The sequence below is a fragment of the Camellia sinensis genome, chromosome 2 (genome assembly GCF_055761805.1).
Source record: "Camellia sinensis isolate YWXY chromosome 2, ASM5576180v1, whole genome shotgun sequence".
NCBI classification, from domain to species: domain Eukaryota; kingdom Viridiplantae; phylum Streptophyta; class Magnoliopsida; order Ericales; family Theaceae; genus Camellia; species Camellia sinensis.
Genome location: NC_138962.1, coordinates 152,080,451 through 152,141,398, shown reverse-complemented (window position 1 = coordinate 152,141,398; position 60,948 = coordinate 152,080,451). Strand labels below are relative to the sequence as shown.

General features: G+C 37.0%; 1 pseudogene; it reads right to left on the bottom strand.

Moving 5' to 3' along the window:
- Nucleotides 1-18,773: 18,773 nt before the first annotated feature.
- LOC114267554 (ribosome-inactivating protein SNAIf pseudogene) lies at nt 18,774-20,107 on the bottom strand (annotated as a pseudogene).
- Between the last annotated feature and the right edge of the window lie 40,841 nt (nt 20,108-60,948).

Here is a 60,948-nt window from a genome sequence, read left to right as displayed (position 1 = left end):
GATAGATCTCGAGCGTGTCCAGTTGTGGTCCATATCAAAAATGGCTTTGAAAAGTTTTAATAAAAGTTGATTTTGCTCAAATTAATCTTTTTACGACTTAGACCATTTTTGGACCAAACGGAAAATTTTCAGTACCCACAACCTTCAATTACATTGATTTCAGTACAGAGTTCTCCTACTCTTGAATACAAATTGAAGTTGCTTTTTATTACATTCATAAAGAAAACTTGAAAGTAATGATAAAGCAATAAACTCGGGGCATGGATAAGTTAGGTGTTCCTGTGCCCCCTCCCAGAGTTAGGTGTTCCTCCACCAACGTAGGCCCAACCTACGCCTCTTCATCGAGCCAAGCTATACACTCATCAGAGAGGGTGCAACTGAAAGTGGGAGAGGGGGCTAGAAGCTCTCTCGTCCTCCATGCTGTGGCATACCGAGCTAGCTGTCCACCTCGGACTGGAAATGGAGTAGGGTACTCTATCCCCTCTTCCAGGCAAGTCTGATCATGCCCAAATTGGCGCCGGAATCGAAATGGGAAGTAAAAGACACAGTGTGTCAGGCCAATCAGCTGAATGCCCTGTTGCCGGGACATCCTGTAACTCATCGCTGGCAGATTAAGCCAGGGACAACGCCAAGCAATGTTGACAGCGGACAGACTGCACATCCATTCGCACCACCATCCCTCATATGGGGCATCAACTAGTCGCTGCCGGAAGAAATAGCCGCGAGCTGAATATACAGGGTATGAGTCCACCACTCTCAACTTGTCCATCAACCATATCTGGGAAGGGATGAAAAATGATAGATTAAAGAATAGAGATGTGTACGTTGAGAGAAAAGTGAGAAAAAAGGGTTTTGAGAGGAAAAAACAGAGCCTGAGGGTCAAGTGATGTGAGGAATACACATGTGAGTAGGGAGGGAAACATTACTTGCAGCAATAGTGGATTCCCCACGAATCTAGTCGTCTCTCGGCGATGGAAAGTATCCAAACCCATCAACGTCTCGACTAGCGTCATGGAAATACAACTCTTACCCTCCTTTAAGCCTTGGGCAACCTCAATCAAACGGACGCTAGACCCTCCGGAGCCTAGGGCAAGCAAGAAATGAGACAACATGTACAGACAGAGGGCATGTCACCGAAAACCCTTCCAGTGATGATCGCCGCGATCACCGGCATCAGAAAATCGATGAATCAAGCTGTGGATGTCCAGCTCTTCGTCGCAAATCAAAGACCAAGCGTCGTGCAAAGTAAGTCCACACTTCCGTCCCAAAGCTTGGATATGGCCGAAACGGGATTGCGGCAAGATCTCTTCCTCGCGTCGAGACTCCATCAAAGCTTGGAAATCTTCAAAAGTGGGACACATCTCTTGTCTGCCAAAGCTAAAAATGTGCATAACCGGATTCCAACACCTAGCCGCGGCATGAAGGAACGAAAAAACAGCGGGGTGCGGCTCAGCGTGAATAGTGCATTTATTCTGAAGCCTCGAAAATTCAACTTTTCCAGGGCATCCAAGTTAGCAATCTAGTTTATGAGGTTTTAGGTAAGAAATGCTTCCATTTGAGGCAAAAATGGAGTTAAAATGAAGGCACCACGAAGCTGGAACCTTTATAGAAGATAAGGCAGTGAGTGGAGGACAGATGTCGACGTTTCAGAGGTTCTGTCATCGATGGCCGGCAGTGCCTCATTAGTATGCCCCTAGTTCATTGCCTTGACTTTTTTCTCTTGATTTTTTTTTTTTTTTTTTGATCAACATGAGATTAGATTAGCATACTTACTCCATTTTCTGTTTTGAAATCATGTAAGTCAAGTTGTGAGCACTGAAAATTGTTCCTTTTTTTAAGTCTAAAGAATGGTTTGGTTTTGCAAAAATTGAAGAATTTTTGAGAAAAATTAGTCAGTTTCATTCAAAATAATCAAAACCTATTTTCGCAAATGGCCACTACCCGACCAACATGGAATCAACCATTTTGGTGTATAGTCCCATGCGAGATAATCCTGAATTGGTTCTGTTGTAGCAATAGTGATAACCGAACTAAACTGAACGAAGCCCAGCAGAACTGGGCCGAACCGAACCAAACCAAACCAAACCAAACGAAGCCAAGTTGAATCGAATTGAACTGGACCGAGCAGAACGGAGACGAGCCAAGTAAACGCGAATAGGACGGTCAAGTCGACTAAAGATAAATCGGACAATATGGAAAGGATGAGTGAGTTGAAAATGGCTATGGCCGAACTTCAGGATGAGTGCCTACATATCCCAAAGATAGGAATCAGGCCTTACGTAGTTCCGGCTAAGGTTCACTCGGGTATTAGCACTTTCCTTTTGTGCTCTAACTTTTGCCAAAGCCGCCCTTTCGGGTTTTCAACCTTGCGAGCTTTTTATTTTTTCATTTTTGCATTTTTTGTCTTTTTTTTATTTTCTATTTTTTTCATTCATTTTTTTTTTCATTTTCTAATTTTTTTTTTGGCTCTAACTTTTGCTTGGGTTGCCCTTCTAAGTTTTTAGCCCAGCAAGCCTCTTAAGGGTGGTAAGTTCGTTTTAGCTTGTCCGTGTTAATTGGTTGTGAGATCTCTAGGCCATCTAAATCTATAAGAATGATTGCTACACTTGACCAAATAGACACGATGATGTAGGGACTAGGCTAATTGGGTCTAAATTTGCCCCTCGTGTAGTGGATAGGAACTTGATTATCCTTCAGTAATAAAACTCATTCTCTCATATTCTGGGATTGGACTTCTTTTTCGGTCTTCATTAGCTTGAGAAATGATCCAGTTTGAATCTTTGTCACATTCGACCTTATTGCCACTAATTCAAGGGTTGGTTCCAATCTGAATTACATCCGACCTTATTGCCCCTAGTTCAAGGGCTGCCTCTATTCCGGCTATGCAAGCCTCATACTTTGGTTGACTACTGAACATTTTGAATCAAGGTTTGAAAGCTAAAGAGGTCGGACCTCAAGTTGAGAGGGATCCTATGCTATACAATCTCAAGATCAATTCCATGCATGTCTTCATAGGACCACGCAAAAACATTTTTTGAAATCTTTTCACAAAGTGACTAATTGCTCGTGCTCTTATGAAGATAATATAGAACCAATCTAGACCAAGCCAGGATCCTTCTCAGTACCCACAGTAACAGAAATGATCTCATTCATCAAGGGCATAGCACACCTCTCTTCCTCTCAGTCGATCAAAATTTGCAAATCCCGAGGAATTTCTTCCTTTTCATTTTTGTCAAAGTTTTGGAAAAAAGTTTTGTAATTTTTGATCAATGTAATGAATTAAAGGCATAGAGAAGTAGGCTGAATCTATGGCACTTTTATTGAAAAGAAACTACGACTTAGCGATGACAACAGACTCAAAAGAAAATGACAAAGAAGACCTAGATAGGACATAAATGTCTAGGTTAGCATTCCCAAAATCAACAGATTTAGACTTGATAGAATGACTCGAAATCCCAAATCTACAGATTAGGTGGAATCAAACTTAGATTTAACACTCAATTCCAAAAATAAAATGAAATCATTCTCAAATTGCTAAAACAATGCGTGTCATCCACCACGTCTGGAAAGAAATGTGTGCAGTCAGGAGGTGGTTCATCCCTCGATCACAGAGCTAGTTACATTATCCCCCAAGTTTATTGACCCATCATCGGTAGATTTTGTGGGTTCTTTGGGTAAGGTGATGACCTTGGGTCTTTGGGATTGAGGCAAAGCTATGGCTTTATTGTTGATGAGATCTTGAATCTCATGGCGTAAGCGAAAACAACAATCAGTCTCATGACCATGTTGTTGGTGAAAGGCGCAGTATTTATTGGGGTAATGTCTGGCTGGTAGAATATCAGGGAGAGGTCAGGGATCAAGGAACTTGAGGTGCCCCTTTTCTACGAGGATTTCCATGGCGCGGGTTGGGGACATATGAAGTGAATGAAAGGGTTTATTTGGGGGTTAAGTTGACTCAACTATTTGTGGGCCAGTATTGTCAAAGGGATTGGCAATGGTGGTAGTGGTGGCAACGACTATGTTGATTTTTGAAGAGTTGGCATTAGCAGGTGGAGGTGGATTGGGATGAGTCACCAGAGGTGGTTGGACAGTGGACATCCAAGATTGGTGTTGCAATTTAGCAAGTGCATCACTGTGAGAGGCAACCATATTGGCAATAACATCTATGCTTCTTTGGAGAGATAAAAACATGTTTGCTATATTCTCTGGAATTTGAGCCATCACCGATTCTAGGGAGTTGATTGGGGATGATCTAGTTAGCGAAGGAAGGGTACTTTGAACAATCTACCGGTGCGAGTCTTATAGAACTTGGGGGATAATAGACCATTCTAAAGCTATAATGTTACAACCACCTTGCAAAAACAAAAATAAGACCTCCAATCAAAATTCTGGTAGCACTTCGATCCGATTCACACAACTGACCACTGTATACATCACCAAAAAACTGAAGTCAACCTCACAAACTGAAATGCATGAACCACTCATTCACATTTGAGAACCCTTGTGTAGATCCAATACATTGCACATAACACATAGCAAGAAAGAGAACAAACACCCCTATAGGGGATAGGGGTACCATGTCCTAGCTTTTGAAATGATCTAGGGTACACTATTCAAACAAGAAGCATTATACATCCTAGAAATGGGAGAGCATCCTGTCCTAATTTTGAAAGGTACTATAGCTCACTATATGTACAAGGTTGGCTCTACTCTAGGGGTTGAAGTCATGGTGACGTTATCAAAGAGTCCTTTAGGTCGTAACCAACAGAGATTCCAGGAAATCAGAAGAGTCAATATACCCTCTCTTCGAAGTCTGAGAACCTTAAAGATCTCAAAAGGTTACAACACAAGGCCTCTATAGTATTGTAAAGATAGGTGCAGTGTCACAAAAAGTAAGCCTGTGCTCCCACCAGTATCTAGGCAACACAGGGACTTTAAGTGCACCAATGCATGCAATAAACATATAATTGAAAATAAAAGTCATATCAGGAGTTCGAGTCAAGGTTTCATAAATCCCCAGCAGAGTCGCTAGAAACTATAACATGTCCGGGGAGTACCTGCACGCATTAAACAGTTCAGACTCTCTAGATCACTTTGATCTAGTCTTACGAGTGCAATATGAAACGTAGACGAGAGTCCATTTTTAGAAATTTTTAAAAAATCCATTTTATTGCAAAACCTTTTGCTCTAAATGGACTGCATCATCAGATCTCGAAGTCGCCACCTAATATTTTGGGAAATTAGGAAACCCGTGACTCGTGCCAAGGCCACCATTCGTCATAACCAAGTTGTCTCGGTTTGGAAACTTAGGTATGAGCAGGGATGGACGCAGGATTCTAATGTCGAAAGGGCGAGTATATATGCAATCAAAAAATTTGTAATGAGCATGTGATATATGATATCAATTTATACCCAAATATCACAAAAATATATAATTAGATATTTCCATTCATCATACATAATTACAAAATATTATCAAAATACAATTTGATATGTTCTAGTAATTCCATATTAATTTTCAAAAAAGCAATTATTTGCTATATATATCTACTTAGGTATCTAAAGTTGTGCTTGATAGTTGACAATAGAAATGTAATACAAAAGTATAAATAGTTGATTGAGAATTACACAAATGGTTCCATTACCAACATTACCAAGTTCATAGTCCAATCTTCTTTCCCCAAATAATAAACCCTAACTCTTCGAGAGAGAGAGACGAAGATCATGGAGAGAGAGAGAGAGAAAGAGAGTGTATCGGAGTACTGTCAGAGAAATCACGATCTTGAACGTCGGAAGACTCATGACACAAGAGAGAGAGAGATTGTGTTTTGGGTCACTGGTTCTGATGATTTGGGTTCACTAGTTGTGAAATAAGAGAGAGAAGAGAAACTTCTTTGTTTTGAATATATGATAACTGATCTAGGTAAGCACCTACTACTCTTGAGTAATCATTCTTTTTTTAAAAAAAATTAGTTATAAGCAAACAACTAAAAAATTTGGGCTACAATCAGACAAAAAGGACTTTAACATGTTAACAAATAAATTCTCAATTATTTTAACATTACTAAATTTAAAATAAAAAATAATCATACTTAAAAAATAAATTATTATTATTTTTATTTTTAGTATTTATGAAAAAAATAAATAAATTTTTAAATTTTAAAGTACAAAATTTAGGAGGTGGCAGTTCTTAAATTTTGTGCAAAAACTTTAGGGTGGCGAACCTATATAATTTAGAAATATTTGTAATTTTATTACTATATCTAGGGGTTTTTTTCAAAACTTTGAGGGGGCGGTCGCCCCTGCCAGCCCCCCCTCGGTCCATCCTTGGGTATGAGAGGGGAAGGGCATTCATTAAGCATTCTCATTCATCTGATCAAAAGATCGGCCTTTACAAAACCATGATATGAATTTTATTTACTTTATATGTTCATATTTTGATTATTTAATAAATCTTAAAAATTACTATGTGAAGCATACAAGTATACACTATGTCATTTATTTTGCAATAATTTGATTTCATGTATTTTGAAAGAGTTTTGAAGATGTACAACCCAAATAAATTGAGTTTACAAACATGAAAAATCAACATTATGCCAAATTAAGTGGCACAACCTCCATCCACTAGCATTCATATAGTTATATCAAGTAAGCAAGTAGCCACACGGTAGGATACTTAAACATAATAAGAAAACACACACAAACGGGATGTTAAAGCATAAAAATTTACATATTTACCAACGTCCCGCGAACAGCTACAAAACAAAGTTAGTAAAACATGCATGGTCTCATATACAAGGTCCTAATGCAATTCACACATGAGATACAACTAAAGATTCGACTTCTAAGATATGACATGTGAATCATCTCAAGAATATGACGTAGCGCACATAATCACATTGGAATTGATTAACTCCACAAATGCAAAATTAGCCGAAGCAAGATGCATGAAACATGTATGCAATTCATGGATACAATGAGAAACAAAATATGATGCATATTCACAAATAAAGAAAGCAAGTAAAAGAAATGGATAGAAAGAAATGGGGCTGGGAATTATTACAACATTTGAAAGAATAATTACAAACCAAATTAGAGAGGGATTGGGAGAATATTACAACCAAGGTTCTGAAAAGCGGTTGCGGTCGCCGTAACGGTGGCGGTGATGCGGTTGCGATTGCGGGGTGTAAAGGCCGTAGTGTAACGGTTGCAGTAACCAGAACCGTGAATTTTTTTATTTTTTGCACAATTTGAAACAAAACTTACCGATACGCATATTTTTTTTTCCATGATCATATTTATTGGGTTAAAAATAAATATTGATCAATTTTTATAAATTTTTAAGTATGATCCAATATATTTCATATTTTTAAATCATTATAAACTGAGTTTTTTACATTTTATTTTAATAATTAATAACTTTATATTATACAAAAAATCAATCACTAACTATTATATATAAGATAAACAATGACAAAAGTAAGAGAGTAAATAAGAGACTAAATATATATATACATATTTTAACCAAGCTAAATAGATAATTACCACACTTATTAATATTATTATTATTTTCAAACAATCTATAGATAGGCACACGCAAACAAAATGGTTTAGTGATAGCAACTGAATAGAATAGCATAGGTCTTACAGTTTCAACAAATCAATAACATGTTCTTCATCTTCCCTCTTCTCTCTCTCTATCTCTTGCTCCTCCATTTTCTCTTTTTATCTTCCCTTTTCTCTTTATCCCTCTTTCCCCATTTTCAATTTTTTTTTGTGTGTGTTTTTTCGAAAGAAACAGTTTGGAACCGTTATGTAACGATGCGTAACAGGCCATTACGGCACCATTACGACCGCTATGGCAGCCGCTACGGCCAACACACCTGTGAATCTCAATCACACTGCAAAAACGGCTGTAACGGGTGGCGGTAACTGCCAAAACCATTACGTAATGGCGTTTCGTAACAGTTGCGGCCGCTTTTTAAAACCTTGATTACAACAAAATAAAAACCTCACAAAACACTCAAAAATAAAATAAACAAGAGAAAAATCTTCATATGCCTTGAAAACCACCGAAAATTGTTCTACTTGAAGTAGGAAGATTGCTCTGTTCTGTCTGGGAAAATTTATTTTGCAGGAGCACTATTTATCCCGGGGCACAATTTAACACCGACAGTATTATTTACCACGACAATTGCTATTCACCATTCTTGGTCGTTATTAATCTTACTGGGCATTTTTCGTCCGCTGTTACTATTCATCGCCGAAGGCACTATTCATCGTCGGGTAACTATACACTGCCGGAGGTTACTATTCACCACCGATCACTATTCATCCGGTGCGGTCACATCTTTAACAAATTAGGTGGTTCGACCGACCACTTAAAGTGGTAAAATTATAACAATTTATAAGTAGTAAACTACTACATTTTATTTAAAGCAATAAATTACAACAGTTTATATACAACAGTAAATTATAACAAATATGTGGGTGGTGCAGCCTTCTCGTTAAAGCAATAAAATAATTATATAAACAAAATAGTAAATTACAATAGATATGTGGGTGGTGCAGCCTTCCCGTTAAAGCAATAAAATAATTATATAAACAAAATAGTAAATTACAATAGATATGTGGGTGGTGCAACCTTCCCATTAAAGCAGTAAAATAGTTATAAAAAGATATAAAGGAAGTATTTAAACAAGTTATAGCATATTTTAAATTAAATAAAAGTTTGTGAAAATTAACCTTTCGTGGAACTGATGAATTTTCTGATTCACAAACTTTCTTTTGATTGCCCTCAAGGTTGTGGAATCTGTTCTCAATTCTCAGTCCAAAATTTGGAATTATAGATTTAGTGGTTGGTTTTTGAATGGTGTATGGAAATAAAAGTTTGGTTCAGAAAAATAAAATATCTAAGAAAGTATTTTATTTTCTCTCTCTCTCAAAAACTAATTTTCCTTCTTTTCTTTTCTTTCTGATTCTTTTTCCTCTCAATCTTCTGATCTTTTTTCGTCTCAATTCTCTGATCTCTTTTCCTCTCAATTCTTTGATCTATCCCTCTCAATTCTCTGATCTTTCCTTTTATAGAAAATAAAATTAAGAAATTGACAAAAGAACAAACGGTGGAAGGCACTGATTTCAAAAGTGCATAGTGATTTTACTGTGCACTGCACAATAAAATTACTATGAACTTTACAATATAATAATATATCAAAGGTATTATTAGCATAAATATATGTACAAATACCCAAAAAAATATATATATAAAAACACACAAATATGTAAAATTATAAAATAACAAAATACATGGACTAATAAAATATATTTTAGCTGGCCAAATATGCAATATAATTTGACCAAAGCGGGTCTAAAGCAAAAGAAAATAAAAAAAAAACAAATGGTGGGAGGCTGGGTAGTTTCGAAGTAGGAATAGTATATAATATATAAAATATTTAATATTTAATATATATATATACACAAAAGTATGGTGTGTGGGTGAAACCACGACACCGAATAAATAAAATAGTATATATAATAATATAACATACTATATATATGTATATAAAATATAATATTACATTTAAAAAAAAAAGTAAAACAAAATAGAGAATGGATCTAAAATAATTTGGCAAAAACGGGTGTAAGGTTCAGATTAAAGTTTACATTCCATCTTTTCACTAAGAATTTTGTGAGATAGCATATTCTTATTTTCATCATCGGGTAATCAAAAGAAAGCGCCCAAGTCTTAGGGCCGGTCAAAATGGGGTGTCTACACCTGCCGATATGTTACAAGGTGCCAGCAAGGATGAACTATGGTTGGCCTAGGTGTGCAGTGGTCGGCCAAGGTGTGCATGCAAGATAGACTAAGGTGTAAGTGATCATGCAAGGTAGGCCAATGTGAGATGCAATGCTTCACCTAGGTGTGAGGTCTAGACAAGAGTGGTCTCGGTGACCACACTTAGGGAAATAGTGAAGTCTAGAAATCTGGGTTTCTTCTTGAAGAACATGAAGAATATGAACATGAAGAACATGCATGCCAAAATCATAACTTCTTATTCAAAATCTGGGATTTCATGCTATGAGTTCAAAAATATGGACCTGGGTACCCATACTTGAAGATTTTAAGAAAACATACACAAAAATATTGAACTTGATATAAACTTTTGGATCAAAACATGGTGTTTTTTTTCAAGAACACAAGAACATCACTTTCTCTTTCTAAAACCAAACTTTTAAATCAACGCATAGCTCATGAATCATGCTAGATCATGCAATGTGATCAGATTAACGTAAGAAGAACACGAGTAGATCAAGAATCTAATCTCAAAATACAAATCCAATGGTTCAAGGTATGAAAATCAAGCTTAGAAATCTAGTTCTCACTCTAAGAACTCCTTCTTCTTCCTAGAGCTTCTCTCTCTACAAGGCAAAGACATGGAAAATGATATGGATTTCCCAACTGCAATCTGACTTAAACCACTACTGGGACACATGGTGTCATCTGATCAAATCTCTTCAAAAAAGGTGCTAGAATGAAAAGACAAGGGTAGGTCATAGTGTATACAACAAGTAAGGTGGTATGGGTACTCTGACAAGACAAGGATCTTGGATCAAAACATATGCTTCGGACAAGTAAGGTTTCCTAATTTCGGGGTAGAAAGGATAACACTTGGCCTAAATGTGCGGCCTAGATGTGCCACACCTCGGCCTAGGTTGTACAAGTCAAGGAAGAAGATTGCCAGGTATTGGCTAAGGTGCACAACAAAGCTGCAAGGTTCAAGGATCAAAGATCTTGAATGCCTAGATGATAAACATCTCGGCCTAGATGGTACACATCTTGGCCCAAGTGATGCACACCTCGGCCTAAATGATGCACATCTCGACCAAGATGCCAGGGTAAAGATGGACGTTAGCCAAGATGGTTCCAAAATGATCCAAGGTGTTGACGCTCAACGGCTTAGGTATAAGAGGTTCAAAGGTGTGACCTAGGCATGAGGTAGCAAATATAGATAGCCTAGGTTCAACACTCAAAGCAAGGAACAAAGCATGCATATAACACTTAGGCAAAACACAATACCACAAAACAAGACAGGAACCTTTACTTAAGCAAAACAAATCAAAGTCTGCAGATGCAAGCTTAACAAGGCCAAATCATGTAAATTCTTATGAGCATGACTAAGACAAGAATAAGGGTTATTATACACGTGGTGCCATAGACCATCCAATAATTTTTCCATTATATAAGTGAATTATTTTATTTGCAGTTCGTACATTTCTTGCCACTTTTCTATCAAATCAAGCAACTGGTAACAGGTTGATTAGGGTGAATACTATTTTTTCCCTTTTACTTCAACTGGCAACAGTGGAATGAAATTTGTTTTGTGTTTGAAAATGTAGAATATGAGGTGAGAGAGAAGCCCACTTTAAACACTTGGATGCAAAGTGGATTTGATTACATAATGTTGCAGTACTTGAATATTGATGGAATTCATACCATTACCAGTGTTCTTGGTCAAAGTATTGCTCTTGATTACTATGCACGCTAGGGTATATATCATATTTGGTTATTAGTTTCTGGATTGTGAAGTTTTTGATATTAAAGTTTTTCCCACAACATTTCTTGTAAGTTGAAGGGATAGTTGCAGAATTCACTGATATTAATCGTGTGAAACCATTACAATGGAAAGGAAAAAGCTTTTCAATTAGTGAGAAAGGCAAATTGTAACCTAGTTAATGTGATTCTTAATCTTGGACTTTTTGAGAGGTAATTTTTCAACTGTAAGTATTTAGGCAAATTTTTTTTATTTATTTTATTTTTAAAATCATGATGGCATTAAAAAATAATGCTTTCATGATTTTGAAAGTGTACTTGTGTGATATGCAATACAGGATTTTGAGAGTGTATCCATCAGTATTACTTTTCTTTTTCTTTTTCTTTTTTTTTTTAAAAAAAAAAAGTCTATATTTTCCCAATAGCTTAATTACAGGATAGAAATATTGCACCTTTTTTTTTTTTTTTTTTTTTTTTGTGTGTGTGTTGTTAATGTGGCTTTACTATGTAAAAGATTCAAGAATTAGAGGAATATTTTGTAGTATAAAACCAGAAACATACATATATATATATATATATATAAGTTACTAGTATAAAGAATTCTATAATTATTCATATTATTGAAAACAAAGTGCTGAGATAATTGAAATTGAAATTCTATAATTATTCATATTAGTTTTTATTTGACATTTAAAAATCTTAGTACCATGATCTTTTGTTTTTTGAAATTCACTATTTGTTTCTTCTTCTTCTTTTTTTTTTTTTTTTTTTTTTTTTTTTGGGGGGGGGGTCTGTAAAAATGTGGATTATTTGATTTTTTTTTTCCTTTGGACAAATTACTTTGATAGTCCTTGTATTCTATTCTTTGTGTCGTTTTAATCCTTGTAGTTTCAATTGACTCGATTTTGATTTTGAATTTATGATTTTATCTCAATTTAGTCCAATTGCTTATAATTGTTACCACTTTTTAATGAAAAATATGCATATAAGTAATATATGACATTCTTTTAGAGGCAAAAGTATAAAACTTGCTCAACTTTGTGAGTTAACTTTAACCAATTCAGTGATCATTTTGCACCAAAAAAACTAACAACGTTATCAATTGGACCAAATTAACACAAAATCTAAAATTAAAGGTCAAAATTGATCTAATTAAAAGTGTAAGGACCAAAATGACGTAAAAGGAAAAATGTAGGGACTATCAATGTAATTTTCCCTTTTCATTTTTATTAACTGAAACTTTTGTTCCTTCAATTCACCCTTTTTTTTTGTCTTTAAAAATGTGGATTATTTGAATTTTTTCCTTTTCATAAACTAATACTTTTGTTTCTTTTGTTTCCCACTTCTATTTTTCCTTTTATTTATTTGTTTATTTATTACACATACCAATTTCTCATTCCAAAGAATCATAAAAATATCTCTACAGTGACAACATAAGGAACATCAATTCACTATTTGTTTCTTATTATATGTAATTTAATAATTTCACAGATTTATATCAAAAATTGTATCAAAACAATTTTAATAGATTATTGAACTGGACATCTGATTTTGGACCACGTGACTCCAATAAATGATTGAAAGAAGGAACAACTCAACTAGATAGAATTTGATTTTCAGAAGAAGATTGAGGGCTTGGGAGGAAGATGATGTGGAAAGACTAAAGTCCTAGCTTATTTCACACGAGCCATTTTTATCAGATAAAGCTGACTCATTGGCTTGGAAGGCATCTTCTTCAGGTATGTTCATGATTAATTCAGGTTATAATAGAAGTAGTGTGGGGCAGGGTTTGGGGACATCTAGGTTGATTTGGAATAATATTTCTCCACCAAAAGTACAATTCTTTGGATGGCTTGCTTGGAAGAGAAAAATCAAATCAAAAGCTTTCCTCCAAAGAGTGGGGTGTCTCAATCATGAGGCTAGGACAAATTGTTCCTTTTGTAGTTGTGAGTTAGAAACAGTGTGTCATGTTCTGTTGTAGTGCCCTTTTGTTTGGAAGATTTGTACACATATGTTGAATTGGTGGGATTTGCATTGGGTGACCCCTGAAAAGCCAAAAGGTGTATTGGATTGGTGGAGAGGGTACAATTGGAGAAAGTTTGAAAATAAAATCTGGGAGGCAATTCCTTTGGCAATCATACGGTTTGTGTGGAAGTTGCGGAATGAGTGTATATTTAATGGAAAACAACCATGTTGGAGGGGGTTTGTGAGCTAATTAAAACTAGAGTTGCATTATGGATTAAAGCATTTACCAGTGAGTAGGGATGGACGCAGGATTCTAATGTCGGAGGGGCGAGTATATACGCAATCAAAAAAATTGTAATGAGCATGTGATATATAATATCAATTTATACCCAAATATCACAAAAATATATAATTAGATATTTCCATTCATCATACATAATTACAAAATATTATCAAAATACAATTTGATATGTTCTAGTAAATCCATATTAATTTTCAAAAAAGCAATTATTTCTCTATATATCTACTTAGGCATCTAAAGTTGTGCTTGATAGTTGACAATAGAAATGTAATACAAAAGTATAAATAATTGATTGAGAATTACACAAATGGTTCCATTACCAACATTACCAAGTTCATAGTTCAATAATTTTTCCCCAAATAATAAACCCTAACTCTTTGAGAGAGAGAGAGAGAGAGAGAGTGTGTATCAGAGTACTGTCGGAGAAATCATGATCTTGAACGTCGGAAGACTCATGACACAAGAGAGAGAGAGATTGTGTTTTGGGTCACTGGTTCTGATGATTTGGGTTCACTAGTTATGAAATAAGAGAGAGAAGAGAAGCTTCTTTGTTTTGAATATATGATGACTGATCTAGGTAAGCACCTACTGCTCTTGAGTAATCATTTTTTTTTAAAAATTTAGTTATAAGCAAACGACTAAAAAATTTGGGCCACAATCAGACAAAAAGGACTTTAACATATTAGCAAATAAATTCTCAATTATTTTAACATTACTAAATTTAAAATAAAAAAATAATCATACTTAAAAAATAAATTATAATTATTATTATTTTTAGTATTTATCAAAAAAATAAATAAATTTTTAAATTTTAAAGTACAAAATTTAGGGAGTGGCAGTTCTTAAATTTTGTGCAAAAACTTTGGGGTGGCGAACCTATATAATTTTAAAATATTTTTAATTTTATTACTATATCTAGGGGGTTTTTTCAAAACTTTGAGGGGCGGTCGCCCCTACCAGCCCCCCCCTCCGATCCATCCCAGCTAGTGAGTTTCAACACTTAGTGCATGATATGGTGGCTAATTTGAAACATGTAAGATATGCATTACATTAAGGCATGAATGGGGCCTGGGGTGCTCTACACCAGTGTTGTCACAACCCGAACCCGCCCCATAGGTTAGAATCATAATCGGCCAATAATCATGAGATTCCCTACGGCCTCAGACATAAGTTAATTAAAAATTAATAATATGGGACCAGATGCAGAAGTAGAACTTTAAATTTTGTCTAATGAGCTGTGCATACATGGCATAACAAAAACTTTTCTCATGTATATAATAACTCACACCAAATAGAACATAAAAGATTATACATGTCCAAGACCATTCAAAAACTGGCAAGCCAAAAACCAAGGTTTATATATAGACTTGGTCTTATATGACCATCAAAATAAAACAAAAGAAAAATCAAAAGTAAAGCCTCTTGCATGAGGCGACCTTGGTTGACTCCACGTAAGCTGACATCTCTTACAGGATCACTAAGGCTAGGGCTGGACATCCCGCTGCTCACCTGCATATATATAATTACAGAGTGAGTGAACGCCCATTGAATAATTTCAAAATGAAGAGGTTAAGTGAATGAGCCCCTTTTTGAAAACAGATAAGCTTATATACATAACAACAAGCATTTGTAACGGAACAACCTCGGGGTAACTTGTGACATAACGACCTTAGGTCCAATGGATAGCAGATACACGATACAATCCCATTCATTTCCAACAAAACGGCCTTGAGCCTAACAATTGACAAAACGACTTTAGGTTCAACAGCTAACAAACATACAGATTGAATTCAATCATTCCTTAATAGAGATCAAATCATTTACAGTAGATTAATGGTCATTCAATCATTACAATTGTATACTGGTAAATTAAACTTATTAGAAATTCTTTACATACCGGTCAATCAGACTTATCAGAAATTCAGTTATGTCATATCAATCAGTCAGACATATAAGAGATCAACCAGTCAAACATATCAAAGATTCAGAACGACCTTTTGGTCCACGTTATCTGATGTACCAAACGGCCTTAGGCCCAATTCAGATATATTGAGCAATCTCACTCCATGATTCAGTTATACAGAGTGACCTTGAGTCCACTATTCAATTATACAGAATAACCTTTGGTTCATTTATGATAGTCATTTCATACATATAGCATGTCATTCAGTCAATGGGTATCACATTCACATCTATCAAATCATTGATTTTGAAAAAAATTGACCATATAAGGACAATCAGAAAATAAAGTATAAGTAAAATATCTTTACTAAGATATTACTCATAGTATTCGGTTAATTGATTTGTCCTCGCGGTTGACTCTACACAATTCATAACACATACGGAAATCGGGTCACAATACTATTCAATCCGCTTCTTAACTTGCTTAATTCTTGTAGGCTTCTTTCTCACCTCTTCATTCATTTAGAATGCTCAATGCGTGCGTCAGAGTGTTCAAAAATGAATGACAATGGAATTTGGAATAAAATATGGCTTATCCACAACTTCAAAGAATACTTAGAAATTCTTTGAAAGCCATGGATTACAAGGTTCATGCCTAAAGGATGAAACTCAACGTTCAAACTAATGAATCTTTCATCTCTTTCCTAATCATTTACTTACGTTGTTTCTTAGCTTATTAATCCTTAGTAAGTCATAATTCACACTTAAGAATGCCTGGAAAAAGATGGGAACGAAGATATGAACTCAAAACGCCTTTTGAAAAATGCTGAAAATGAGCTGATGGCTAAAGCCATCTTTTGGTGTCTAGATCCATGTTCGCTCGAGCCACCATTTGGTTGCTCGAGCCAACTTTTGCAAAGTGAAAAATACTAGGAGTTCGCAATGTAGGCTCGATCCACCACTTGGTCACTCAAGCCATCTGTGAAATTTCTGGGTTTCAAAACAGAAAGTTTGACTTCCAAACACAAATTCAAACCCTTGGGTCATGTTTAGATCATTCAAAAGTACAAAATTACTATAGAAAACATATATATATATGACCCCTTAAAAACCATTTGCTTTATAATCTCATCAATTTGGAAAAATTGAGCTCAAAACCCTCATGTATGCAAGATTTTCAAACTCTTTTTTTCTCAAAACTCCACTCCAAATTGTATATGCTTGCATGTTTGAACCAAACTCTTGAAATTACTTGGAAATACATATGTATGAGCTGAACTTGAAACCATGAGCTCAAAAGTGTTATGAATTGCCAAAATTGAGATCACTATACATGCATCAATTCAACTTCAATTTCCTTCCAAGACTTTCAAAACATGGAATTAATCTTCAAAACTTCATAATTCATGAATGCATGTAAGCTATGATCCTTAATTTAAACATAGATGACAAAACCCATACTTAAAATGATATAATACAACAAAATTATGCATGCATGCAAGAATTGACTTTGTATTCTTCTTCTTAAGCTCATTTCTTTCATTTAATCATGTAATCTTTGAAATCTCACACATTGAAGACTCCAATTCACAAATTAAGGTTCAATTACATACCCAGAGTCCTCAATTGCACCAATTCTAGCAAAAACTTGAGTTGTTCTTCACAATCCTTCAATCTTGCAAGCAATTCCAAGCTTTCAAGCCTTTTCTCTCTCTAAAATCAAGTTTTTTCTCTCTAAAGCTCTCTTTCCCAATATATTTTTGAGTCCAAAATGAATTTAATCACATTTGAACACATATATATATATATATATATATATACTTGTAATTAACTTAGGCTAATTAAGTAAGCTTAAGGTTAACTAATCCCACTTAATTCTAATTGATTTAATCTAATTAATCTAGTCTGAATCAAATTTTAATGAAACTTCACAGTGGGCTCTAAAAATTACGCTAATCACACTAAATTAATCAATTTCGATTTTTGTTGCCTGTACGGCCCCTAATTTCAAATTATAGCAGAGATTGTAATAGATTTTTCTACAATCAACAAATAGATATCCAAAAATCACATAGAACACATAATTAGCATCCAGATTCATATTAGGCATATAAATACATATATAATTAATGAATTAGAAGATTAATACGGAACAGAGTTGCCACAAGTGTGAATTATAGTGTGGACTGGTTTTTTATTGTTTGTTCGTGTTGGTTTCTTACCAACTTGAGGGTGATGCTAGCATTTGTTTGTGGCACTCCCTCCTTCTTTATTGATATAAGTCTTATATGAACATAATTTGTTGTATCAATAAATTTTTTGTTTTTGTTGATCAAAAAAAAAAAAAAAATGTAAGTTCTTGATTTTTAATTTTCATTTACAAAAAGTTTTATGATATTTACATTCATTGTCTTCATACATAACACAATCAATCAATTACATAAACAAAAAAACTAAATTAGTCTCTTTATAGTCTTTTTCTCATTTGAATGAAGTAAATTTTTATTTTAATCTTTGCAGAATAAATTAAATAATACTAATTTAAATAACACTAATTTGGTCTATATCTTATATATTTTCTTGCAGGATTTCCAATTATATTCTCGGTCTCATGCCACCAAAATTAGATTTTCTATAGATTCATCGTGTATCATTTTTTTAATGTGTATATATTTGGTAAAATTGTACTGCTTTCTAAAATATTTGTATATGTTTTCGGTTTGATTGAAGTTATTGTTAATCTTACTCTTTAATTCTAATGTTTTTCATATATCTTTCTCACAATATTATTTTCATACCTTTTTTCACGTGTGCCCAACCTCTAATATGTACTAAAATAGATACAACATAAAATAAATAAATAAATCAATTAAAAAAAAAAGCCATATGCCAATCGATCACATTAACCCCACATTGATAAAAAAAAAAAAATTCCAAAACAAAAATGCAAAGGGTAACTGTTTATTTTACGCTCTCAAACCAGATTGGGAATAAAAGAGGTTACGTAGAATAATTTAAGGGTGAGATATGGGGTTTTAGGCAGTTACAGCAGTTTCAGAGTTTTAACAATTCATTGTTGACAAGGTGCTCGGCTAGAGCAATATTGCTATAACTACTAGTAGTAGTCTCACTGTCTATATGGAGAAGAATCGCTATCATGGTATAGCGACAGAGTGTAGTAAACTCGTTCATTATGAGGGGCTTGTAATTGTCATCTTGAAGTTGAACGGTGTTAATGAAGTGTTCTCCATCTGTCAAAAACTGAATCTGCCTGGACATAGCTGACCATTTGTTCTCCATGCTCACGATCAAACCTTTTGGTGTAAAAGTGTTTCCATCGGTTATGCTTTTGCGGACTTGCTCCTCAATGTATTTAAACCTTGCCGCTTCCGAGACCATCTGAATGACCACAAGGAGCGGTTCGGCTTCGCTTCCACTGTACCACAACCTTGTGATGGCCTCAGCTAGGGGAGTTGGTCTCAGAGGGAGTTGGTCCCTCTCCCTAACCCATGTCTGCTTCTGAAGGCTGATATAGTTGCCGGTGAAGGTTAAGTTGGTTTTTTGGGTGCCGACAAATAAATTTTCGTATTGAAGTGCCATAACGTCGTTGAAAAAGTAGGATTTGTTATTTGCACCACTAAAAGCCACCACATAAAGGTTCGCCACATCTATTTCCAAGGTGATTGTGTCGCCATTGATGAGACCGACCAGAATGAACCAGTTCCCAACCAGCACTGCACTTTCAGGGTTCAACACTGGTAAACCATTTAGGCCATGTTTGTTTGGGTGGACATGTGCTTGGGATTAGACTAATAGTCCAATAAAATTATTAATCCGATGTTTGGTTAAAAAATTAAAGTACAGACCAACAATCCATCCGGATATAATATCCCACATATGATGGACTATTCAATCCCATATAGGGGGTGAGATATAAATTGGGGGATTAAGTCAAAGTCTGGACTAACTTATCAAATGACCATAATAGAGGTATTATGGCTAATATATTGGATGTCCTATGTCCTATCTATTCCAATCCCCTTAAACAAACATCGGATTGGATAATATTTTATAAATCCCCCTTTATAATCCTAACTCAATTCAAACATAGGATAGGATACACAATCCAAAGGATTCGTAGTCCTAGGACTATTAGTCATGGGAATTCTAATCCAACCTAATCCAATCCGTCCAAACAAACATAGCCTTACTATATGGGTTCCTCGTGACACAATTTCTCGTAGTTTCCCTATGAAGTCTCTGTATGTGGCCCAGGTGGCACCTGTCACATTGAAGGAGATTGAGGAATAGGCCTGGACGTCACCTTGGATTCCAAGGCTGCAAATTGCGAGAACAACAATGTGTAATATTGCTGCTACCACTCTCATCTTGCTATACTTGCTATTTGCTATGAAGATATATATATATATATATATAATGTTGAAAATTATGGTTTTTATAAGCTTATTTTCGGCAAACATTGAGCCCAAATTTAAGTGGAACCCACACGTCTTTTGGGGTGGGTCCAAAGAGGTGATGTGTTCCTTGTCGGATGACAAGTCACAAGGTGCAAACGATTCGTCAAAACAACTTATGAGTGAATGGAAAGTTGACATCACTTTTAGGTTCATGGAATGGGAAATTAAAGAGTCAAAAGTGGGTTTTCTTTAAATAGTTGTCCCACATTGAAACTTTAAGAAAGCTTGTGTGTGTGTATAAGCTCTAGGTGAACAAACTTAGGTTGGGTCCCAAGGGGCACCCCAAGTTTGTGGAAGGGAGGAGTTATGGACAAAATGGGCTTTGGCTCAAACCACCACACGAGCCACCGTCGTCCGACCGACCGGGCCGATTTTGGGTCAGGTCGATCCTATTATTAATTTTTTGGACAAAAATTCTTGCGGGAAAATTATTTTTTTTGAATGAAATTAATTCAAATTTTGAGCTAAATTTGAATTCAAAATTTTTTTCCAAACAGTGCCTTCTCCGGTTATATTTTCTAGTAGATTTCAAACAGCTCTGAATTCTGCATTTGTTCAGTTTGAAATCTGCACTTGTTCACTTCAATCTGCACCTGTTTAGATCTACAGATTTGAATCTGTATCTGTTCAATTCAAATTGTACTTGTTCGGCCTTTCCCAATAGTCACCAATCTACCTATAAATTAAGACCCTCTTCTAGCAATTTGTTCATTCCTAAAATTCACTGATTTTTTAGAGAAATTTCTAAGAGTATAGAACACAGGTTCTAGTTCGCCGTATAGATTGTTTGGAGTACTACAACAATCTGTGTAAGATCATTGTATCCTGGGAGATAGACGCCATTTATCCGTAAGCACCGAAGCGGCGCGAATCTGTCTTAAGGACAGAGTGTCACACACTTGACTTGATCATTTTTGTACTTATTCGTTTCGGTAAATAAATTCTATTAGTAATATATTTTTATTTGTTTGATTTGTCTCACATAATTTCCTCTTACACAGAAGATTGTTCCAACAATCTTAAGACAGATTCGAATTATTCTATTTATACAAAAATTTTCATTTGTTTCCTTTTCTTCCTTTCTTCTTCTTACATAAATTATTTTATGTGCTTATACAAAGTAATATTCTCGTTGGAAAATACAAATAGTAGTAATATACTGTTTGACAAATAATAGTAATATACTATTTATTTTCTTTGACAGCTAGTAATAATATACTGATTATCATTAACAATTTCAGAATATTCATTTGTGCGATTGGTGATAAATTAATTTTTGTTTTCAAAAATAATTTCTGAGTTTTCATTAATTAAATTTTTTTCTTCAGTATTTTAATTTTTGAAGTGTTATAGAAATATTTTTCTGTGTGGAATTAATTTGTTTAAATAAAATTTTATTTTCAAATTAATTGAAAATAAAAATTACAATTCTTGTTTCTTTTATTTTTACAGAATTAAAATTATGTGTTTATGGTTTAATTTTCTGTGCAATATAAAATTCTAATTAAAAATTTGTTTCATAATTTAGAATTCATGGCTATTGAAACCGCTCAAACTAATGTTCAAACCAGTACTGGTATGGTGACTGCAATTGCTGCAACCCCTCATCATGTTGTGACTGTGCCAGTCAATTACGGTGAAAAGTCAGAGAAGGTCTTAGGAACTGATTTTAAAATATAGCAGCAGAAAATATTGTTCTATCTTACTACTCTCAACCTGGCACATTTTCTCCGTGAGAATGCTCCTACTTTGAAAAAAGATGAAATCAATCGACAAGTGGTTGCCTTAGTTGATGCCTAAAAACATGCTGATTTCCTTTGCCGGAACTACATCTTGAATGGACTTGATAACACATTGTACAACATCTATAGCCCTATCAAGACAACTGTAACGCCCTCAAAATAAACCCATTAAATGTATACCATCAACATGCATTATTTAAAGAAAACAATTTATTAATTCATTCATCAGAGTATTACTAAATAAAAACATTACATGTAACATCAAATTAAATGCCCTATGGGCTTACATCTTTCCAAGCCAACACTTGGACACAAAATATGAGTTCTAACTCAAATACAAATAAAGCCCTAGGCTTGATTATTTATCAAATAAAAACAAACAACTAAAGATAGTCTTCAAATCCAAATCCTTCCAAGCTAAGTCCTGGGAGGTAGCTTATCACCTGGACCTGAAAATGATGTTCCCATAAAGGGTGAGCCACAGCCCAGTAGAAATATACTAAACCAAATATAAGCATTGAATAAAGCATTAGTATTTAATAGATGGTTAACCAAGATAATCAATTACCTCATTATACAGTCTCATGACACTAATGTCTAAAACACGTTTTACTTTCCAACATTATCAATATGGCTCAGAACCTGGACAACTTTACAACCGTGAACTATATATATCATATTCACATTCTTCCAATGTCAACAAACAATTGAGACTCAGGCTCAAATCAAAACACTTCATACTTCCAGTTTGATACACATTTTAGTGCTGTATCAATAAAACACTTCAATATAAATAAGCACATATAAAAGTGATGCTAATGGAGTCCATCCCCTATCTCCTCCCAAACAAAATTCGGTTTAGAGGTCCATCCCCTATCTTCCCCTAAACCGTGGAGTACATCCCCTATCTCCTCCCACACAAAACAATGTACACATACACATAACATATACAACACACAATCAATACACATAATGTCTGTATTAATTCAGCAGTCAAAATTGATGACTTAATCAATGATTAGTTTCAGTTATCCCTAATCCACATGCAATGTCTACAACAAGCACGACTATCCTCCACCGATAGCCCAAAACAGTTATTTCTAGATTTGGAAATAAATATACCAGCAATTCAATAGGCGAGTGATTTACATTATCCAACTACACCATTTAATTAGTAAATTTCCCAATTTCATGAATTTAACCAAATTCCCAATTCCCTTAGATTAATTATACAAATTAATTAATTAATACAACTAGGGTTTTTCCCAAAATTATCAAAGTAACCCAAACATATCAATATACCAAAACTTAGAACAAAACTTATAAAATGGAGTAGGAAATCCCTACCTCGAAGAAAATAACCCGAATGGAGAAGACGGAGATGATGACCCAAAGCCCAAGTGCTCCAAAACAACAAACTCTCAGATTAAAACGAAGCTCTCGACTCACTCTATCTTTTTAATAAAGCAACTAGGGTAGAAACACCCTATAAGGTGATGAAACCTAAGAGAGAAGGTGGGTAGAGGGAGAGAGAACTCGGAACTAGGGTTTTTGGATCAAAAGAACGTGAAAAAATGTTTTAAAAACCGCTGCTGCGTATATAAACCCGACAGGCTCGCTCGAGCGAACACTTGGTCGCTCAAGCGACCAGACACACGAAACCCTCGATCGAGCGAAGAAAAGTTCGCTCGAGCCAAAAATGCAATGCTACAGGTCTGCAACCCAGAAGCTCGCTCGAGCGACAGGATTCTAGCTCGAGCGAAGAAACACTGCCCTCAGGCCTATACTAGACGCAATCGCTCGCTCGAGCGAAGCAAAGCTGGATCGAGCCAGACGACACAGAATACAACCCTGGCTCGAGCGACCAAGTCCTGGCTCGAGCGACCAATCCAAAAACTGCACAGCAACACTTGGTTTACGATCCCAACCAACCTGAAACAAACCTGCCCAACACATCCTATAACTCCAAATGAGAAAATAAAGGATGACAACAACAATTATACAATGACAGAATGAGCGGAACCTAAGTCCGGATACAATAATCAAATGGGAAAGGACCGGGGTCGCTATAACCTCCTCCCCTTAAAAGAATTTTGTTCCCGAAATTAAGCATAAGTTTTTGAAAACAGGTTTTTTTTTTTTTTATAATATGACAATTCCATAGTAAACAGCTTGACCCAAAACTGGTCATTTCATCTCTTTATCAAGAGGCATCTCACAATATATATATATATATGACAACATATATTTCAACCTGCATCACTATTATGCATTATTCCTTTCAATGTTAGCAATTCCCATATCATATTCAATTACATGATATATACAACACATTCAACAATGTAATCAACATATGCAATGTTACACTAAACTTCTATAATGAAGCAAGTTTCAAGATACACCCCTTTACCAAAACATACTCAATGTTTTACATCTTAAGACATATGTAAGGCTCTTAAGTTCAACAATATTACAAAATCTAAATACAAGATTACAAATCGATAAACATGTCCGGGTATTTTTCGCGAACTTCCAACTCACGTTCCCAAGTGGCTTCCTCCACTCCGTGATGTTTCCACAAAACTTTGACCAAAGGGATGGTTTTGCCTCGCAAAACTTGATCCCGCCTATCCAAGACACGAACCGGTCTCTCCTCATACGAGACATCCTCATCAACCACTAAGTCGGTCCAATCCAACACATGTGATGGATCCGGCTCATACTTCCGAAGCATACTCACATGAAACACGTCATGTACTCCGGACAGCTGCGGCGGCAAGGCTAAACGATAAGCAGCCTCGCCAATTCTCTCAAGGATCTCAAACGGACCAATGAACCGAGGGGACAACTTCCCGCTCTTCCCAAACCTCATTAAACCTCGTCTAGGTGATATCTTCAGAAAGACATGATCACCCACCTCAAACACCAAAGGTCTCCTTCTACGGTCTGCATAAGATTTCTGATGACTCTGTGCTGTACCAAGCCTCTTACGGATAAGCTCAACTTTCTCCGTCGTTTCCCTCACCAACTCCGAACCCAACAGAGGTGCATCACCCACCTCAGCCCAACAAACAGGAGATCTACACGGTCGACCATACAAGGCCTCAAACGGTGCCATACCGATACTAGACTGGAAACTGTTGTTGTAGGTAAACTCCACCAACGGCAAGTGCCTCTCCCACGACCCACTAAAGTCTAAAACACAACCCCAAAGCATATCCTCAAGGATCTGAATAGTATGCTCGGACTGCCCGTCAGTCTGAGGATGATAAGCCGTGCTAAAGGTCAACTTAGTGCCTAAGGCACTCTGCAAACTCTGCCACAGCCTGGCAGTAAAACGAGGATCTCTATCTGAGACGATCGTCACTGGGACCCCGTGCAACCTTACTATGTCCCGAATGTACAAGTTGGCAAGATGACCTACCGAATCTCTCACGCGCATCGGAATGAAGTGCGCCGACTTAGTCAACCGGTCTACAACCACCCAAATAGCATCACTACCCCGCTGAGTCCTCGGAAGACCCACAACGAAGTCCATAGTGACGTGTTCCCACTTTCACTCGGCAATAGGCAAAGGTTGTAACAAACCCGCTGGCCTCTGATGTTCGGCCTTCACTTGCTGACAAATAAGGCACTTAGACACGAAAGCTGCCACATCTCTCTTCATACCCCGCCACCAGAACTGGCGACCCAAATCCTGATACATCTTAGTGCCTCCCGGATGCACCGCAAGGCGTGAATGATGAAACTCTCGGAGTACCTCCTCTCGGCAGGACTCCGGCACAAACAGACGGTCTCGGTATCTCACACTCAGGTCGGAATACACCGTCAAACCCTTCTCAACCTTCCCACCGGAAATCTTTTCACGGAGCGATTCTACCTCAAGATCACCCCTCTGAGCCTCTAACACTCGAGTCACAAGTGTTGGCTGTGCAACAACAGAAAACAAGGCCGCAGCCTCAACGGATTCGCCCAGAAGTAAATCAAACTCCCCAAGTGCACCCAACATCTCCCATTCTCGGATGGCTACACTAGCTATGTCACTAACAGGTTTTCTGCTAAGGGCATCGGCCACCACATTGGCCTTTCCCGGATGATAATGCAACTCAAAGTCATAATCCTCTATGAACTCCATCCACCTCCTCTGCCTCAAGTTCAAGTCCTTCTGTGTAAACAAATATTTCAGACTCTTATGATCCGAGAATACCTCGAATCTCTCACCATAAAGATAATGCCTCCAAATCTTCAAAGCAAATATCACAGCTGCTAACTCTAGATCATGCGTAGGGTAATTCTGCTCGTGAATTTTCAACTGACGTGAGCCATAGGCAACTACTTTCCCCTCCTGCATCAACACACAACCCAGACCCTCTCGTGAGGCGTCACAATAGACTGCATAACCCAACCCTCTCTCTGGAATAATCAATACTGGAGCGGTGGTCAGTCTAACTTTCAACTCCTGGAATGACTTTTCACAAGTCTCACTCCATACAAATTTGACTCCCTTCCGAGTCAATCTAGTCAAAGGCGAAGCTAATCTGGAGAAATCTTTCACAAATCGACGATAATACCCAGCTAACCCCAGAAAACTGCGGATCTCAAACACACTCTTAGGCTGTGCCCAATCTTGCACCGCCTCAGTCTTGGATGTATCAACAGACACTCCTTCCCCAGAAACTACATGGCCTAAGAACTTGACTTCTTCTAGCCAGAACTCACACTTCCCAAACTTAGCATAAAGCTTATGGGCTCTAAGTAACTCAAGCACCACTCTCAAGTGTTCCTTGTGCTTCTCCTCAGAAGGTGAATAGATAAGGATGTCGTCCACGGAGACGACTACAAAACGATCTAAAAATTCCCGAAATATTCGGTTCATCAAATCCATAAAAACTGCCGGTGCATTGGTGAGCCCAAATGGCATCACCAAAAACTCATAGTGGCCATACCGCGTACGGAATGCCGTCTTTGGGATGTCCTCCTCCCTGACTCTCAACTGATGATAACCCGATCTCAAGTCTATCTTCGAGAAACAACGGGAACCCTTCAATTGATCGAACAGATCATCTATACGAGGCATAGGGTACTTATTCTTAACCGTAGCCCGATTCAATTTCCGGTAATCTATACAAAGTCTCAAAGCACCACCTTTCTTTTTAACAAAGAGGGTCGGTGCTCCCCACGGCGAAACACTAGGGCGTATAAAACCCTTGTCTAGTAACTCCTGGAGCTGAATCTTCAACTCAACTAACTCCGCTGGGGCAAAACGATAAGGTGCCATAGAAATCGGCACCGTGCCGGGGACTAGGTCAATAGAGAATTCAATCTCTCGATGCGGTGGCAAACCAACCAGATCCTCGGGAAAGACGTCCGAGTACTCACAAACCACCCTTGGCAACACAATATGAGTCTCATCATCCTCACTAATCGAAAGGTTAGCAAGTAAACCACTAAGCTCACTCCGTCCTCGCGGAACATACCCCGGTGGCAACACATTACCGACCCGGTCCCCCAGAAAATGAAAATACTCTCCGCTCACGGTACAACAAGTGACCCTCTGGCGGTAGCAATCAATAACTGCCCGATATGACGATAACCAATCCATACCCAAAATAACATCGAAACCTCTCATAGGCATAACTACAAAGGAAAATGGGATTCTATGATAATCAACCTCTATATCACAACCCCTAACACCTTGTTTCAAAATCAATTCACCCCCAAGAGGTGACACTACACAAATAGGAGATGCTAACTGTGCTAACTCCAACTCCAAAATAGATGCAAATGCAGCAGACACAAAGGAATGAGATGCACCCGTATCAATCAAAACATTAGCAACCGAGTTGCAAAACAAGAAGGTACCTCTGACAACTGATGGTGCCGGCACAAGATCCTGCGCGGTAACAGCGTACACGCGCCCAGACGACCTCTGATCAACCTGCTCACCCCTAGGAGCATAAGATTGCTGCACCGACTGGGACGATGAAGCCCCCTGATTGGCCCTCGAGGCCTGACCCGACTGAGCTGGCTGCTGACCCTTAATCTGCCTCAAACCAGATGCACCAGGTGTGTCACCCAACTGCGGGCAATACCTCTTCATATGCCCTGGCTGACCACACTGATAACACGAGAGTGGCTGGCCTCTACCCTGACTCTGGCTCTGAGATCGAGCCAAAGATGATGCTGCTCTCTGCACTCCTCCCCTCTGAGGACAAACTGGAGACTTGTGGCCCAGCTGGCCACACTTGAAACAGGTAATGTCTCCCTGACTGCCTTTCCCCGAACTAGCACTCGGCACAGGAAAAGTCGATCTAGAAAAGCTACCCTGAGACTGCTGAGGATTAAAACCCCTCTGTCTCCTACCATCACTCTGACCATCCTGACTCCTCTTGGAGCCCTTCTGTCCTTCCTCCTCCTGCTGCATCATGATTTCCATGTGGGCTGCAGCATCAACCATACGCCCATAATCCCGAATCATAGTTCCCCCAACTCTCAGCTTGAGGCCACGCCTCAACTTCTTCTCAAACTCGATACAACGACATTCCTCCGACGCCACCAACTCAGGTGCAAACCTGGACAAACTAGTAAATGCAGCCTCAAACTCGGCCACTGAAGAACTCGACTGCTTAAGCTGGCAGAACTGGTCTCTCAGCTTCTCCCTAACCGCTGGAGATAAGAACTTCTCCTGGAAAACATTCACAAAAGCCTCCCATGTACCTCCTATACGACCCTTAGTGAACTTCCACCACTGACCCGCATCCCCCTTTAGCTGGAAGGATGCCAAGGTCACTTTCAACCCCTCGTCTTCGATGCCAAGCATCTCAAACGTCTTCGTTGTCTGTTCGAGCCATTCATCTGCCTTAAGCGGCTCTTTAGGATCACCCACAAATTCATCCGGATTAGACCGGAAGAACTCCCTCTTCAGAAAGGAAGGTCCTGCATCTGCAACAACATCCCGAGCTTGATTCTCAACTCTGAGAATGCCTACTGAGTCCCTGAATGCCCCTGCTATCTCTCGGGCTAGAGCGCCCATAGTCTGCTGGCCTACTGGTTCGACCACATTGGCCTGGCCAATTCCCTCCTGAACTGCCGGAATCTCCTCTGGCACAGGCACCTCCTGCCTACCCGGCCTACCACGCCTACCGCGTCCTCGTCCTCGTCCTCGTCCTGACATCCTAATAAAGGAAACAAAGACGTTAGCACATTAATAAATGTGCCGAAGCTAAACACTCGCGTCCTAATGCATTGGACAACAATAATTCATTCCACGTAAGCACATAATCACATAAGCACCTACGAATTTCATTCCTGGATGATGATATTCCCGAAGCGTTACTATAGTTCCGGTTGGAAGCAGCATTGATCAAGTGCCTTTCCAACAAGACTACTAGAAACTCAAGGGTCCAATCAACATCCTAGAAACTACATTCCATACCCAAATAATCACATAAACATGTTATCACATAAACATATAACATTACACTAAGTCTCTATCAAACGAGACGAACCCAATGTGATACTAATCACTTCCCACGTACCCAAAGTATTCAAACCCGGTACGCTCTGATACCAAGTTGTAACGCCCTCAAAATAAACCCATTAAATGTATACCATCAACATGCATTATTTAAAGAAAACAATTTATTAATTCATTCATCAGAGTATTACTAAATAAAAACATTACATGTAACATCAAATTAAATGCCCTATGGGCTTACATCTTTCCAAGCCAACACTTGGACACAAAATATGAGTTCTAACTCAAATACAAATAAAGCCCTAGGCTTGATTATTTATCAAATAAAAACAAACAACTAAAGATAGTCTTCAAATCCAAATTCTTCCAAGCTAAGTCCTGGGAGGTAGCTTATCACCTGGACCTAAAAATGATGTTCCCATAAAGGGTGAGCCACAGCCCAGTAGAAATATACTAAACCAAATATAAGCATTGAATAAAGCATTAGTATTTAATAGATGGTTAACCAAGATAATCAATTACCTCATTATACAGTCTCATGACACTAATGTCTAAAACACGTTTTACTTTCCAACATTATCAATATGGCTCAGAACCTGGCCAACTTTACAATAGTGAACTATATATATATCATATTCACATTCTTCCAATGTCAACAAACAATTGAGACTCAGGCTCAAATCAAAACACTTCATACTTCCAGTTTGATACACATTTTAGTGTTGTATCAATAAAACACTTCAATATAAATAAGCACACATAAAAGTGATGCTAATGAAGTCCATCCCCTATCTCCTCCCAATCAAAATCCGGTTTAGAGGTCCATCCCCTATCTTCCCCTAAACCGTGGAGTACATCCCCTATCTCCTCCCACACAAAACAATGTACACATACACATAACATATACAACACACAATCAGTACACATAATGTCTGTATTAATTCAGCAGTCAAAATTGATGACTTAATCAATGATTAGTTTCAGTTATCCCTAATCCACATGCAATGTCTACAACAAGCACGACTATCCTCCACCGATAGCCCAAAACAGTTATTTCTAGATTTGGAAATAAATATACCAGCAATTCAATAGGCGAGTGATTTACATTATCCAACTACACCATTTAATCAGTAAATTTCCCAATTTCATGAATTTAACCAAATTCCCAATTCCCTTAGATTAATTATACAAATTAATTAATTAATACAACTAGGGTTTTTCCCAAAATTATCAAAGTAACCCAAACATATCAATATACCAAAACTTAGAACAAAACTTATAAAATGGAGTAGGAAATCCCTACCTCGAAGAAAATAACCCGAATGGAGAAGACGGAGATGATGACCCAAAGCCCAAGTGCTCCAAAACAACAAACTCTCAGATTAAAACGAAGCTCTCGACTCACTCTATCTTTTTAATAAAGCAACTAGGGTAGAAACACCCTATAAGGTGATGAAACCTAAGAGAGAAGGTGGGTAGAGGGAGAGAGAACTCGGAACTAGGGTTTTTGGATCAAAAGAACGTGAAAAAATGTTTTAAAAACCGCTGCTGCGTATATAAACCCGACAGGCTCGCTCGAGCGAACACTTGGTCGCTCGAGCGACCAGACACACGAAACCCTCGATCGAGCGAAGAAAAGCTCGCTTGAGCCAAAAATGCAATGCTACAGGTCTGCAACCCAGAAGCTCGCTCGAGCGACAGGATTCTAGCTCGAGCGAAGAAACACTGCCCTCAGGCCTATACTAGACGCAATCGCTCGCTCGAGCGAAGTAAAGCTGGATCGAGCCAGACGACACAGAATACAACCCTGGCTCGAGCGACCAAGTCCTGGCTCGAGCGACCAATCCAAAAACTGCACAGCAACACTTGGTTTACGATCCCAACCAACCTGAAACAAACCTGCCCAACACATCCTATAACTCCAAATGAGAAAATAAAGGATGACAACAACAATTATACAATGACAGAATGAGCGGAACCTAAGTCCGGATACAATAATCAAATGGGAAAGGACCGGGGTCGCTATAACAACAAAAGGAACATTGGGAGTCTTTGGATAAAAAGTACAAAACAGACGATGCTGGCTCAAAGAAATTTGTAATTGGCAAATTTATGAACTTTGTAATGGTTGATTCTAAGACTATGATCAGCCAAGTTCAAGATCTCCAACTGATTCTACTTGACATTCACGTAAAAGGCATGTCTTTCAGTGAATCTTTCCAAGTTACTGCCTTAATCAAAAAATTACCTGAAGGCTGGAAGGAATTCAAGAACTACCTCAAACACAAGCGCAAAAAAATGACTTTAGAGGAATTGCTTGTGCATTTGAGGATTGACGAGGATAGCTGCAATTCTGAGTAGCGGGCTGGTGAGCATCCAATGGAGTCTAAGGCAAATGCGGTGGAACATGCACCAAAAGAAAAAAAAAATGGAAGTATTCCAGAGAAAGTTCCGCACAAGGCTTTAAAGGAAGGGAAACTAAGAACTACAAATTCAATGGCAAATGTTACATCAGTGACAAAGAGGAACATCAGGCCAAAAATTGTTGAAGCAAGCGCAAAGGCAAATGGAGATCAAGCAAGAAGCCTGCTCAAGCCAATATGACCGAAGTGGACAAAATTTTCAATGGTGTATATGACATAAATCTTTTTGCAATTGTTTCCGAGGAAAATCTTGTCGAAAATCCTAAAGAATGGTGGGTGGACACTGGTGCTACTCTCCACATCTGTGCTGACAAAAAGATGTTCACAACTTATTCTGTGGTGGACAATAGCGAACAACTTTTCATGGGCAACTCCTTGACTTCTAAAGTTGAAGGACAAGGAAAGATAATTCTGAAAATGACATCTGGAAAAGAACTCACTCTCAATAATGTCCTACATATGCTGGAAATTTGCAAAAATTTTGTTTCCGGATCTCTGTTGAGTAAGAATGGGTTTAGGCTAGTGTTTGAGAGTGATAAATTTGTACTTACTAAAAATGGAATATATGTAGGGAAAGGTACCATGTTTAATGTCCTTTTCAAAATGAATGTAATGACTATTGTACCCTCTGTTATTAATAAAAATACATATCTATTTACTTGCTTGAGTCTTCAAATTTGTGGCATGGTAGACTAGGACATGTTAATTATGGATCTTTGTGTAAATTAATTAATATGGAATGTTTACCTAAATTTGACATTGATTTAAATCTTAAATGTAAAATTTATATTGAGACAAGATTAACTAAAACTTCTTTTCATTCAATTGAACAAAGTACGGAACCACTTGAATTAATTCATAGTGACATTTGTGATTTTAAATCAATTCAAACTAGAGGTGGGAAAAAATATGTTATCACTTTCATAGATGACTATACTAGATATAGTTATGTTTATTTAATTCGAACCAAGGATGAAACTTTAAAAACTTTCGTTCAATATGAGAATGAAGTTGAAAATCAACTTAGTAAGAAAATTTAAAAACTTAGAATTGATAGAGGTGGTGAATATGAATCACCTTTTGGTGAGTTTTGTAAAAAACATGAAATAATTCATCGAACCACTGTTCTTTACTCACCTCAGCCAAATGGAATTACAGAAAGAAAAAATAGGACTTTAAAAAAAATGATGAATGCCATGTTAATAAGTTCTGAATTACCTCAGAACTTGTGGAGGAAAGAAATACCTTATGTTAATTATATTCTAAATAAAGTACTCCGAAAAAATGTGAATCAAACACCTTATGAAATGTGGCACGAGAGAGTACCATCCTACAAATACTTAAAAGTGTGGGGGCGTTTGGCTAAAGTGGTTATTCCTAGTCCTCAAAAGACTAAGATAGGTCCTAAAACTGTTCATTGCATATTCATTGGTTATGCCAAGAATAGTAGTGCATATCGGTTTTTGATTCATAAGTCAGAACATTCCAAAATGAATGCAAATACTATTATTGAAACTCGGAATGCATTATTCTTTGAACATGTGTTTCCTAATAAAACTGGACAAGAGACTAGTACTAATAAAAGATCTTATGATGCTATTACTAGTAATGATCACGAACAAGAGCAAGAATAAGAGATAGATCAAAATGAGGAAGAGAAACCTAGGTGCAGTAAACGTGCTAGAATCTCAAAATCTTTTGGTCCAGATTTTCTAACCTTTTTGTTAGAAAATGGGCCTTTAACTTTCAAAGAAGCTATATCCAGTCCCGAGGCTCCTTTATGGAAAGAGGCTGTACATAGCGAAGTTGAATCCATCTTCCAAAATCGTACTTGGAAATTGGTGGACTTGCTACCAGATTGTAAACCCCTTGGGTACAAGTGGATTTTTAAGAGAAAAATGAAAGTGGATGGATCAATTGAAAAATACAAGGCAAGACTTGTGGTTAAAGGATATAGACAAAAAGAAGGTCTTAATTACTTTGACACATACTCACCTATTACTAGAATAACATCCATTAGAATGTTAATTGCCATTGCATCTTTGTACAATCTAAAAATTCATCAAATGGACGTGAAAACAGATTTCTTAAATGGTGAGTTAAATGAAGAAATTTACATGGAACAACTAAAAAGATTTTATGTTCTAGGAAAATAAAAGAAAGTGAGTAAATTGGTTAAATCATTATATAGTATAAAACAAGCGTGAAAACAATGGCATGACAAATTTGACAAGGCAATGATGTCAAATAGATCTAAAATTAATGAATGTGACAAATGTGTTTATATTAAAGACACAGACAAAGGTTATGTAATAGTATGTCTTTATGTAGATGATATGCTCATCATAGGTAGTAATAATGACATGATTAAAACTACCAAGAAAATGTTAAATAAACATTTTGACATAGAGATTGCTGATGTAATTCTTGGTATGAAAATTACCAAAACATCAAAAGGATATGATTTATCACAATCACATTACATTGAGAAAATACTTGACAAATTTAGCAAAGATGACGATCATCCTGCTGGAACACATGTGGATGTTAATTTGCTTCTTTCTAAGAATGTATAGGAAAGTATTTCTCAATTAGAGTATACCCAAATTATTAGAAGCTTATTATAAGGGTTCTAAGATATCTCTGATACTATGATGCAAACTGCATATCAGAAACTAGAGATTCAAAATCCACCAGTGGGTATGTCTTTACTCTTGGTGGTGTGGCTGTATCTTAGAAATATTCCAAACAAACTTGCATTGCTAGGTCTACTATGGAATTAGAATTTATAGCTTTAGATAAAGCTAGGGAAAAAGTAGAATGGCTTCGTCACTTCCTTAAAGATATTCCAAGGTGGCCAAAACCGGTGCCTGCTATATGCATATATTGTGATAGTCAATCAGCAATAGGTAGAGCATAAGGTCATATGTATAACGGTAGGTCACGACACATTCGTCGTCGACATAATACTATGAGACAACTACTCTCTAATGGAATTATTTCCATAAATATGTGAAGTCTAAAGACAACATAGTCGATCCATTAACCAAATGGATAGCCAGAGAGTTAGTTGATAATTCATCGAGGGGAATGAGACCTAAGCCTATTAAATAAGAGTCACCACAACGGCAACCCAACGTAGTTGACTGGAGATCCCAAGATCTAGATTCAAAGGGACAACCGAGTTGTGTATGACTTATAAAGATCACTGGGGAGTCAAACTCCTGCCCATTTCTATGACAAAATAGTGATGTTTGTAGTATTTTAGGTTAAGTAATACTTTTAATGATTCGTATATCTAGGAATACCTAGTGGAGTATGGCAAGATAGTTTTCATAAGAATCACCCATATGAGTGTGAACTAGGCCGATTCTTTGAGATTTGTAAAGGGCTACAATTCTCTAGAGCACTCATGAAAGACTAGGTTGTTCAGGGCCAAAATGAACACAATAATGAGAATTAAACTGTGTCTGGTAATATTCTGTGTGAGTTCAATTGTCTTGGTTTACACAAATGGTTGAACAGATCAAGACATCATGTTCATTCAGTACAAAAAAAAAAAATTAAGGTTTTAGAGATCAAAATTTAGGGACAAAATTATTTTTTAGGGACCAAATAATTTTGTTGCGAAAAGTGTCGTTATTATATTTTTAGCGACAAGAATTGGACATTAATGATGAACTATTATCCTTTTAGGACCAAATTTTTTGTCTCAAAAAATAAACCATTTTGAGACTAAATTATTTTGTCCCTAAAAGTCTATTTATTACTAACATTTTCAAAATTTTGTCGCTGAAAGCCTTCTTTTTAACTTTTTAGGATGAACTTTTAGCGACTATTCTCATGACGATGAAAATTGGTCCCTAAATGTCTTTTGCAACAAAATTTTCATTTTTAGAGACCAAAACATTTGGCCTCTAAACCTCTTATATGTTGTAGTGATTGGTTAGCTAGTACATCTGACAGTGTCTCACAATGGAAGGTTCAAAGCCAAAAACTACTTATCCTTTGTAGAACATCACCAATTTTTGTACTCTCTATAATAAGATCATGTTGTTGCATTTTCTCTCTGTCAAATTCCATTCATGTGGAGGATTGTTGGAAATTATGGTTTTTTATTAGCTTATTTTAGGCCAACTTTGAGCCTAAATTTGAGTGGGGCCCACACGTCTTTTGGGGTGAGTCTAAAGAGGTGATGTGTTCCTTGCCGCATGGCAAGTCACACGGTGCAAATGGTTCGTCAAAACCATTTATGAGTTAATGGGAAGTTGTTGCCTCTTTCGGATTCGTGGAATGGGAAATTGAAGAGTCAAAAGTGGGTTGCCTTTAAATGGTTGTCCCACATTGAAACTTTAAGAGAGCTTATGTATATATATAAGCTCTAGGTGGACAAACAAGGGTTAGGCCACAAGGGGCACCCCAAGTTTGTAGAAGAGAAGTGTTATGGACAAAATGCGCTTTGGCTCAAATCACCACACATGCGCCGCGCCACCACTACCATCCGTCCAACTAGTTAGGCCGGGAGCGAGTGTGGGTTGTGCGTCGGGTTGGTCCTAATATTAACTTTTTTGGACAAAATTTATGTGAATTTTTTCAAAAAATTCTTGCGGGAAAATTATTTTTTCTAAACGAAATTAATCCAAATTTTGCGCCAAATTTAAATTCAAATTTCCTGCCCAAACAGTGCCTTCTCCGGTTCCCTTTTCTAGTAGATTTCAAACAGTTTTGAATTCTGCATTTATTCAGTTTAAAATTTGCACCTGTTCACTTCAATCTGCACCTGTTCGACTCTATAGATTTGAATCTGTATTTGTTTAGTTCAAATTGTACCTATTCGGCCTTTCCCAACAGTCACCAATATGCCTATAAATTAAGACCCTCTTCTAGCAATTTGTTCATTTCGAAAATTAATTGGTTGCCTTTCATTTTTGCTCTCTTGCATATATTTTCTTGATATTAGTTTTTTAGAGAAATTTCTAAGAGTATAGAATAGAGTTTTTAGTTCGCCGTACAAATTATGTGGAGTGCTACAACAGTCTATGCAAGATCATTGTATCTTGGGAGATAGATGCAATTTATCCGTAAGCACCGAAGTGAAGCGACTCTATCTTAAGGACAAGGTGTCATACACTCAACTTGATCAGTTTTGTACTTATGCGTTTCGGTAAATAAATTCTGTAAGTAATTTATTTTTATTTATTTGATTTGTTTCACATAATTTTCTCTTACACAGAAGATTGTTCCAACATATAATATACACTATATATATATATATATATATTATTCATGTAATTTGATGCTCAACTCAAGGAACACGAAACCAACTCTTTGTAATGACCCATAATTTTTTTCTTTTAAATAGCCAGTGCATAATTTAATTGAGCAAATTTTCGAATTTGATTGCTGTGCAAATTCTGTGCTAAAACAATTCGATTTTGCATTTTTTAAAAGTAGTTCCCGATCTTGAAAACTTATGAAATTTTTATATGTTGTTCCCATATGAGTCTAGCGCGTTGGATAAAATTTTTTGAATTAAATGACAAGTATTTATTTCATGAAAATTTATGGACTGATTGGTGTTCAGTTTAATTTATAGCAGAAGTTGAAATTGAGTTTTCGGTGTTCGGACCAGGATTTGAGATAAATTTGTTGGGACTATTTTGGTATATAATTGGACCATGTTTAGCTGATGGGTGGGACCCATGACTTAGATTTAATTTAAATTGAGTTTGTTTAATGACTCATGTTTAACTGTTTGGTCCTTTTTAATTATGTGATTGGTAGTAACCACCTTGAGAGTTGTTATTATTTATTATATAAGATTATAATAAATATTTGATAGTTGATTTTATAGTGTGTACCATATGGTGAAAAATTATATATTTTTGTGGTGAATAAAATGGGTGCATTGTAGTGAGCAAAATATTATATTCTGTGATGTACAAAAATATTATATTTTGTGGTGAGAAAAATTATATTATTTTATGATTTATGTTATAAAATTTTAAGATATTGTTACAAATTTTATACATACTATAATAAGTGTAGCGGGTGACAACCCACGAGGGGCTGTCCCCACGCCTCCTTTTGCTTTCCCTCTTTTCAAATTTGTTGACTCCCCTCATTTGTTTTCATTTATTTATTTTTTTTCTTCCTTCTCTTCTTCGTCTCTTTCCCCCATGAATGCTCAATCTTTGAGCTTAGAGTGGGAGTCTTTAGAGTGAGATTTTGCAAAAGTGTTGTAAATGAAAGTTAGAGAGATCGTCGTACTCTTCACGATGGTAGTTTCGAATTCATGATCGGGCGATGTTTGCCTTCCAAATCTGCTCTTCTTTATTAATTGAGGTAGGGATTTTCTTCATATTTTTACATTAAAGTTATGTTAGGGTTATTTTGAAAAAATATATCATTATAAGAGGTATTGCATATATCTATGTATATATATTTTTTCAGATTTTTATTTGGCAATTTTTGGAAGAAAAATTATGTTGAAATGTTAAGAATGTTGGCATTTTGAGATTGATTTGGGAAAATCATTTTGGGTTGATAATTTTGCAAAGAAATTTGAAAATAAAATTTAATAGTTGTATAGATTGTCTCTACATCATATTATGATTAGATGATTTATTTTGAGAAAAATAAAGTTGAATTTATTTTTATCTTTGATTTGGAATTTATTTTTGAGAAAAATAAATTAATGTTGAGGAATATGGAGTAAATGCTTAAGTAGGAATTATAGAGTTGCTTTGGGATTAAAAACTCTAAAAATGTTATATTCATGTTATTTTATAAAAGATGATATGTTGATAATTAAGTTGTGTTCATTTTTATGAAAATAAAAATGTGAAATGTGAACTTTCAAACTCATAACCTTGAAAATGTTACTATTGGGCATATTTCATAATTTTTGATGTAAATATCATGTTGGTTAAGTAATTTTAGAAAAAGTAGTGAAATTGTTATTGGTAGAGAATTTGGTAAAAATATTACCTCTTTAAATAGTTTGGCATGAAAAATGGTTATATTGAAATATAGTTATGTTTGAGGAATGAGGCAAGTGAAGTTAGGTTTGATATTATAAATTTGAAAATTTTTTAATATAATAAACTTACTAATTTAGTGGATTAAATTAGTTTTGGTTAAAAGGTTATATCCGTTATGGTTAAAAGTGTGTTATTAAGATTATACCATAACTTTTTACATAGTAGGATGGAAATGATAACATTTAATAAGTAGAGATTTCCTTTGAGTTATATATATGTTTTTGCAAGATCTAGATGATTTTCGAAATCATCCTTTGATTTGTTTTGAAAATTGATTGTTGATTCAAGAAGATGAGAGATTTTTTTTTAAGTGGGTTTACTTTCTTTCTCTTTTTAAAATAGAAATGGAGGGTTTTGAACTATGAGGATTGAAGAGAGATATTTTTGGTGACTTTCTTTCAAGAAAGGAAGATAAGTGGTTTTGGTAAGAAAACCTACAAATTGGGGTTTTTTAAGAAAGATGTTGACAATTTTTGAAGATGTTGTTATATTTATTTTGTGTGCCAAAATAAATGATGTTTGAAGAATTGTTTATTTGTTTACATATAAATAATGGTTTTCATGGAATATGAGAATTGTTGAAATTTTAAAAATTGTTGTTCAAAATGTTGATATACTCTTGAAGTGACTAAATGGTTGAGATTACTCTAAGTGTGAGAATTTTGTTGTCCCATGGATGAATTGGAAGAAAATTATTTATATTCATCTTGAGAAATTATATTGAAATGTGAAATGAGAATTTTGATCACTATGGGAATATTGTGTAGTAGTATTGAAAGTGGAAGAAATATTGCATTGTATTATTAATCATTGCATTGACATATTAATTCATTTGATAATGAGGAGCTTCGAAATTTGATTTGAAAACTTTGCATTGAGAAAGGAATGTTGGGAAACAAGTTTTCATGAAATGAGTTTGGGGTAAATACGGTGGTAAGTCTTGAAAGGTGGTGTAGATTACAGGTGTCAAGCCTTTCAGTTAATACTGGTAAAAATGACAGCTACAGGTGTCGAGCCTTCCAGTTAATACTGGTAAAAATGACAAATTGGTAGTACTTGTATAGTCTACTTGCAGACACCAGCCTAGGGATTACCTGAGTCGTATTTACCATCTTGAAATTTTATTGAAATTGTTGGATTAATGTGTTTTCAAAATGGCATTGTACGTAAGATTTTCAAAAGATGAGAAAAATATTTTGAGCATGACATGACATATGCATTCATCTCATAAGACCGTATAAAATAGATTTGATGAATTGTTTAATTATTTGATTCGATTGATACTGAGATAATTGAATGAATTGAAAAGGATGTCCTGTTGCTATTGAAACATGTTTATTTATTTAAGTTGACTTGTTGTGGTTAATTAAATAAATTGGATTTAAAAGATTATGTAATAAAATCATATAGTTTTGATATGATATGATTTCACGTATATGTATGAGTATTTTGGTACCCGCATATCTTCTAATGTTTTAGTATGTGATTACTTGGTGAGCTAGTGATTGCTCACCCCCTACCTGTACATGTATACAGGGAATGCTATTCGGATTTGAAGATCAAATAATGGGTTTTACCATTTTATAAGTGTAATGTAGTGATGGATTGTATTACTTCATTTTTTGTTTGGCTGAGTGCTATTTTTTTGTAAAGAGTAGTGTATTCTCTTTTATTATAAGTCTCAGGGCATTTCTTTTATTTGTATGTAAATGTCATTGTTATATAATGAGAGAGAATATGTATATTTAATTATTTATCATTTCATCTAAGGATAAAATATTATTTGTAAATGGACTTAATTAATGAATATTGATAAGATTATCCGAGTAATAAAATACGGGGCGTTACACTCTTCATGTCAGATTGCCATGTAGAGGAGAAGTTATTAATTGGTCTTGGGGTATTGCCGCATGGTGTTTTAATAGTATTATGATTGATGAATGAGATAAAATTTATGATTTTATATTAATTAATTAAAAAAATTTTAAAAATGATAAATTATAATTGATAAAAGGTAAAATGGTGCTGATTCTAAACGAACCAATAATTTTTGCATGCGCAGCCGCCCTCAATGTTCACATGGCTAGACGCCCTCATTGTTCACGTGGCCACTTCTTTTGTTGTTTATACTAGTGCGAACATCGTGCGAACATGATTTACTATACCCCTGATACAAGAAATTTATATTAAGATGATAACAATACAAAATTATTTCAAAATATTGTTATTAAATTCATGGGTTAATAAAAGTAAAAGTACAGGAATCATATTTAATGATAGGGTGAAAAGATTTTAAATCTTGTGATAAATTCATAGATAATGAATATTGCTATAAAAAATAAAAAATAAGTTCAATGAAAGTTGAATCTTTCTATTTTTTTTTTTTCTATGCTGCATCAAAGTTTAAGATCTTCAGATAATTAATTTTATTGGCTAATTTTATAGAGCTCATTTGGAAAGTAAAGATTCTAACCAAAAACCAAATGAGTTCAAATTTACTAAAGCTAAAAATCTCAACTTTAAGATGAAATTGACCCATTATGAAACTAATTTGGACTCATTTTGGTAATTTAAACCATTCATCTTATACAATTAACTAAGAAAATTATTAATGCAAAAAATTAAAAAGATCCAATATCGATTGTCATTCCATTAAATTATTTTTATCTATATAGTAATACATGTTTTTAAAAATAGATCATCCATTTGTTATATGACATATATAATTTGATTATATGATTAATTATGCATGATCAATCTAATTTTTTGCGTACATATTTTTCTTAACTTGTCGTATAAGTTGAACAGCTTAAATTACTGAGAGAGTACAAATTGATATCATAATGCACGAACTTCACTTGTAAATTTGAGATTTTCTACATTAGCAAAACCAAACTCTTATTTCCTATATGTTTTTTTTAGTAAAAGGTCAAAAACTAATTTTTCAAATATATCAATTTTTTTACCTCATATTTTAGCCAAAAAATAAGAAATTAAAAAAAAAATAGTAAAACAACCACTTCTCAAATGAATTATAGGAGAAAAAACATCATAAAATTAAAAGGTAGAAGATTATGTAGATCAACAAGCAAACTAAATCGGTTTAAAACCTTCAAATACACTTGGTTGTCTATATATTGGACAAGGAGCACTGACATTGAGTGATGATATATTATACTCAAGACCAATATTAGTGTTACATAATATTTTTGATATTTTAATTTTATGTACCTAACATTATTAATAATTCAAAGAGTAATGATATTACAAATAAAAAAATGATACAAAATTTATATGATAAAGACTGAATATGGCTCAATATAAACTTCACATGTTAGAACAAAATACCATGGCAATGCTTTTTATTTAAACAATAAAATTACCACATTAATAGTGTTTTTTTTTGTTTTGTTTTGTTTTGTTTCTTTGTTTTTTTTTTTTTTTTTTTTTTGTATAAGTTTTTTCAGTGGATGGATTTTCCTAATACAAAGGAAATGAAATATAATAATGGCCTATAGCATCTAGGCAACAGAAAGAGTTGGTTTAGACAATGGGAGTGTTTGGTAAAAGATTTTTTTGGCTTTTTGAGTTGAAGTAGCACTAAAAAAAAAAAGGCTAAAATAGTCAATAAGATAAATTGTTATATCAAATCCATAATTATTTTATTTTTTCTTTCACAAATATCACATCCAACTACAAAAAAATTCAATCCTCTTCCCAAACACAATTTTTTTAGCCTATTAAAATAGTCAAAAACTAAACTAAAATGAGTCTGAATCCTCTGTCATGGCTCGTGTAGTGCTTCCTGTCATGCTCCAAAACATCGTTGTTTTGGTACATTTTTTTTTTCTTTTCCCTTTCTTTCTTTCTTTTCTTCTCTTCCTGACCTCCCAAACGTTTGTGAGCTCTCTCACCTGAACCAATAACAAAACCCAAATTCGAAACAGACTCAGAAGAAGAAAAAGAAGAAGAAGAAGTGCATTCCACTTGAAACTCACATTTTTCATCGACAAAGCCTTAGCTCCTTACTCACCGATCCGACTCTTTTTTATTCATTTTCCCCTATACGAGAAAGTAATATAGGTGTCGTAAAACTCGAAGGGGCTGAGATTCGGGTTCTTCACGGCGTACACGACGGCGAATTGGATGTCGAGTGAGGCTAAACTAGTGAGATTGTCGATTGCGGCGTAGCTCAGCCATAATTTGGGGGTTTTGGGGCATAAGATTGTAAGATCGACGGTGGCGAAAATGGCAGTTTGGAGGACAAAGCGAAGGGCGATGATGATTATGCATTTTGTGGGGGTGGGTTGGGGATTTTTTGTACCTTGATTTTGGTAACAAATAAGTATTTCTTTTGAAATCTGGGTTGTAAGATGTATTGTGAGTGCTTGTAAAAATGTCTGATTGAATATAGTTGGTGTGAAATTTGATGCACTTGGTATTTGGTTTGAAATCTAGGTTTGTAAGATGCATTTCAAGTGCTTGTAAAAATGTTTGATTGAATATAATTGTTTCACTTTGGTTAACAAGTTCCTTACGCTCTCTTGTTTGTTTTCTTTATATACAAGTGTTTGTTTATTTATTTGTTTATTTTTATGTAGTCTAGACTGTTTCACTGCTAGTGCTAATGATAAGGGTGCTAGAAATGGAGATATAATTAACTATAATAGTGGAAAAAATTGGTGTTCTTGTTTTTCTTTTGGGGCCTGGGAGGTGTAAGGAGGTGACGCATGAAAAATGCAAGGAAGTTAAGAAGAGGAAAAAGTGTGCAAAAATATGTAAGGCTTTGATTGTGAGAGAAGGCGGTGTTAAAATTTGACAAATAATAAAACACTCAAATTGTCTGCATTGATCTTTGGCCAAGACAAAGAAATGTTATAATCGATGGATGAAACTACAATCAGTTTTGAAAGCCATAAAAAGGTATACATTATCTCACCTTTTATGGTATTGAGGACAAAATTCTAAAAGGAATTACTAAAAAAAATTGCTAGATGTAGACACCCCATTTTTTACCACACTTAAGACTTGGGCGCTTCATTCCGAACACCTGGTGATGAAAGTTACATTATGCAAATCGTTCAGATCTTCAGCAAAAGAATTTGGTTTCAAGCTCTAATCCCAAACCTTATACCCCATTTTGGCCAAACTATTTTAGACCTTAAAACCCCCCTTTTCAAAATGTTTTTCCAAATGTTTCTACGATGTTCTGAGGCTCGCATTTCGTTTAAAATATTGCACTTTTCGGTAAGTCGAGTAAGGACAAAATGGAAATAAATAGAAGGGAGGTGAACCCTTTGAAATATCTTTAAAAACATCTTATTTATAGGTTTGAAGTTGAAGAAAATAGGAGGGGATGGAAGAAAACTAGTTGGAGAAAAGGTTGAACACCAAACCGTTAAAAAAGAAATGGACAGCCTTCACTAAACTAAACATATCTCTTTGTACACTAAGAATTTATATGTGAGGCTACCACCATTAGAAAGTAGACTTCTGGGGCTTCAATTTAGACTCAAGAATCACCTAAAACCGAGTCCAGATGAGGGAGATATGCCTGTTTGAAAGTAGGGCTTGAAAGTAGTTTTTTAGACCCAGCCGGATTTGTTTAGATCTAGCCGAGTTTGTTTAGATCCGGCCGTGGCTTGTTTAGACCAGGCCGGGTTTCTGTGAAAAATAGTCTGCGGTGCCTTTTTAGACCCGGCTTTTCGTTTTTGGGCCAGGCCGTGTGTTTTGTGGCCTGGCCGGGTCTCATTAGTGACAAACAGGACAGCTGGTGGGAATTCGCCAACTGTTGTTTTTTGGAGATATTTTCGACCAACTTGGCTCAAACTCTATATAGCGACCCCGGTCTTTTCCCATTCGGTTGTTGTATCCGGACTTATGTTCCATAGACCCCGTTGTTATATAATTGTTGTTGTTGTCCTTTAATTTCATATTTTTGAGTTATAGGATATCTTGGACAGGTTTAAAACAGGTTGATTGTGTTTGGAAACCAAGGGCTGATGTCCATTTAATTCCAACTAGTGTCTATTAAATTTTCATGATGGTTCATTCAATTCCAATTAGTGATCCATTCATATTCCATTAGTGGGATTTTATGACAAACTTGTCCATTCATATTTCTAACTAGTGTTCATTTAATGCTAGTTAGTGTTCATTTAATTTCAATTAGTGTTCATTTAATTTTAACTTGTCTTTTCATTTTCCAATTAATGGGATTTAATAACAACCTTTCAATATCACTTTTTCATCTCCCTTTTGATTTCAAAACCCTAGAACCATCTTCTCTCTCTCCCTACACACCTTCTCTCTAGGTTTTCATCTCCCTCTAGTGTAAATCTATACTAAGTCCTTTGTAAGAAAGGTAGAGTGGGTTGAGGGCTTCATTTTAATCTGAAAGTTTGGCGATTTGGAGCACTTTGGCTTTTGGCCTTCATCTTCTCCATTCGGGTTATTTACTTCAAGGTAGGGATTTCCTACTCCATATTATAGGTTTTGTCCTAAGTTTTGGTATTTTGATATGTTGGGGGTTGTTTGGTAATTTTGGGAAAAACTCTAATTGTTGTAATAAATTAATTTGTATAATTAATTTAGGGAAAATTGGGGAATTTAGTTGAGTTCATGAAATTGAGGAATTTATTAATTAAATGGTGTAGTTGATTTGTTTAATCACTCACTTATGAAAATGTTGGAATTATATTAGTTGATTCATTTATTTCCTGTTTAGAAATAACTGTTTTGGGCTATCGGTGGAGGATAGTCATGATTGTTATAGACATTGCATGTGGATTAGGAAAAACTGAAACTAATCACATTGGTTAAGTCGTTGATTTTGACTGTTGAATTAATACAGAAAATACGTGTATTGATTGTGTGTTGTATATGCCAAGTGTTTAATACATTGTATATGCATTTTGTTTGGGAGGAGATAGGGGATGTACTCCACGGTTTAGGGGAAGATAGGGGATGGACCTCTAAACCGGATTTTGTTTGGGAGGAGATAGGGGATGGACTCCATTAGCACCACTATATGTGTGCTTATTGATTTATGGAAGTGTTTTTGCATGTTGTTGATACAACACTAAAATATGTATCAATCGGGAAGTATGGAAGTGTTTTGGTATGAGCCTTAGTCTCATTTGTTTTGTTGATATTGGAAGAAATGTTAATGTGATATTTAGTTCACTGTTATAGTTTGGCTAGGTTCTGAGCCATATTGATATAAATGGAAAGTTGAACAAATAATGGAAAATGAAATGTGTCATCGACATTAATGTCATGAAACTGTATGTTGGGAAAGTGAATAGTTGTGTTAACCATCTATTGAATACTATTGCTTTATTCAATGCTTATATTTGGTTTAGTATGTTTCTACTGGGCTGTGGCTCACCCTATACGAGAACATCATTTTCAGGTTCAGGTGATATGCTATCTCCGAGGACTTAGCTTGGAAGGAGTTGGAGTTGAAGACTCTGTTTAGTTTAGTTGTTATTTATTTTATTTGATATTACATGTAAACAATCAAGCCAAGGGCTTAATTTGTAGTTGAGTTAGTACTCACATTTTGTGTCCAAGTGTTGGCTTGGAAAGATGTAAGCCCGTAGGGCATTTACTTTTGATGTTACATGTAATGCTTTTCAATAAGAATACTCTGATGAATGGTATAATGGTTGGTTTTCTTTTATTAATGCATGTCAATGTTATATATTATGGGTTTATTTTGAGGGCTTTACAACTTGGTATCAGAGCGTACCGTGTTCGAATATTTTGGGTACGTGGGAAGTGATTAGTATCACAATGGGTTAGTCTCGCTTGATAGAGACTTAGATGTACTGTTATGTGCTTATATGATAATATGTTTATGTGACTATCTGGGTATGGAATGTAGTTTCTAGGATATTGGTTGGACCCTTGGGTTTCTGATAGTCTTGTTGGAAAGGCACTTGATCAATGCTGCTTCCAACCGGAACTATAGTGACGCCTCGGGACTGTCATTATCGAGGAATGACATTCGTAGGTGCTTATGTTATTATGTACTTACGTGGAATGAATTATTGTTGTCCAGCATTAGGACGCGAGTGTTATAGCTTCGGCACATTTATAAATGTGCTAACGTCTTTGTTATTTTTTTTTAGGATGTCAGGATGAGGACGAGGACGTGGTAGGCATGGGAGGCAGGAGGTGCCTATACCGGAGGAGGTTTCGGAGCAGCAGGAGGGTGTTGGCCAGGCCAATGTGGCTGAGCCAGTAGGCCAGCAGGCTATGGGCGCTTTGGCCCGAGAGATAGCAGGGGCATTCAAGGAGTCAGTTGGCATTCTTAGGGCTGAGAATCAAGCCCAGGTTGTTGTGGCGGATGCAGGACCTTCTTTTCTGAAGAGGGAGTTCTTCCGGTCTAACCCGGACGAATTTGTGGGTGATCCTAAAGAGCCACTTAAGGCAGATGAATGGCTCGAACAGACAACGAAGACGTTTGAGATGCTTGGCATCGAAGACGAGGGGTTGAAAGTGACCTTGGCATCGTTCCAGCTGAAGAGGGATGTGGGTCAGTGGTGGAAGTTCACAAAGGGTCGTATAGGAGGTACGTGGGAGGCTTTTGTAAATGCTTTCCAGGAGAGGTTTTTATCTCCAGCTGTCAAGGAAAAGCTGAGAGACCAGTTCTGTCAACTTAAGCAGTCGAGTTCTTCAGTGGCCGAGTTTGAGGCTGCATTTACTAGTTTATCTAGGTTTGCACCTGAGTTGGTGGCGTCTGAGGAACGCCGTTGTATTGAGTTTGAGAAGAGTTGAGGCGTGGCCTCAAGCTGAGAGTTGGAGGAACTATAATTCGGGATTATGGGCGTATGGTTGATGCTGCAGCCCATATGGAGATCATGAAGCAGGAGGAGGAGGAAGGGCAGAAAGGCTCCAAGAGGAGTCAGGATGGCCAGAGTGATGGCAAGAGACAGAGAGGTTTCACTCCTCAACAGTCTCAGAGTAGCTTTTCTAGATCAACTTTTCCAGTGCTGAGTGCAGGTTCGGGGAAAGGCAGTCAGGGAGACATTACCTGTTTCAAGTGTGGTCAGCTGGGCCACAAGTCTCCGGTTTGCCCACAGAGGGGAGGAGTACAGAGAGCAGCATCTTCTTCGGCTCGATCTCAGAGCCAGAGTCAGGGTAGAGGCCAGCCACTCTCGTGTTATCAGTGTGGTCAGCTAGGGCACATGAAGAGGTATTGCCCGCAGTTGAGTGGCACATATGGTGCATCTGGTTTGAGGCAGACTCAGAGTCATCAGCCAGCTCAGTCGGTTCAGGCCTCGAGGGCCAATCAGGGGGCTTCATCGTCCTAGTCTGTGCAACAGTCTTATGCTCCTAGGGGTGAGCAGGTTGATCAGAGACCATCTGGGCGCGTGTACGCTGTTACCGCACAGGATCTTGTACCGGCTCCATCGGTTGTGAGAGGTACCTTCTTGTTTTGCAATTCGGTTGCTAGTGTTTTGATTGATACGGGTGCATCTCATTCCTTTGTGTCTGCTGCATTTGCATCTGTTTTGGAGTTGGAGTTAGCACAGTTAGCATCTCCTATTTGTGTAGTGTCACCTCTTGGGGGTGAATTGATCTTGAAACAAGGTGTTAGAGGTTGTGATATAGAGGTCGCCGATCATAGACTTCTGTTTCCTTTTGTAGTTATGCCCATGAAGGGCTTTGATGTTATTTTGGGTATGGACTGGTTATCGTCATACCGGGCAGTTATCGATTGCTACCGCCAGAGGGTCACACTATGTACCTTGAGCGGGGAGTGTTTTCATTTTCTGGGGGACCGGATTGGTAGTGTTTTGTCATCGGGTTATGATCCGCGAGGGCGGGGTGAGCTTAGTGGTCTACTTGCCAGCTTTGAGAGTGGTGAGTGTGATGAGACCCAGATAGTGTTACCAAGGGTGGTTTGTGAGTACTCAGACGTCTTTCCCGAGGATCTTGTTAGTTTGCCACCGCATCGAGAGATTGAGTTCTCTATTGATCTAGTGCCCGGCACGGCGCCAATTTCTATGGCACCTTATCGTTTTGCCCCAGCTGAGTTAGTTGAGTTAAAGATTCAGCTTCAGGAGTTACTAGATAAGGGCTATATACGTCCTAGTGTTTCACCGTGGGGAGCACCGACCCTCTTTGCTAAAAAGAAAGGTGGTGCTTTGAGACTCTGTATAGATTACCGGAAGTTGAATCGGGCTACGGTTAAGAATAAGTACCCTATGCCTCGTATAGATGATCTATTCGATCAGTTGAAGGGTTCCCGTTGTTTCTCTAAGATAGACTTAAGATCGGGTTACCACCAGTTGAGAGTCAGGGAGGAGGACATTCCGAAGATGGCATTCCGTACGCGGTATGGCCATTATGAGTTCCTGGTGATGCCTTTTGGGCTCACCAATGCACCGGCAGTCTTTATGGACTTGATGAACCGGATCTTCCGGGAATTCTTGGATCGTTTTGTGGTCGTTTTCGTAGACGACATTCTCATTTATTCACCTTCAGAGGAGGAGCAGGAGGAACACTTGAGAGTGGTGCTTGAGTTACTTAGAGCCCATAAGCTTTATGCTAAGTTTGGGAAGTGTGAGTTCTGGCTAGAAGAGGTGAAGTTCTTAGGCCATGTGGTTTCTGGGGAAGGGGTGTCTGTTGATACATCCAAGACGGAGGCAGTGCAAGATTGGGCACAGCCTAAGAGTGTGTTTGAGATCCGTAGTTTTCTGGGATTAGCTGGGTATTATCGTCGGTTTGTGAAGGATTTCTCCAGGTTAGCTTCCCCTTTGACTAGATTGACTCGGAAGGGAGTCAAATTTGTATGGAGTGAGACTTGTGAAATGTCGTTCCAGGAGTTGAAAGTTAGACTGACCACCGCTCCAGTCTTGATTATTCCGGAGAGAGGGTTGGGTTATGCAGTCTATTGTGACGCCTCACGAGAGGGTCTGGGTTGTGTGTTGATGCAAGAGGGGAAAGTGGTTGCCTATGGCTCACGTCAGTTGAAAATACACGAGAAGAATTATCCTACGCATGATCTAGAGTTAGCAGCTATGATCGTTGCCTTCAAGATTTGGAGGCATTATCTTTACGGTGAGAGGTTTGAGGTATTCTCGGATCATAAGAGTTTGAAATATCTATTTACACAGAAAGACTTGAATTTGAGGCAGAGGAGGTGGATGGAGTTCATTGAGGATTATGACTTCAAATTGCATTATCATCCGGGGAAGGCCAATGTAGTAGCCGATGCCCTTAGCAGGAAATCTATTGATGACATAGCTAGTATAGCCATCCGAGAGTGGAAGATGTTAGGTGCACTTGGGGAGTTTGATTTGCTTCTGAGCGAATCCGTTGAGGCTGCGGTCTTGTTTTCTGTTGTTGCGCAGCCTACACTTGTGACTCGAGTGTTAGAGGCTCAGAGAGGTGACCTTGAGGTAGAATCTCTCCGAGAGAAGATTTCCAGTGGGAAGGTTGAGAAGGGTTTGACGGTGTATCCTGACCTGAGTGTGAGATACCGAGACCGTCTGTTTGTGCCGGAGTCTTGCCGAGATGAGGTACTCCGAGAGTTCCATCATTTACGCCTTGCGGTGCATCCGGGAGGTACTAAGATGCATCAAGATTTGGGTCGCCAGTTTTGGTGGCGGGGTATGAAGAGAGATATGGCAGCTTTCGTGTCTAAGTGCCTTACTTGTCAGCAAGTGAAGGCCGAGCATCAGAGGCCAGCGGGTTTGTTGCAACCCTTGCCTATTGCCGAGTGGAAGTGGGAACATGTCACTATGGACTTCGTTGTAGGTCTTCCGAGGACTCAGCGGGGTAGTGATGCTATTTGGGTGGTTGTAGACCGGTTGACTAAGTCGGCGCACTTCATTCCTATGCGCGTGAAAGATTTGGTAGATCATCTTGCTGACTTATATATTCGGGACATAGTGAGGTTGCACGGGGTCCCAGTGACGATCGTCTCAGATAGAGATCCTCATTTCACTGCCAGGTTGTGGCAGAGTTTGCAGAGTGCCTTAGGCACTAAGTTGACTTTTAGCACGGCTTATCATCCTTAGACTGACGGGCAGTCTGAGCGTACTATTCAGATCCTTGAGGATATGCTTCGGGGTTGTGTTCTTGACTTTAGTGGGTCGTGGGAGAGGCACTTGCCTTTGGTGGAGTTTGCCTACAACAATAGTTTCCAGTCTAGTATCGGTATGGCACCGTTTGAGGCCTTGTACGGCTGACCGTGTAGGTCTCCAGTTTGTTGGGCCGAGGTGGGTGATGCACCTTTGTTGGGTCCAAAGTTGGTGAGGGAAATGACGGAGAAAGTTGAGCTTATCCGTAGGAGGCCTATTACAGCCCAGAGTCGTCAGAAATCTTATGTCGACCGTAGGAGGAGACCTTTGGTGTTTGAAGTGGGTGATCATGTCTTTCTGAAAATATCACCTAGGCAGGGATTGATGAGGTTTGGGAAGAGCAGAAAGTTATCCCCTCGGTTTATTGGCCCTTTCAAGATCCTTGAGAGGATTGGTGAGGCTGCCTATCGTTTAGCTTTGTCACCGCAATTATCCGGAGTTCATGACGTGTTTCATGTAAGTATGCTTCGAAAGTATGAGCCGGATCCATCACATGTGTTGGATTGGACCGATTTAGTGGTTGACGAGGATGTCTCATATGAGGAGAGACCGGTTCGGGTCTTGGATAGGCGGGATCAAGTTTTGCGAGGCAAGACCATTCCCTTAGTGAAGGTTATGTGGAAACATCACGGAGTGGAGGAAGCCACATGGGAACGTGAGTTGGAAGTCCGCGAGAAATATCCGGACATGTTTGTCGATATGTAATCTTGTATTTAGATTTCGTAATATTGTTGAACTTAAGAGCTTTATATATGTCTTAAGTTGAAAAATATTGAAAATGTTTTGGTTTAATGGAAATATTTTGAAACTGGCCTCATAATGGAAGTTTAGTGTAACATTGAATATGTTGAATACATTGTGGAATTGGAGTTATATCATGAAATTGAATATGATATGGAAATGGGAATCATGTATATTGAAAACTGTTGAAATTGAAAGGAAATTGCATATTGATAGTGCAGGTTGATATATATATATATATTGTGAGATGCCTCTTGATAAGAGATGAAATGACCGGTATTGGGTCAAGTTATTTATTATTGTAATATAATATTGTTGGAAATTGAGAAAGACTTGTTTTTGAAAACTTATGCATAATTTCGGGGACGAAATTCTTTAAGGAGGGGAGGTTATAGCGACCCCGGTCTTTTCCCATTCGGTTGTTGTATCCGGATTTATGTTCCGTAGACCCCGTTGTTATATAATTGTTGTTGTTGTCCTTTAATTTCTTATTTTTGAGTTATAGGATATGTTGGACAGGTTTGAAACAGGTTGGTTGTGTTTGGAAACCAAAGGTTGATGTCCATTTAATTCCAACTAGTGTCTATTAAATTTTCATGATGGTTCATTCAATTCCAATTAGTGATCTATTCATATTCCATTAGTGGGATTTTATAACAAACTTGTCCATTCATATTTCTAACTAGTGTTCATTTAATGCTAGTTAGTGTTCATTTAATTTCAATTAGTGTCCATTTAATTTTAACTTGTCTTTTCATTTTCCAATTAATGGGCTTTAATAACAACCTTTCAATATCACTTTTTCATCTCCCTACACACCTTCTCTCTAGGTTTTCATCTCCCTCTAGTGTAAATCTATACTAAGTCCTTTGTAAGAAAGGTAGAGTGGGTTGAGGGCTTCATTTTAATCTGAAAGTTTGGCGATTTGGAGCACTTTGGTTTTTGGCCTTCATCTTCTCCATTCGGGTTATTTACTTCGAGGTAGGGATTTCTTACTCCATATTATAGGTTTTGTCCTAAGTTTTGGTATTTTGATATGTTGGGGGTTGTTTGGTAATTTTGGGAAAAACTCTAATTGTTGTAATAAATTAATTTGTATAATTAATTTAGGGAAAATTGGGGAATTTAGTTGAGTTCATGAAATTGAGGAATTTATTAATTAAATGGTGTAGTTGATTTGTTTAATCACTCACTTATGAAAATGTTGGAATTATATTAGTTGATTCATTTATTTCCTGTTTAGAAATAACTGTTTTGGGCTATCGGTGGAGGATAGTCGTGATTGTTGTAGACATTGCATGTGGATTAGGAAAAACTGAAACTAATCACATTGGTTAAGTCGTTGATTTTGACTGTTGAATTAATACAGAAAATACGTGTATTAATTGTGTGTTGTATATGCCAAGTGTTTAATACATTGTATATGCATTTTGTTTGGGAGGAGATAGGGGATGTACTCCACGGTTTAGGGGAAGATAGGGGATGGACCTCTAAACCGGATTTTGTTTGGGAGGAGATAGGGGATGGACTCCATTAGCACCACTATATGTGTGCTTATTGATTTATGGAAGTGTTTTTGCATGTTGTTGATACAGCACTAAAATGTGTATCAATCGGGAAGTATGGAAGTGTTTTGGTATGAGCCTTAGTCTCATTTGTTTTGTTGATATTGGAAGAAATGTTAATGTGATATTTAGTTCACTGTTATAGTTTGGCCAGGTTCTGAGCCATATTGATATAAATGGAAAGTTGAACAAATAATGGAAAATGAAACGTGTCATCGACATTAATGTCATGAAATTGTATGTTGGGAAAGTGAATAGTTGTGTTAACCATCTATTGAATACTATTGCTTTATTCAATGCTTATATTTGGTTTAGTATGTTTCTACTGGGCTGTGGCTCACCCTATACGGGAACATCATTTTCAGGTTCAGGTGATATGCTACCTCCAAGGACTTAGCTTGGAAGGAGTTGGAGTTGAAGACTTTGTTTAGTTTAGTTGTTATTTATTTTATTTGATATTACATGTAAACAATCAAGCCAAGGGCTTAATTTGTAGTTGAGTTAGTACTCACATTTTGTGTACAAGTGTTGGATTGGAAAGATGTAAGCCCGTAGGGCATTTACTTTTGATGTTACATGTAATGCTTTTCAATAAGAATACTCTGATGAATGGTATAATGGTTGGTTTTCTTTTATTAATGCATGTCAATGTTATATATTATGGGTTTATTTTGAGGGCGTTACACTCTATAAATAAGACCTCCCACTTTAGATTTTAGGGTTAGGAAATATTTCCAAAGGCTTTGAAGGTTTTTGAGAGCTAAGAACATTCATCTTCCTTTCAAAAGCTTCCTTGACATCATATCACCTTTTAGCTATACATACACAATACATACACCATTGGAGCTTGTTCTTGAAGCTTTTTGTTGAAATTTCAAAGATTATTTCAGAAACCTGAGAGTATTTGGAATCAAGTTTGTCAACTAAGAAGTTACCTCTCTTTTCAAGAGGTACAATTTTGCATCTTTTTCCTTACTTCTTTTTTACTCTTTTCCTCTCTTTTTCTTGTTTTATACACTGTTTTGGGACTATTTTCAAGGGCTAAAACTTGTGATTTAAAAGCTACCAAAGGTGGAGGGGTTAACCACCCTTGCTTGAACCTTATCCCATAACTTTTATCCTTGTGTATCCCAGTTGTTTATTTAAATTTAGCCACTATTTTTGGACTGTTTTGGAGCTGTTTTTGGACTGTTTTGGGGGTGAAATATGTGATTTAAAATTGCAAAAAGTAGATGGGTTCACCCCTCCTTAAGCTTTGTTCCATTGCTTTTTTTCTACTCTTTTTACTTACCTTCTCTTGGTTTTGCCACTGTTTTTCTTGGCATTTGGGGCTGTTTACTAGTTTTTAATTTATGCTTTGAATATTAGGTTTGTAGTGTTGTAAGTCCTCATAGATTGGTTGTTTAGACCTTAGACACCAATTCATTTGAGTTGAAAGCTTTATGTACTTAGTTTTCATGCAAAGAGTCCCACTTTTGTAATAATCGACTTTGCATAATCATTTATGCAACCTCCCTATTTTTTTATTTTTTTGTGTGTAAGAGTTGTTTCAAACAATAGTTGTTTAAGCATGAGAAAGAGACCTTCAATGCTTAATGGTTTAATCTCTTCAGAGGTTCATTACCAGGGCACTACATCTCTCTCATGTCAAAAACAACTTCTTGTTTGACACTTCTCTTCATCAGTGGACATATTTATCACTTTTGGATAAAATGAATTAAAACACAAGAAATGGAAAGGTAAGTTGGAAAAGGGTAATAAAATTGGCTTAAAATTGGATTAAAACTGACATAAAGATCTAATAAAAATTGGTATAAGAATGGACACACTCTAACCACGTTGAAATCGTGATAAGAGGAAGGGACTCCAACCATGCCGGAATCGTGAGAGGAGAAAAAAAAATTCCAAACATGTTGATATCGTGTGAGAAAGGACTCACTCTAACCACACTAAAATCGTGAGGAGATGAAGGGACTCCACCCACGCCAGAATCGTGAGAGAAGAAAAAAAAATTCCAAACACGCTAAAATCGTGTGAGGAAGGACACACTCTAACCACACTGAAATCTTGAGAAGAGGAAGAGACTCCAACCACGCTGGAATCATGAGAGGAGAAAGGTGAACTTGAGATCCAAAGGCGTCTCACGGGAGAGAAGAAATAGTGAACAAATCCAAACGCGTCTCACGCAAAAGGAGAAAGGTGAACTTGAGATCCAAACGTGTCTCACGCGAGAGGAGAAATAGTGAACAAATCCAAACGCGTTTCACGTGAAAGGAGAAAAGTGAACTTGAGATCCAAATGCGTCTCACGCGAAAGGAGAAATAATGAACAAATCCAAACACGTCTCATGCGGGAGAAAAAATGTGAACTAACCAACAGACGTACCTAACCGTATTTCCTATGGAAAGGGAAAGATTTTAACTGGGTAAACATCACATCCTAACACGTTTCTCATGAAAGGAGTGAAGGTAAATTCGAAGGCCAAACGCATCTCACACGAGTGGAAGAAGGTATAGTAAAATGATTTCTTTTTATTTATTTATTTTTCAAAAATCAAAATTTTTTTTTTGTATAAATACCAAATACTGTATATATATACACACCATATACATAATACAAATATGTATATAGGCACACACAAGCAAGCTATACACATATATGGAGACACACACACACACACATACACATATATGAACAAAAACACATACACAGACATATACAGTATATACATATTCATATACAGACCAAATACATACTGATATGTACATACAGTACACATATACACATTCGGAGAATATTCTGTTACTGATAAGGAATATTCTATTTGTTGACGTCAGTGAGGAATATTCTGCTACTGATAAGAAATATTTCGCTTGCTGATGTCAGCGTACGCAAAACACGCAAAAATAAGAGAAAACCACAAATGCATTAATACGGGGGTTCAAACCCCCAATCTCAAGCTCAGCCTCCCAGTCCTTAACCGTCGAACCAGACCACCTAATCGAGCCACTCTTGTGACAAAATATTCAAAGAAATATACATATATATATAATACATATGCATACAATACACATACACATAAAACCAAAACACAAAAAGAAACACTCGTTGCTATGGGGGTTCGAACATCTAACCTCAGGCTCAGCCTCACAATCCTTAACCGTCGAACCAGACCACTTAACCAAGCCACTCTTGTGACAAAATATTCAAACAAATATATATAATACATATACACATATGTATGCAACTCTCTCGCCTCTCCTGTTTTTGTCTCTCTCTCTCTCTATCTCTCTTCCTTCAACTGCCACACCTAACACGCGGCTTTGCCTTTTGCATCAGCCGGCCGACAAATTGCCTCGGCTCTCTCTCCCTCTTTGTCTTCTTCTTTTCTTCCATCTTCTTCTCCTTCTCTTCTTTCGTCTTCTTCTTCATCACTACTTCCACCTTTCTTTTCTATTTCTCTTCTGTCTTCTTCCTTCTTTTCCGTCTTCTTCTTCATCACTACTTGAGAGAGATAGAACAGAGAGACTGAGCGGACAAGAAAGACTGCCAAAACTCAGTCTTCTCTCTACTATTGCTATGTCCTTCCTTTTTTTTACACCTCTCCCCTTTACCACATGGCCTCATCTCATCCCCTCACTCTCTTTCCAGACCTTAATGATCCCATAAGCTCCCCTAGACAGAGTCCCCCTGCTTATGGTCCTCTTAACTTTCCTATGTTGTTGGTCAAGCAAATAATGGTAGCTCAATCTGACATTGAAGCCAACCACTATATGTTGAAGTCCGGCATGGAGATAATGACTACGGTCTCCAATTTGTCTCATCGGCTACAAAATAGAACAAGTGAGATACACCAGTTAAACGCCCAACTCTCTCTGCTCCAGTGCATGTACAAAGATGTGTGAACAAAGATTTGTGCACTGAAGATGGAGAACAAAGAGCTGAAATGGCAAGCCACCTCCATGTCCTGATTTGGAGTACCTTCGTACTCTGCCTTTGATGGTCGGCAGGGATTCGACTCTCTTGGCGTTTTTGTAAGCACTGAGGCAAGGTCTCCAAGGATCTCCCAAGATGGAATCAAGATGAAAAGATCAGCGGGAGAGTCGAGTAAGTGAGGTCAGCACGTGGCCTTCATCAGAAAGCGAAAGAAAGAGAAAAAAAATCCCCTCTTTTTTTTTTGTTTTTCTTTTTTTCTGTATTTTGTTTGTTGTTTTTTGTATATATGCTTGGGAGTGGCTTCAACTCTCTTTTGTACAAATTTGATCGAGGCTTGATCACCGAAGTTAATAAAATAATTTTTTTTTGTTTTTTTGTTCTGTGCAAATCCGAATGGAAAATTCGAATGGCATGAATGGCACAACACTGAGCATAAAAATCATTTTGTCTTGAAAATGGCTTTATTTTAATGAATTATGAACTGAATATTGAGCCTATGACTGACCAAATCACAAAATACAACTCAATGAAAGGAAAAAATAAAGAAAAAACCATCCCAAACGTACCCCTTTACGCTTGTCGGAATAAAATGGACACAAAAGAGAGCAACACCGCTCGACTACCCGACGGAAAAGCATTGCCAGTGACAACGAGCAAAAACCATGCTTCTCGAAATAAAATGGACACAAAACAAAATATCACTGGTCGGCCGCCCTACGGAAAAGCATCGCCGGCGACAACTACTGTGCATTTTACGGCGATTGCTTAATTAAGGTGACGAGAATTCGAAGTGCAGGTAAAGGAAAAAAACCTAACTCAACTGTGCCTCTAGTTCATTGCTTTCACCTTTTATTTTGGTTTTTTGACTGAAAAGATTTTGATCAACATAGGAGTTTGATGAGCATACTTGTTCCACTTTTCCATTTTGAAATCATGTGAGTCAGGCCGTGAGCACTGAAAATTTTCTCTTTTTGGGTCCAAAGATTGGTTTGAGTTTTGCAAACCTGGAATAATTTTTGAGAAAATCAGTCAACTTCATTAAAAGTCCTCAAAATCTATTTTCACAACTGACCACTACCCGATCAAAGTGAAATCAACCTTTAAGATGTATAACTAAATTCGTCTTGCAACTAAACCCATCATAAAGGAGAAATAGGACAATTGAATCAAATGGGGACAAGCCAATCAAATATGGATAGCTGAGTCGAATAAAGATATATCAACCAAACATGGACGAGATTAGTGAATTGAAAAAAATGATTAGGGCCAAACTTCAAGATGAAGCTGCCTACGTATCCCAAAGATGGGAATCAGGCCTCATGTTGTTCCTGGTTAAGGTGCATTCGACTATTAACTCTCGCATTTTGTGCTCTAACTTTTCCTAAGGCCGCCCTTTCAGGTTTTCAACCTTGCGAGCTTTTTCGATTTTATTTTTCTTTTTCTATTTTTATTTCTTTCTTCTTCTTCTTCTTCTTTCTTCTTTGCTCTGTGTTTTCATTTTTTTTTTTTTTGTTCTTTTCCTTTTTTTTTTTTTTAACTCTAACTTTTGTCTGGGTCACCCTTCCGGGTTCTTGGCCCAGCGAGCCTCTCAAGGATAGAAAAGTTAACTTGTCTGTGTTGATTGGTCGTAGGATCTCTAAGCCATCTGAATCCACAAGAATGCCTATTGTTTCTGACTAAATAGTCTTGATGATGTAAGGGGCCATTCAATTGGGTCTGAATTTGCCCTTAGTGTCATGGATGAGAACTTGATTGTCCTTTAGCAATAAATTTTCTTCTTTCAAATTCTGGGATTTCGCTTTCTTGTCAATCTCCATTGGCTTAAAAAATGACGCAGCTTTGAATCTTTGAGCACATCTGACCTTTTTGCCCCTAGTTCAAGGGTTTCTTCTCATCCAGCTATGCAAACTTCCTTCAATCACATCTGACCTTATTGCCCCTAGTTTAAGAGCTGCTTTTAATCTGGCCATGTAAGCCTCATATTGTGGCTAATTGTTTGAACATTCTACATCAAGGTTTCAAAAGAAAAAGGGGTTAAGTCTTGAGACCAAGAGTGATCCTATGCTGTACAATCTCAAGATCAATTCCAGGCATGTTTTCATAGGACCCCACAAAAATATTTTTGATATCTTTTAATAAAGTGACTAGTCGCTCGTGCCCCTCTGAAGACAATGTAGAACCAATCTGGACCAAAGCGAGGATCTTTCTCAGTACTCACATTAACAGGCATGATATCATTCATTAAGGGCTTTGCACACCTCTCTTCCTCTCCGTCGATCAAATTTTGCAAATCCTGAGTAATTCTTTCCTCTTTGTTTTCATCATAGTTTTGGAAAAAGTTTTGAAAATCTTTGGTCAATGCAATGATTTAAAGGCACAGAGAAGTAGGTAAAAATTACTGTCGTTTCATTCAGATCTTTTGGCCTAATGACTGAAATAGACTCAAAAGAAAGAAAGAAAAGATAAGACAAACACAAACAGGACAGTGATGCCCGAGTTAACACCCTCAAAATCACCACACTCTAACACAACAAGACTTACTCATTACCTAGTTCAGAAAGTAAAACAAAAAATATTTTCAAATTGCTAAAATTAATGCGTGCCATCTACTATGTTTGGAGTAAAATGCGTGCCATCAGCAGGTGGTTTATCTCTGATCACAGGACCAGTCGCACTATCCTCCAATTGATCCAGTTCCGATAGATTTTGTAGGACTTGGTGGAGTGATGATCTTGTTGTCAATCAGGTTTTGAACTTCATGGCGAAGGCAAAAACAACGGTCAGTGTCATGGTCGAGTTGCTGATGGAAGGCACAATAGTTGGCAGCATCATGCCTGGTTGAAAGATGCGGTCAGTGTCAATCAGGTGGCCTTGTCCCATGAGGATTTGGAGAGCTTTAGACAAGGTCATGTAAAGGGAATTGAAGATGCGGTTACCAGTCCTGGAAGTATTGACAAAAGGGTCGGCAGGTGTTGATTGGGTTTGATGATCTTTTATGAGTGTAGGATCGGAGCTGGAAGGGGTGTTTCTGGTATGACATCCCTTGTCATGGCTTACCCCCTGGTTCAAAATGATCCCAACCTAAGCGACAAAAGTGTCATCCATAGTCTTTGTAATAACTGCAAGCACTTGCTACTTGTTCAACCCTTTGACTTTTAAAGCCTCAATAGCCTACAGGAGATGTGCATAAGAATCAATACTTGTCATGGCTTCGTTCTTGCCACTTACTTCAGCTTTGCCAAGGGATTGGGTGGCTATATCGGAGTGAGGTCCACTTGTTGTTGATATGGCATCACCTAGACATGAGCTAACTTTGGGTTGGCCCTTTCCAATTACAGCTCACCCCAAGATCAAGGAGTTTTTTACCGTGAAATTTTTGGCATGTGATGTGGCCAATGATGGAGCCAAGATCCCAAAGGCTAAATCTACCACAGTGCTTTGAAGATCTTTAATCATGCTCAACAGCTCAGATGTAGTGGGTTTGGCTATTGGTGCCTGCGAGGTATTTAAACCGACTTGGTCTCAGTGAACTGGTTGGGCTGGGCTCTTTGGAGTGGGTTGGACTGGAATTAGACTACTAGGGAGTTCAATTTTGGGGCTTTGAGATGATTGGGGCTCAGGTGCATCCATCATACACAAGTCTGTGTTTTCTAGAGTGAACACCTCAGGCTTGGGTAAATGGGTTGGGGTGATGTATATGCTGGGGTTGTAGGTGGATGGCAATGT